At 37.7% G+C, this 72,089-nt stretch overlaps 4 protein-coding genes across 4 annotated transcripts; 1 reads left to right on the forward strand and 3 right to left on the reverse strand.

Moving 5' to 3' along the window:
• Positions 1–10,763: 10,763 nt before the first annotated feature.
• On the reverse strand, positions 10,764–11,702 carry LOC100339317 (olfactory receptor 2B11-like). Its single transcript, XM_002714182.2, has one exon. The coding sequence runs from the start codon at positions 11,700–11,702 to the stop codon at positions 10,764–10,766; it is 939 nt and encodes a 312-aa protein (XP_002714228.2).
• Positions 11,703–26,875: 15,173 nt separating this feature from the next.
• Positions 26,876–27,808, reverse strand: LOC100342967 (putative olfactory receptor 2B3). Its single transcript, XM_008262423.2, has one exon. It carries the CDS (start codon positions 27,806–27,808, stop codon positions 26,876–26,878), a length of 933 nt encoding a protein of 310 aa, XP_008260645.2.
• Positions 27,809–45,917: 18,109 nt separating this feature from the next.
• On the forward strand, positions 45,918–46,862 carry LOC108177319 (olfactory receptor 2H2-like). Its single transcript, XM_017344796.2, has one exon. The coding sequence runs from the start codon at positions 45,918–45,920 to the stop codon at positions 46,860–46,862; it is 945 nt and encodes a 314-aa protein (XP_017200285.2).
• A 14,713-nt stretch (positions 46,863–61,575) lies between these two features.
• LOC108177318 (olfactory receptor 2B11-like) lies at positions 61,576–62,514 on the reverse strand. The gene has a single exon (XM_017344795.2). The coding sequence runs from the start codon at positions 62,512–62,514 to the stop codon at positions 61,576–61,578; it is 939 nt and encodes a 312-aa protein (XP_017200284.2).
• Between the last annotated feature and the right edge of the window lie 9,575 nt (positions 62,515–72,089).

Below are 72,089 nucleotides of genomic sequence, written 5' to 3' on the forward strand. Positions count from 1 at the left end.
AAAAATCTTTTGTATATTCATGTAACATCCTTACATTTGCATTTTATATTTGTCTACTATGAATCGTTCTCCAATTCTTTAGATATCTTTTATTTGATTTTCCATGACTAATTATGTCTAACTCTAGTGACTGTAATTTGTATAATTTATAATTTTGTTCATGTTATTAATCATATTAAATATTGTTTTGTTTATAATTGTTGATCATTTCAGAGTCCTTTTAAAAAGAAAAATATATGCTTTCTCTGGTTATAGCTAATACATAGAGTATAAAGAAACTTAGGTATATTGAGCCATGCTGATATCATGTTTGTTGTCTATAACTCTTTTCTACACTCTCAGAACAGTGGTGGTCTAGCTTTTATTTGTAGAGTTCTTTGTTTAGAGGAGCACTGAATCTATGATTATATAGTTAATTCAAAGTGTGCAATTACAAAAATACAAAGGAAAAAGGAAATGAAGGGAGGTTGTGGAAGGGAGGAAGGGAGGGAGGAACGCATCATTGTATTCTTGAAATCATATCCATGAAATTAATAAAATCTCCATAAATAAAAAATATTAAAAAAACACAGTGAAATTACAAGATTCCACAGCTTACTGTAAATTGTAATGGTAATAAAAAGGAATTGGAAATAGGGAGCTGACTGTGGAAAATACGTATTAGATTTGTGAATGTAACTCTTTGGAATAATAACACATAACTCCCCAGAATATTCAGTCACTTTGTAAAGTGCCAGACTCTGTTCCTGTTGATACTTCCTTTGTATCTACACTCAAATTTTCATTCTAGCTTATCTTATTCATACTTTATTTTATCATATAATATTTTATGCTTCCATAACTTTTTAGATTTATAATTAGTAAAACATCAAACGAGAGAAAAGTTTATTTTTATTTGACACCAAAATACCTGGATGAAACATATTCATGAGTTAATCTGTGTAGTTTTCACCAAATGTTAAGAAATGATTCATATGATACGTTCACATGATTCAATGACAGCTTCACAATTAACTCAGGTTTTTAATATCTGTTGGATATAGTTTTAATTAAAAGCTTCGTGTTTTTAAATTTGGTGTAAGTAGTTTGTTGAACAACTGACGTAGATTTTTCCCAAGGTTTGGAAAGGCTCCTGAGATGAAACTCTCTGCCTTTTGTACATGTAGAATAGCTACTAAGGTCTACACACTCCAGTCTTCCCTGAGGAGTCCATATCTTTAAAAAGCAAGTGTGTTTTTACTCACCTTATTTTGATAAATATCCTTCAATAAAAAGGAATTATGAAGGAATATAGTTGAATTCTTCAAACTTTCAGAAAAGGAAAGTGAGTCCGTATGACAGAGAAGAGTGTAGTATTTATGAATTCATTTCAGAATTCGTAGTTTTTCAATTGATACAAGGATGTCAAAGAGAAAACAACCCATAGTTTAGAAAGACAGTCATAAGAAGTCTGAAGAAGATTTTGTGTACATGTATTTGTACGATATTTTTGAAAGCTCTTGGGCATTGTTTTCAAATAGTCCCTTAATATTTATCCCAGAGAATTTCCTTGGGGCATAGCTCTCTGTGGAAATGCTTCTAATGTACAATTAGGTACTTACTGAATTAAAGTTTTGGAGCAAGACTAATTTATTGTGCTTTAAATAAATTCATTCAAATACTCAAAAATTAGATATTAGTTTCTGTGGAAATCACACATTATCTTTTTTCAGTGACTATAATTTACAACTGAGAATTTATTTTATACATAAATAGAAGGGAGCTCCAAGTTTCTAATACTAAAGTAATGTCAAAGAAAGGGAGATGTTGATAAGCTGATTTGATCAGTAAACATTGTATACATGTTGAAACATTACACCGTAGCATATAAATATGTATAATTATTGTAATAACAATTTTTAAAATTAACATAAATGTGGGGAAATTAGTTACATGAAGCAATTAAAAGATAGTGCCAAAAGGAAGTAAGGTGGGTGGAATCCAAAGTTGTTTACCACCAAAACTAATTGGCTATGCAACATCAGGGGAAGTGGCAACAACTGATATCAAGTGTATAGACATATGGCCAGTCCTATGAAAATCGCCCCGTAAAATGACCCTTTAAGTGATTGGTTGGTCTTTATGCCCTGCCCCAATGACTCCGCAGTTTTGTGCTTTAAAAGGCTCTGTTACGCGTGAAATAAGAGTTCTTGCTAGACTTGGCTCCCCGCTGCGTCTGATTGTCTCCAGGATCGGGAGGCTGGGGAGCGGGCAAGCGGCGCACTTACCTTTCCTCGGACCCAGTCCATCCTTATATGGGTGGACTAAGACCCAGAACATAAAATTTTTGCATATTCATAGGGTTCCATGTGATGTTTCAGCATGTGTATATATTATCTCATAACATATTGAGGCTTCATTTTAGACTTGTGTGTATTAGGTACATACTTTTCACTACTGTAAAATTGCACAGTTCATCAAAATATAATCTTTTAATAGCATGAAAATAAGGTTAAGATGGCCACTTTTTATACTGAATTAGGACAGTATTTGTCCATGTTTCTCTCTAGCATCCTTTATAGTGTCAAACAAAATCTGATGTAGATTTCCTTACCCTACCCCATCCCATGCTTCTTTGCCGCATCCTAAGCCTATATTATCCTCCAGATTTCTATCAAGTAATTGGAATTCTGAGTTTCACAGTCAGAAAATTGAATACTTATTAGTCATAAAGGCATTTATTTAATCATGATCCTTACGTGCATTTATGTTAATCATCCTCTTGAGAGAAAGACGCACTTCATGCTGTGCAGTTTTTATGCTATATAGGTCTGAGGACATCTCTAGTGTGGAGAAAACCCTTGGAAAAACATTTGGGTTTCTACCTTGAAGAGTCTCCTGAAGGCATATCTGCCTTATTCCCATTTTTTTAACTTACATATTATTTTTAATCGTTAAACTTTGTGTTCTTCAGATTTGTTTTTCAGGAAAGGCTGCTATGCTGGGAAAAGAGAAAAGTTTTAGATCACTTTCCTTGAAAATTCTTTCCCAGGATTTGTCAGGGCTTCCATCAAAGGTAAAGCAAACTTTCGCCTTCAAATATAATACGGGCCTTTGATTCAACAGAACTTCCCCCAAATTAGCCAAAATATTGCTCATGCCACCATCTTCTCTCTCTCTCTCTCTCTCTCTCTCTCTCTCTCTCTACATATATATATATATATATATATATATATATTTAAACTATTTTTTGGTTTGGTTTGTTGTAGTTTTTCTTTTTTTAAAAAAAAAACTTTTATTTAATTAATATGAATTTCCAAAGTACAGCTTTTGGATTATAGTGGCTTTCCCCCCATAACCTCCCTCCCACCCACAACAATCTCCTACTCCTTCTCCCATCCCATTCTTCATCAAGATTCATTTTCAATTTTCTTTATATACAGATCAACTTGGATACACTAAGTAAAGATTTCAACAGTTTGTACCCACACAGATACACAAAGTATAAAGTACTGTTTGAGTAGTAGTTTTACCATTAATTTGCATAGTACAACACATTAAGGACAGAGGTCCTACACGGGGAGCAAGAATACAGTGACCCCCATTGTTGATTTAAAAATTGACACTCTTATTTTTGATGTCAGTAATCACCTGAGGCTCTTGTCATGAGCTGCCAAGGCTATGGAAGCTTCTTGAGTTTGCCACCTCTGATCTTATTTAGTTAAGGCCATAGTCAAAGTGGAAGTTTTCTCCTCTCTTTGGAGAAAGGTACCTCCTTCTTTGATGGCCTGTTCTTTATGCTGGGATTTCACTCATAGAGATCTTTCATTTAGGTCATTTTTTTGTCACAGTATCTTGGCTTTCCATGCCTGAGAAACTCTCATGGGCTTTTCAGCCAGGTCCAAATACCTTAAGGGCTGATTCTGAGTCCAGAGTGCTACTTAGGACATCTGCCATTCTATGAGTCTGCTATGTATCCCACTTCCCATGTTGGATTGTTCTCTCTCTTTTTTAAAATTATCAGATATTATTAGCAGACACTAGTCTTGTTTATGTATCCTTTTGACATTTAATCCTATCTTTATGATCAATTATGAACTTCAACTGATCACTTTGACTAATAAGATGGCATTTGAACATGCCACCTTGACGAGATTGATTTGGAATCCCCTGGCACATTTCTAGCTCTGCCATTAGGGATAGGTCTGAGTGACCATTTGCCAAGTTGTACATCTCCTCCCTCACTTATTCCCACTCTTATATTTAACAGGGATCACTTTTCAGTTAAATTTAAACACTAAGAATAATTGTGTGTTAATTAAAGAGTTCTACCAATGGTATTATTTAGAACAAAAAAATACTCAAAAGAATAGAATAGTAAGTTGTTCCTCCACAGTAAGGACAAGGGAAGATCAAGTCATTGTTTCTCATTGTGTCCATTTCACTTCTACAGGTTATCTTGTAGGTGCTCATTTAGTTGTCACCGATCAGGGAGAACATATGATATTTGTCCTTTTGGGACTGGCTTACTTGACTCAACATGATATTTTCCAGGTTCCTCCATTTTGTATCAAATGACCAGATTTCATTTTTTTTACTACTGTATAGTATTCTATAGAGTACATATCCCATAATTTCTTTATCTAGTCTTCTGTTGATGGGCATTTAGGTTGATTCCATATCTTAGCTATTGTGAATTGAGCTGCAATAAACATGGAGGTGCAGACAGCTCTTTTATTTGCCAATTTAATTTCCCTTGTATAAATTCTTGGGAGTGGGATGGATGGGTCATGTGGGAGACTATATTCAGGTTTCTGATGAATCCCCAAACTGACTTCCATAGTGGCTTTACCAGGTTGCATTCCCGCCAACAATGGATTAGTGTTTCGTATTCCCCCACATCCTTATCACCATCTGTTGTTGGTTTCTGTATGTAAGCCATTCTAACCGGGGTGAGGTGAAACCTCATTGTGGTTTTGATTTGCATTCCACAGATAGTTAGTGATCCTGAAATTTTTTTCATGTGCCCGTTGGCCATTTGGATTTCCTCTTTTAAAAAATGTCTATTGAGGTCCTTGGCCCATCTCTTGAGTGGGTTGTTTGTTTTGTTGTGGAGTTTCTTGATCTCATTGTAGATTCTGGTTATTGATCCTTTATCAATTGCATACTTTGCAAATTTTTATTCCCATTCTGTTGATTGCCTCATCACTTTCCTGTTTCTTTTGCAATACAGAAACCTCTCAATTTTTTGTTATCCTAATTGTTAATTCTGGCTTTGATTGCCTGTGCCTCTGGGGTATTTTCCAAGAAGTCTTTGCCAGTACCTATATCTTGCAGGGTTTCTCCTAAGTTCTCTAATGATTTGATGGTGTCAGATCATAGATTTAGATCTTTAATCCATGTTGAGTGGATTTTTGTGTAACGTGTAAGGTAGGGGTCTTGGTTCATGCTTCTGCATGTGGAAATCCAGTTTTCCCAGCACCATTTGTTGAATAGACTATCCTTGCTCCAGGAATTGATTTTAGATCCTTGATCAAATATAAGTTGGCTGTAGATGTTGGATGGATTTCTGGTGTTTCTATTCTGTTCCATTGGTCTATCCATCTGTTTCCGTACCAGTACCATGCTGTTTTGATAACAACTGCCCTGTAGTATGTCCTGAAATCTGGTATAGTGATACCTCCAGCTTTGTTTTTGTTATACAAGATTGCTTTAGCTATTCGAGGTCTCCTGTGTCTCCGTATGAATTTCAGCATCATTTTTTCCAGATTTGAGAAGAATGTCTTTGGTATTTTGATTGGTATCCCATTAAATCTATAAATTGCTTTTGGAAGAATGGGCATTTTGATGATGTTGATTCTTCCATTCCATGAGCATGGAAGATTTTTCCATTTTTCGGTATCCTCTTCTATTTGTTTCTTTATTTATAATTCTCATTGTAGAAATCTTTGACAACCTTTGGTTAAGTTTATTCCAAGGTATTTGTTTTTGTAGCTATTGTGAATGGGATTGATTTTAGAAGGTCTTTCTCAGCCATGGCATTGCCTTGTATACAAAGGCTGTTGATTTTTGTGCATTGATTTTATATCCTGCTACTGTGCCCTACTCTTCTGTGAGTTCCAATAGTCTTAGTAGAGTTCTTTGGATCCCTTAAATAAAGAATCATATCATCTTTAACGAGGAAGAGGAATAGTTTGACTTCTTCCTTTCCAATTTGTATCCCATTAATTTCTTTCTTTTTTTTTTTTTTTTTTGCCTAATTGCTCCAGCTATAACTTCCAATATATATTGAATAGCAATGGTGAGATTGGGCACCCCTGTCTGGTACCAGATCTTGATAGGAATGCCTCCAATTTTTCCCCATTCAATAGGATGCTGACCATGGGTTATTCATCAATTGCCTTGATTATGTTGAGGAATGTTCCTTCTATACACAGCATGCTTAGAGTTCTCATCATGAAAGGGTGTTGAATTTTATCAAATGCTTTCTCTGCATCTTTTGAGATAATCATATGGTTTTTCTTCTGCAGTTTGTTAATGTGGTGTATCACATTAATTGATTTGCAAACATTGACCCATCTCTGCATACCAGGGATAAATCCCACTTGGTCTGGGTGGATGATCTTTCTGATTTGTTGTTGAAATCTATTGGCCAGAATTTTATTGAGGATTTTTGCATCTATGTTCATCAGGGAATTGTGCGTAATTCTCTTTCTCTGCTGCATCTTTTTCAGGCTTAGGAATTAAGGTGATGCTGGCTTCATAGAGAGATTTTGGGAGGATTCCATCTTTTTCGATAGTTCTGAATAGTTTGAGGAGTATTGGAGTTAGTTCTTCTTTAAATGACTGGTAGAATTCAGCAGTGAATTCTTCAGGTCCTGGGCTTTTCTTCATTGGGAAGGCCTTTGTTATTGATTCAATTTCTTTCTCAGTTATGGGTCTGTTTAGGTTTTCGATGTCTTCCTGGTTCAATTTAGGTAGGTTGCATGTGTCCAGGAATCTATCCATCTGACAGATTTCCCTGTTTGCTGGCATACAAGTATTTGTAGTAATTTATGATGACTGTTTTTATTTCTGTGGTGTCTGTTGTTACATTCACTTTTTCATCTCTGATTTTATTTATTTGAGACTTTTCTCTTCTTTTTTTTATTTAGTTGGGCCAATGATGTGTCAATTTTTTTTATTTTTTCAAAAAAACAGCTCTTTGTTTGGCTGATCTTTTGTAATTTTTTTTGGATCAATTCTGTTGATTTCTTCTCTAATTTTAATTATTTCTTTTTTCTCCTACTAGTTTTTGGCCTGGTTTGCTGCAGTTCTCCTTGAAATTTGGGATGCATTGATAGCTCATTTGTTTGGTGCCTTTCCAATTTCTTGATGTATGCACCTACTGCTATAAACTTTCCTCTTAAGACTGTTTTTGCTGTATCCCATAAGTTTTGATATTTTTTGTTATTGTCCTCATTTATTTCCAAAAAGTTTTTGATTTCTCTTTTGATTTCTTCTATGACCCACTGTTCATTCAGAAGCATGTTGTTCAGTCTCCAAGTGTTTGCATATGCTCGAGGTTTTGCTGAGTTGCTATTTTCTAGCTTGATTCCACTGTGGTCTGAGAAGCTGCATCGTATGATTTTGATTCTTTTGAATTTTCTGAGACTTGCTTTATGGCCTAGTATGTGGTCAATCCTAGAGTAGGTTCCATGTACTGCTGAGAAGAATGTGTATTCTTCTGTATTGTGTATTCTGTCCTGAATGAAAAGATCCATTTGGTCTATAGTGTCGATTAAATCTGCTGTTTCCTTGTTGATCTTCCTGGTTGTTCTGTCTATTGCTGACAGTTGAGTATTATAGTCCCCCAATACTATTGTATTGGAATCTCAGTCTCCCTTTAAGTTCCTTAATATATCTTTTAAATAAACTGGTGCCCTGTAATTGGTGCATATGCGCTTATATTAGTTACATCTTCCTGTTGAATTGATCCCTTAATCATTATATAGTGCTCTTCTTTGTCTCTTTTAACAGTTTTTGTTTTAAAATTTATTTTACCTGATATTAAGATGGCTACACCCGCTCTTTTTTCATTTCTGTTGGCATGGAATATCTTTTTCCAACCTTTCACTTTCAGTCTGCATGCATCTTGGTTGGAGTTTTGTGTTTCTAGTTAGCAGCAAATAGATGGGTTTTGTTTTTTAATCAAATCAGCCAGTCTGTGTTTTTCACTGGAGAGTCGATGCCATATACATTCAATGTGACTATTGATAAGTAGTGACTTTGCCCTGCCGTTTTCCCAAAGATATTTCTAATATATACTTTGAACTTGATGTGATCTTTTACTGTGAGGTTTTCTTCCTTTCCCTTCATTTGTATTGGTGACTGTGTTTCTGTGTTTCTGTGTGTAACACATTTTTAAGCATCTTTTGCAGGGCTGGATGAGTGGTGACAAATTCTTCCAATTTCTGTTTGCTATGAAAGATCTTTATTTCACCTTAATTCACAAATTATAGCTTTGTGGGATATAATATTATGGGGTGACAGTTGTTTTCTCTTAGTACCTTGGCTATATCTCACCATTCCCTCCTAGCCTGTAGTGTTTCTGATGAGAAGTCTGCTGTGATTCTAATTGGAGATCCTCTGAGAGTAATCTGACGTTTCTCTCTGCACATTTTAGAATCTTTTATTTATGTTTCACTGTGGTGAGTTTGATTACAATGTGTTGTTCTGAGGATCTCTTTTGGTCATGTTTATTGTGGGTCCTATGTACTTCCTGTACTTGGATGTCTCTTTCCTTCTCCAAACCTGGGAAGTTTTCTGCTGTTATCTCACTTAAAAAAGCCTTCTCATCCTTTCTCTCTCTCCATGCCTTCAGGAACTCCTGGAACCTGAATGTTGGTTTTTTAATAGTATTCTGTTGATTCCCAACAATATTTTTTAGATTTCTAATTTCCTCTTCTTTTCTTTGGTTTGACTGTATACTTTCCATTGCTCTGTCCTCTAAGTCCAATATTTTCTCTTCTGCCTCACAGATTCTGTTTTGAAGGCTCTCAACTGTGTTGTTTATTTGTTCTATTAAATTCCTCATTTCATTTTGATTCCTCCTTAAGATTTCATTTTCACGAGATAAATTTTCTTTCATGTCCTGCATGGATTTCATTAGTTAATGCATTTGTTTTGGTTACTTCTAAATATTCTTATGTTTTTTGAGTTCTATTTCTTGATTTTCTTATATTTAGTTATCTTCATAATCTTGTATTGGAATGTCATGTTCCTTTGGGAGCATCATTTTGTCTTCCTTGTTCTTGTTTCCTCAGTTGTTGCATTTGTTGTTTGGCATTTGTAATTGGACTGTCTGCTTTCAGTGCATATCTAGAGGCTTGTGTTGGGGTGGCCAGAGAGCTCTGTTCAAGCCTTGTTCTCTCTAGGCTCTTCCTTCTGCTTTTCTGCCAGTGTCTCAGGCTACTTGTGGTTTCATCTCACCTCTCCAGCGCTGGTGTGGAGACTCTTGGTTGCTGGGGTCCTGAGCCATGGGCGCCTGTGCTCTCCACATAGTTCCACCGTGTCCCTCTAATTCCAGAAAAGTTTCCTCTGCAGTTTTTTCCCTAACTCTTCCCTAAGACTACATTATCTCCACTTTTATTAAAATATCTTTTGCTGGACTATCAGTGAGCTCCCTTCCTATTCCACCATCTTGGATCCAGGTCTCCATCTGTTGTTGTTTTTCTAAGACCTTGAAATGCATTGACAGCTTGTTTAATTGGCTCCTTTCCAATTATTGATGTAGGCACCAATTGCTATAAACTTTCCTCTAACTTGTATGGAGTTCCCACTGAAGTTTTCTCCTAACTCTTTCCTGAGATTGCACTCTCTCCACTTTTTAAAACTATCTTTCCCTAGATTAGAGCAGTAAGCTCCCTCTGTATTCCACTACCTTGCATTATCATATTCAAAATTTATATTGATAAAAGATTCTCAAGGCTTTTTGATGTAATCATGAAATTTTCCATTGCAGAAATATAATCTATTTCACATACAGATTTTTAAACAAATTCAAAAGGCATTCCTGGTTATTCCAATTTATGTACAGGAATGTACTAATTGCAAACTATTATATCATTTTTTGTTCTCTCACTGGTTCAGAAAATTCATGGCTATGTTATGTAAGATGAATATTAAGAATCTTATCCATATTTTTACCTATTTATTCTAGTTTATTTAATATATAATTATAAATTCATTAACAAAAATAAAAACATTGAACACATTCATTAAATTAGAATTTTAATGCAATTTAAAGAATCTATAGCATCAAAATAAGTTGAAGGTACAACCTCATGTGAAAGTCATGATTCTTTGAAAATATAATGTGGCTCACATGGAATGTTCAGTGTGCCACTTATACTTGGAACAAAATGAAGAGAGATGATCAATTCTCATGTGACATTGATTGATCCCACTGATGGATGATTACCATGATATTCTTTTGAAGAGTCAATGAGCTAACGAATTGATATAATAATTTATATTGTTAATTTTAACTATCTAACACAGTTACTATTTATGTATGTATGAACCATAATATAATAATTTTAAGGTATTTCCACAAGCAATGTACTATATTAGTAGATAATAACTGAACTTCTTCTTTGCTTTATATATTTATAAAGGATGTCAGAATTGATACATTTTCCAAAAGAACATGTAATATGACATTTAGGATCAAACAATGAGTTATTAGAGAAATACATATAAACCCACTCTATTTGATATCTAATTTCATTTGATGTCTACTATCACTTGGAATTAAAAATGCTCCTCATCAGGTTCCTCAAAGCCCCTTTTACATCTTTATTTCTTAGTGTGTAGATAAAAGGGTTGAGTGTAGGAGTCACCACTCCATAGAAGAGAGCCATGAACTTGGGCTGGTCCTTTGAGATGGAAGAAGGGGGCTGAAGGTACATGCTAATGGCTGGGCCATAAAATAAGAAAACTACAATGAGATGAGAGGAACATGTCCCAAAAGCCTTTTTTCTTCCCTCAGATGATTTTATCTTAAATATAGCATGCCCAATATGAGTATAAGAAGCAAAAATTAAACATAGAGGGACAACTATTATAAAAATGCACACCACAGAGAGTGTGAGCTCATTAGTACTCTTTTCACCACAGGCAGTCTTTATCAGAACTGGAATCTCACACAGCAAGTGTTCCAGTGTATTGACTCCACACAGAGGCAGCTGCAATGTAAGAGTGGCCTCTGAGACAGCATAGGTGATTCCACCCAGCCACACAGTGAATACGAGTAAGTGGCAAATGTATTGATTCATGATGAGCGGGTAGTGCAGAGGTCTGCAGATGGCCACATAGCGATCAAAGGACATAAGTGCCAAGAGCAGACACTCTGTTGCCCCCATTGTGCTGAAGATGTAAAGTTGAATTGCACATCCCAAGTAGCTTATGGTCTTCTTGGAGCTTCCCAGGTTAAACAGCATCTGAGGGACAATGCTTGTGGTGTAACACATGTCCAGAAAGGAGAGGTTGGTGAGGAAGAAATACATGGGGCTGTGGAGACGGGGGTCTAACTTGGACAGCAGAATGATGGCGATGTTTCCCAGCAGGGCCATGGGGTATGTTATGAGGAGAACAATGAAGAGAGGCAGCTCCAGCCAAGGTCGGTCAGCAAAGCCGAGTAGAATGAACTCTTCAGGGTGGCTTTCATTAATCAGTGCCATTATCTTCATTTTGTTTCACCTGTAGATGAGTAGCAGCACAAAAGTTAAAAGGTATGAAGAGTATAAAACATAATTGTGCATTGCCCAGAAGATAGGTGAGGTGTGGGAAATAACACAAAGGATACAACACTGAGTGAACAGATCTCCTTTGCTCATACTAGACAGCAAAGGAGGTTACCATCAACAAGTAAGGTAACCATTATGAACCTGAACTTCCCTCCTCTGTATACAAAGACTGCAGTATGTATCTGTTGTGGCACAGTGGATTAAGCCACGATGGGTTAAGCCATTGCCTGCAGCACCAGCACCCATTCAAGTCCCAACTGCTCCACTTCTAATTCAGCCTCTTGCTGATGTGCCCAGGGAAAGCAGTGGTAGACAGAAAATGCTGGGACCCCAGCCACCCACACATGAGACCTGGATGGAGTTCTACATCCCTGACTTAAGCCTGGCCCAGCCCCCACAACTGTGGCCATTTGGGGAGTAAATCAGCAGATGGGAGATATTCTCTCTCTCTTTCTTTCTCTCTTTCTCTCTCTCTCACACACACACACACACAGCCTTTCAAATAAATAAATAAATCTAAAAAATCAATTATAAACTTGAGTTCTTGTGGGGATTAAATGAAAATTAGAAGGGACTATGTTTTTGAAACTTCGAAGTTATGCTTTTCCAACTTTGGCTGACATAATATTCAGCTGAAGAGCTTGGTAAAATGTTTACTGGTTTGTGATTCTAGACTTCTGATATAGTAAATGTGGCCTGAGCCCAGGGATCAGATGGCTCATTTTCAGAGTCACTGCTGCAAGGCATTGAAGAAATGTTGAGAAAGTAGAGGTACTATGGTAACAATCATAGCAGAGAAAAGAGAAGAAAACCTAGAATTACAAAGTCATTGAGCTAGTCTTGTCTAATTCTCTTAGCGAGTTGAATAATTACATCATCTGCATGAGGAGTAAGAATTATATCACCTCCATGGCGAGTAGGAAGACTTAGTTTTAAATTAAACTGACTTAACTTTTGGAAATTGAATAGGACATTTAAATAACTTATAACATTAGTTTCCTGAAGCATAAATTTATCACTGAGCTGTAATGACAGGTTTTTTTCATGCTCACAAATTTGTTTTGTATATAGTAATTATTTTGTTTAAAATTTGCCAATTTGACCTTTCAAGGTAAAAAATTTTAATTTACCTATTTAATATGGATTTTGCTTTAGTCATGGGCTTATTAAACTATTTTTATAGAATTTGGATGGTTATTAGTGACTCAGTAATTGTATATAGTGTCATATGCATTGTTGAACTTCAGGTAACTGATGTCAGGAGAAAAGACAATATTCCAATTCATGCCAACAGACTTATTCAGATTCACAAGTTATTTAATATTTTCAGGGTATATTCCTCTGTTTTTCAGCTAAAAGTTACATTGAAACAACAAAGTCAAGTAATGGGATAAAGTTTCATTTGATAAAGATAATGTAAATATTGATGTTTTGTTGATATTATTTTCCTTTAGTAGTTAAATGTGTTTCATCAGGCTGGCGCCACGGCTCACTAGGCTAATCCTCCGCCTGCAGCACTGGTACTCCAGGTTCTAGTCCAGGTTGGGGCGCCAAATTCTGTCCCGGTTGCTCCTCTTCGAGGCCAGCTCTCTGCTGTGGCCTGGGAAGGCAGTGAAGGATGGCCCAAGTGCTTGGGCCCTGCACCCACATGGGAGACCAGGAGGAAGCACCTGGCTCCTGGCTTCGGATCGGCACAGCGCCAGCCTTAGCGGCCATTTGTGGGGTGAACCAATGGAAAGAAGACCTTTCTCTCTGTCTCTCTCTCTCTTACTGCCAACTCTGCCTGTCCAAAAAAAAAAAATATGTGTTTCATCAAATCCACAATGTTATGTAAGATGTGGTATATTCAGATAAGAAGTTAAGATGGCATCACAGTGACAAAATTCTGAGTTATTATACCATCCAGTTAGTGGCTGATTAGTACCATATAACATTCTTCAGGTTACAAAGAAAAGTTCTCACATACTCTATTTCCTGAAGCTACTCATAACTAAGATGTGGATGCTTTTCTTCAGTTATATGCTATCCTCATCCAGAAGTATGCAATCCCAATGATATAACATTAATAATTTCAACAAATCTTTAGTATATGCAATACATTAAAACTTTTTATACCTATTAGGTAATGTAGTAACCACAAAATATTGTGTCCATGTAGGACACAATCATTTGTTCCTATAGTCTGCTAGTAACAAGTGAAGTTTTAAATACCAGAAAGGAAAGAATGCTTTAAATGGAGTAGTGACATATCAAGATGAAATTTAGAGTTTCAAGATCCCAAAGAAATGATTTGTATTCTAGGGAGGTTTCCTGGATGAGTGTGGCCCTATTCCTTCTTTAGCACTGACATTATTTAAAATGTCTTATGAGTACACTGAATTTACAAACACATTTTGGCCAAGGTTGTTGTTAAGGTGAAAATTCTATGTTGTAGATGGGATATGAAATCATCATGGTATGAATTAATTGGATTGTTAAATCTAAAATCTTCTAAATTTATATTCTATTCACATTATTAAATAATCACACTATTAGAAACATACTGTCTCCTAGTTTAGCATCATTATATGCCTATTTTATATTTTTCTAAAATAGAACATTCTTCAGTTTATTAAAAAAGTATTTTGTTATTTGATCCTCCATGAATTTTTCCATATATATTTATTTTTTGAAAAGCGACCATTTATTAGAACGAATAGGAGAGTATCAAACAGAGGAAAAGAGGAGGGTGGAAGTAGGGTCTGCCTTGGAAGTCAGTTCCAGAAACACATAAATGCCTTTAAACATTTGTATTTAAAAGAGGATCATATACACAGATCACTTACCCTTTAAAAAGAAACAAAAACAGACATGTCTGGCTGAAATAAAAGCCAAAAACTCAGCCCAAACCCCTCCACAAACCAAAAAGTCTGTGGTGAATTTCCTATTTACATTCAGAAATCTGGCTATGGAATGAGACTCACAGCCACTCAGGGTGGTGCAGGGCGCTGAGGGGCAGCCAGCGCTCTGGAAAACAACCTGTGAGAAGCTGGGGAAAGCCCAGGCCACAGTCCTTATTTAATTGTATCTGCTGCTCCATAATCACTCCAGTGTACTTTCAGTAATTTTATTAGATTTGTATTAGCTGTAATTTTATTTATATAATTTATCTTATTAACTGTAGTTTTGTTTAGGGAGTGGTGATCATACCAGTCAACAGACAGATTACAACACATGTAGTTATAGAGCTAAGTGGCTTGTATTTATAATTAATTAATAAGGGACACATCATCCTATAAAGTAGGAAAGCTTCCTCTAGGCTAAAACAGAACAATGGGTTTTGTAAGTGGGAACAAGGAAACAGAATAATAGAAAAATATTCATTGTTTAACATCAAGGTTATACCAGATTATTTTTTCATAAGGATTAAAGCTGAAGGATGTCTTCATTATGCTGAGTCAGGCAGATAAAACTTTCCTGTTTTCAGGAAATACTGGTTTGTTAAGGGATCTATCTGCTTCTTTAGCACTTAAGTTTGATTATGCATCATGCAGTGGAGTGACTACAGTTTGTAGTCTGTTTGTTCTGATCTGTTGAAGCCTAGTGCAGGAGCTCAGTCCAACACTTGGAAAACACAACAGGTATAACTAATCAATGTGATTCACTCTGAAGGGTAGATTCTATAATTCTATCCTCAGATCTCTCATCTTTTCCTTGTCTTCTGTACAATAATTCATTACTTTCAGCTCTTGGATTCTGTGACTTTTAGATCTTCTGCTTCCCAGTGATTTTTCATCACTGTTTCACTTCACAGGGATATATTTGTCCATAATTGTTTAAAGTCATTTTAGCAAAGTAGGTGACTCTCTTAATGGATACCATCCCTTGTGTATCTCTACTCACTTTTGCAATTTAGTGCATCTTATTCACACTTCATTATCATTACAGATTGTATTTATTTAACACCTCCTTAAAGCTTTATGTATGATAGAAGAGCATAAGAAGACATAAACATATTTTATCTGATAAAAGATAACAATGAAACAGATATTAATCTGTAAAATTTTAATTATATATATAAAAATGACTTGTGAGATACAGTCCAATGATTGAGTACCCTTGCTACATCATTGAGGTCTTTAATATATGTTTGACACAATGTGTATTGTAATTTAAATTGTTTCAACTTCGATTTAAGTAAGAGACTGAAAGAGATATAAATTACAAAGACCAATGCAATTGTTTCTGGATCCACTGAATTCTTTCAAAAGTCTAAAAAATTAAATGAAATGCTCTCTTTTTATGTTAGCCACAATGATCTACACATATTCCAACCTCCCTAAGAATGCATTTTACTAGTAAGTGTGTTTTTTTTTACTTACCTTATTTTGATAACAAGGAATTGCGAGGCAAAACACTTCCATTTTTCAAACTTACTATAGTATCTATAGTATCTTATGAATATTTAGGAATTACCTCCAAAAGTCCTAGCTTTTCAGTTGATACAGGGTGCCAAAGAGAAAAGGGCTTAGATTAGGAAGACAAGGGTAGAAAATGCCAAGGATACTTTGTGCATAGATTATTTATATGCTAGTCCTGAGACCTCTTGGGCATTGTTTTCCAACAGGCCACTTATTTATATCCCAGATGAGTTAGCAGAGAAAGTTCCTTGGTACAGATTTTTTTTTATTTTCTTCTAATGAACAATTAGTTAGCCACTGAACTGAGATCAGAAACAGGTCTTTTCTTTAATAGGTGTATTTTAAAATAAACTCATTCTATATGCTGACATTTTTGTGGTAATTTTAAAAGGACACAATCATCCCATGGTATTCATAGGAAATTGTTCTAAGAACCTCACAAATACCAAAAGCTGTTGGTTATCAAGCCCCTCACAGAAAATACTGTAGTGTTTATATAAGAGCATAACCTAGTATTCCTGAATGTTGCAAACCATTCCTGGATTACATACAATATCAAATACAATGGAAATACTTTTAGTAAGTTGTTACATTGTATAGTTTAAAGAATAATGGCAAGAAAAAGGTCTATGCACGTTTAGTATAGATATAGCCATCATAGCTAGGTCCTGGGAGGCTCACTCTGTAGATTTGATAGACTAACTATACAATTGGTTAAGTAAATAAATAGAAAACAATTACAGCAGAGTTAATTTGAAGATTTAAATGGGATTTAAATGATAATTCTTTGAATATCTCCATCTAATTAGAATATTTCACATAATATTTAACTATTTCTCAAATTAGCAATTAAAGGGCACAAATATAATTTTATTAGAGAAGAAAGTGGTCTTTCCAAAGAGAAGAAATCAGTGATACTTAAAATGGAATCTTTGATCTATGTGAATCTGAATAGAGAGGCCTTGAACTTGGCTCAGCTGCAGAGCAGAACTACAACAACAAAGAAAGGACTGGGTTTTCAGAGGATTGAGAGAAAATCAGTGAAGAAGTGACCAAAACTATAATTGCACTGAGACTGGGCTGTGGAAAGTCAGCAAAGAGAGGGAAAAAAATCACACTGCAGCTTCTTTTCCAGCTCCAGCTTCCTGGGAAAAATGTAGCTCTTCAAACCCAGCCATCCCTATAGGCCAGCAGTCCTAACCACAGCAGAATTCCACAGAATTCAGTGACTTCAAACCCTGGCCCAAGCCAGAGCCAGAGTCAGGACACTTGCTTCATATGACAACCAACAGGCCCCTCTGCATGCTGCAGGTGGAGATTTTTGGGCACAAGGCCAGGAGTCATGCTTATCCTGTGAGATCCAGGGAAGTGCCTGAGGCTCAGTGTCAGCAGCAGGGAATACACAGTCACAAGGACCAGACTTAAGGAACTTCTTTCTCCATGTCTTAGCACAGGATGCTAGGTGGCCTGGGCTTAAGCATTGCTGTGGTCTTTGCATGCTCTGTGGGAACTGGGGACAATCCCTTCTGTCAGGGGCTTTGGCTGCTGGTGATAGAATCTCTGGAGTAATTTGTACTCACAGTGGACCCTGGAGGGCCCTATATGCATACATCTTTTTCAGGCTGGTAGCTGTCAGCCCATAATCTCCAGCGTAACTTGCACTTTCCAGGGGTGACCTGGGTATGGACTCCATTGCATTCTGCATATTTAGGACTGGGACTATTGGGTTCTTAAGTCCCAGGGACACTTCTGTTTCCCTGTGAGGAGTCTGGGAAGGGCACTATCTGCATTCCTTTGTTCTAGGCAAGCACCTTCCAATGCACAATCCCCAGTATAACTTGAGATATCCATTTGGGACCAGGGTGAGTTACCCTGCAAGTCCTGCAGCTATGGTACTGGGACTGTTGGAGCTATTCTCCACAGAGTTGTGTGCACACCGAGGGACCTGCATGATAACCCCAATGTGTTTGGCCACTCTGGCTCTGTGAATGCTCTGTAAGTCACAGGGATACATGTCCTGATATCATCTGGTGCGGGGAAGAATCTATCAGCATCACACTGATTCAGGTTTGCACCTGCTATTCTACAATCTCCATCATAACCTTTCTTTAACCAGGGCAATGCCAGCCAGGCTTCCCCCATTCTGATAACTTCGGGGGGAAAACTCAGAAAGGAATTTTTCATATTTACATCCAAAAAAGTCCTTTGTTCTAGGAGGAGGAGAAGAAGAAGAGGTGGGAAGACAAGACCCACTCCCTTAAAAAACCCAGCATAAATGTAAACTGCACACTCAGCCCTCTGGCTCTCTGCTGAGCTGCCCTCCTGGCCTGCCCAGGTGTATTCTCTCCACTCAGCCATGTAACCTTGCTCTCCCCCAGACTTAGGGACTTGGCACTCTTTCTCAGGTTCTGTCTGAAGAGGTACCCATCTGTTCTTACAGATGTCCCTGCCATAATAAACCTTGCTACTATGATTTTCACTACTCTCTGTCTCATGCCTCAATTCTTTCTTGCGCGAAGGCAAGGACCCTTTGCTTCTCCGGTAATAACAAGATTTCCCTTTCATTCCTATTCATTTTTTGCATTCTATATTAACTGCTGCACTGTGGAACTGTAGTCTTTGTATTTTTTACTTGTTGAATATTATGGTTAGTGGTGAATTAAGCTTGTGATTATAGACTGTATTGAAATTATGTCTGCAAAAATAAAAAAAAGAGGAAAGAACGGGGGATATTAAGGGAAGGAGGAGGAGGAGGAATGCATGGTTATCTTCTTAGAACTGTACCTATGAAATACATGAGATCTGTTCTCTTTATATTAATAAAAAATAAAGGAATGAGCCAGTGGACAGGAGATTCTCTCCTCCTACCTTTTGTGTGTATGTGTGTATGTGTGTGTGTGCTTTCTGTTGCTCTGCCTTTCAAATGCATCTGAAAAAGAAACAAAACAGGAGAGGTTCCATGATGGCGGAATAGGGAGGGAGCTCACTGATAGTCCAGAAAAAGATAGTTTAATAAAAGTGGAGATAGTGTAGTCTCAGGGAAGAGTTAGGTAAAAAATGGCAGAGGAAACTCTTCCAGAGAGACACAGTGGATCTGTGTGGAGGGCACAGGTGCCCACAGCTTGGGAACCCATCTGCGGCTGAGAGTCTCCTCCAAACCAGTGCTGGAAAGAAAGGTGAGATGAGACTGCAGTAGCCTGAGACACTGATGGAAAAGCAACAGGAAGAGCCTAGAGGGCATGAGGCTTGAAACCCCATAGGGGAAAGTACACTAGCATAACTAGAGGAGAGAAAAAATAAAAGGGATGGTATGGACACGATTCTTTCTCCACTCACCTTACAAATGTGTATGAGCCAATAGAGCAGGCACCATTTTGGATATATGTAATAGCTGTGCCAGCTTGGGGCTGCACCCACCCTCAGCCAAGCAAAAAAACCTGATTCTGGTGGGGAGAAATAACAGGAGAATAAGATCTAGTGAATGTGTGGAGCTTATGAACTGAGACTGTGAAAAAAAACCTAAGGGTGTGTGGGAGAACTCATGGTGTGGCTGAGACGTGAGTAGTCTTGGGGGGAGACACCACAAGCTCCAACGGCCCTGGTGCCAAGTGAAAGACATCACAGGGGAATCTGAGCTTACACTAAGGACTGCACAGAATCTTTGTGTGGTCCTTGGGACAGAGCAGATGAATATTATACCCACTGGGGCTAACGCTCAGGCACTGAATGCCATCAAGGAGAAGAGCTCAGCTGAGTGGAATTACTTCCCTTCTGAGTAAAAAAAAAGAGGGAGAGAAGATTTATCATGCCAAACCTGGATGTGTCACCTTAGGCACACCCTTAACCCTGAAGAACTGAACAGAAATCTCTGGCCACACCCACCATAAGCCTCTAGAGACTTACCAAAAACAGACAGTCCACTTAATCTAGAGTTGTAATATAATGAGAAAAGCCAGCACAGCGGGAAAAAAAGAAACCAAAGAATATCTCCACAAATGCCAAACAACAAATGCAAAAACCGAAAAAAAAAAGAACAAGGAAGACATTGTGATGCTCCCAAATGAACATGACACTCCAATAGAAGATTATGAAGATGATGATATAGAAGAAATGCAAGAAATGGAACTAAAAAAATTTATAAGAATATTTAGAAGTAATCAAAAACAAATGCATGAACTACTGAAATCCATGGAGGCCATGACAGAAAATCTCATGAAAATGAAATCTTAAGAAGGAATTAAAATGAAATGAGAAATTTAATAGAACATGAGATTGAAATATTGAAGAGAAATCAAAATGAAATGAACAATTCAATAGAACAGGGGATTCCAATTCAATGCCATCAAGGTGGCATGTACCAATGCCATCTTACTAGTCAAAGTGATCAGTTTCAGTTCATAATTGATCATAATGATAGGTCTAAGAGTCAAAGGGATCACATAAACAAGACTAATGTCTGATAATACTAATTGATAGAATTAAAAAGGAGAGAAAAATCCAAAATGGGACGCGGGATACACAGCAGACTCACAGAATGGCAGATGTCCTAAATAGCACTCTGGACTCAGAATCAGCCCTTAAGGCATTTGGATGTGGCTAAAAAACCCATGAGAATTTCTCAGGCATGGAAAGCCAAGACACTCTGGCAAAAAAAAAAAAAAAAAAAAAAAACCTAAAAAACCTAAATGAAAGATCTCTGTGAGTGAGATCCCAGTGGAAAGAACAGGTCTTCAAAGAAGGAGGTACCTTTCTCTGAAGGGAGGAGAGAACCTCCACTTTGACTATGACCTTGTCTAAACAAGATAAGAGTCGGAGAACTCAAAAGGCTTCCATAGCCTTGGAAACTCATGATTGGAGCATAGGGAGATTACTGATGCCATAGACAGGAGTGTCAATTTGTAAAGTCATCAACAGGAGGCACTGTGCACTTACTCCTCATGTAGGATCTCTGTTCTTAATGTGCTGTACATTGAGATTTAATGCTATAACGAGTACTCAAACAGTGTATTTCACTTTGTGTTTCTATGGGGGTGCAAACTGTTGAAATCTTTACCTAATGTATACTAAACTGATCTTCTGTAAAAAAAAAAAAAAAAAAAAGAAATTATCAATTCCCAACTTGACTCTCACTGGGATTAAACATGACAATAGGTCTGATCTGATTTCATCATCATTTAAAAATCATCTATTATTTTTCACTTTATGTTTCTGTGTGGGAGCAAACTGTTGAAATCTTTACTTAATGTATGCTAAACTGACCTTCTGTATATAAAGAGAATTGAAAATGAATCTTGATGTGAATGGAAGGGGAGAGGGAGTGGGAAAGGGGAGGGTTGTGGGTGGGAGGGACGTTATGGGGGGGAAGCCATTGTAATCCATAAGTCGTACTTTGGAAATTTATATTCATTAAATAAAAGTTAAAAAAATAAAAAATAAAACAAACAACAAAAACAACAAAAAAATAAATGTCCATATCTTCCAAAATGATTCACAATCCAGCACAATCTTCATGAAAATACCAATGATAATCTTCACAGAAGTAGACAAAAATCCTAATATTCACATGAAAGCACAAAGGTCCCCAAATATCCAAAGTAATCTTGACCAAAAAGTACAAAGCTAGAGGCATCAAAATACCCAAGGTCACTAGGTACTAAAGACCCACTGTAACTGAAACAGCATGGTACTGGCATAGAAACAGACACATTATTATTATTTTAAAAGAAATATGACCAATTAAGGTATGTCAGTTATTAAGACCCAAATTATTGTAGTTCAACAACACAAAATTTTATTTTTTGCATGTTTCACATCCATTGAATGTAGCTGGTGACTCTTTTCTATGTTAGTCTCCATAAGAGTACAAATATACACTACTTAAGATTTCCTGGATTATCTGATGAAGGGATGTAAATGTTGCAATACACAGAATGGCCCTTAAAAATATTACTGGATATTTAACAATTACTGTGACTCAGAACTCATGGTCACAGACTTAGTTTAAAGATAGAAAGAAGTATATTCATATCATATATCCAGAAAGAATGAGAAATATTTATGGACAGTCTTAAAGACTACTAGTCTTCCCCTATAGACATAAAAGATTTGATTTATTTTTCTGTCTTCAAAAAGTATATTTGATCCCTCTGGAAAGAGACAAGTAGAAGTTTTCATCCAATTAGATGCAAGACCCAACCCAAATTTCAGGAGCCCTGCTTAATGTCCCCTAGTGTTTTTGTTAGGTTTATAATTGAATTTTCTTGGTTCAGTAATCTATGAACTACAAAGAAAAGTTATCTTTCCTCTAAATGCACAAAATGTAGTAGATGGGTCTGAAACAAGATGACAAGCATAAACACTTCCAACCAAAATGAGGAAGTTTAGAGGTAAACATGAAGTCCCAGAAAATGCCCAAAACCAGTTAGCAGTTACTGTGAGGAGTTCAACTGCGATTCAATAATGTTTTTGTCTTCTACATTTTAGAAATAGCTTCTCTGTCTATTATTCTTCATAACCCTTGGGCTCTACACTTTTGGAGGGCTGTTGGAATTATGCACAGTATCAATCTCTGTATAGGATAATAGACAAAATGCAAGGCTTTTCAATTCCATTCCTTCTTTAAGAAGATTGAGAGTCCAAGTATTAATTTGCCATAATCAGAAACTTCTATAATCCAGGTTGATACTTTATTTGATATAATGCTTTCAACAATTTAGACTTTTGTATATTCGCTGTTAGTTTGCTCTGTATTCTAATGACCAAATCCACAATTGTTGTGATTCTGTCTCTATATATTCACTTGTAATTTCATTTAGCCGACTGGTCTTTGGTGCAATAAATTTATTATCTTTACTTTTCCCCTTCCTTGAACCACTGATTTCAGTTGAAAGGATATATCACGTGGCTGGCGCCATGGCTCAATAGGCTAATCCTCCGCCTGAGGTGCCAGCATACCAGGTTCTAGTCCCTGTGAGGGCGCCGGATTCTGTCCCGGTTGCCCCTCTTCCAGGCCAGCTCTCTGCTGTGGCCAGGGAATGCAGTGGAGGATGGCCCAAGTGCTTGGGCCCTGCACCCCATGAGAGACCAGGAGAAGCACCTGGCTCCTACCTTTGGATCAACGCAGTGCGCTGGCTGCAGCACGCTGGCCACGGCGGCCATTGGAGGGTGAACCAACAGAAAAAAAGGAAGACCTTTCTCTCTGTCTCTCTCTCTCACTGTCCACTCTGCCTGTCAAAAAAAAAAAAAAAAAAAAGGATATATCACGTGCTACTTTAATGCACTAGGAAAGTTTAATGACAGGTGTATTGACTACATTCTTGAATAAATTCTAATTGCTAGAGATATTTTAATTGATTTATTCCAACAATGCTCTCAATTTTATATAATACCTCTAACTGGGAAGTTTTTTTTTAAAAGATGTATCTATTTATTTGAAAGTCACAGTTACAGAGAGAGAGAGGGAGAGGCAGAGAGGTCTTTCATCCATTGGTTCACCCCTGAGATGGCCAAAAGGGTCAGGGGAGAGCCAAGCTGAAGCCAGGAAAAAGGAACATCATCAGGGTTTCTCACATGGGTGGCAGTGGTCTAAGAACTTTGGTCATCTTCTGCTCTTCCCAGTCCATTAGCAGGGAGTTGGATCAGAGGTGGAGCAGCTGGGACACAAACCAGTGCCCATGTGGGATGCTGGTGTTGAAAGCAGCAGCTTAGCCCACTATACCACAAGCTGTCCCCCTTGGAGGGTTTTTTTTTCTTTTCTAGCCAATTAAGGCCCTTGTCACTCCCCCTCTTCGTGGAGGAACAACACAGGACCCTGCGCTGTTCTTTTGTCTGCTCGGCCCTCCCCGGGTTTGCTGCTGGTTCTTCCCGGGTTGGCTGCTGTCCCTCCACCTCCATGGAGGGGCGGGCCCCCTGCCACTTTCCCCACTTCCACAGGGGAGCGGCACACCGCCGGCCGGCTCTCTCGGGGGCTGCACAGGTGTTCCTTCAGATAGATGTTCCTGGTGCATGTTGTCTCTCTCCTCCTTTATAGTCCTCTTCCACCAATCCCAACTCTGCTACCCACATGCTGAGTACGCTGCTCTCCTCCAATCAGGAGCAGGTCCTACAGTTTATTGGTTGAACTGGAGGCAGCTGTGTAGAAGCTGTTTCCTCCTCTCCCAGCGCCATATTGTGGGAGAGCAGATGCATAGAATAAGTCTTAATTCCAGTAACTTAGTATAGTCCGAGTTGCTCCCAGTTGCTCCCCACAGGCCCTGAATTTCTGGATGCTTCCCATTTTCTTTCATTTCTACTTGAAAATAGGGAGTTATTTTTTTGAGTTTAGTTTTTTCAGTGAAATCTTGTCAAATGTACAAAAAATTAACAAATATATATTGTTATCTAATATCTTCATCTAGATTTATATTCATTGGTTTCACTATCAGCCTTCTAAATTATTGCAGGTGATAGTTCCAAAAATGATTGCATACTTTATAGCATAGATCATTATTATTCCAATCTTTAGCATCTATTTTCACCATCTGTCACCTTACTGTTATGTCAGCATCTCCTATTTTATAATTGTAAACATTAGAACCCAACTCCTATTATCAATTTCTAATATCAGTTAAGATTAGCTGTATTATAATTTAGTAATAAGAATCTCCAAACTCCCAGTGACTTTAAGTAATAAAGGTTTATTTATCACTCATGCTAATTGTCTATCAAGCTTTGGAGTTATACTTCACATTGTATTCAGTCTATATGTCAGGCTAATTAAGGACCCCCAACCTGAAAATTGTCTTGATTGGCAGAAGGAAAGAGCCTGGGAGAATGTGCACTAGATCTTAAAGTCTCATCAGTAAGTGACTCCCATATTTTATGTTCACATTTTCTTGGCAAATCAAATTAAGCAATGAGGACTGTATTCAACATGGAAGGGAAAAGGGAAATGCCATCTCACTAGTCAAAGTGATCAATTTCAGTTCACAAGTGATCATACTGATAGGTCTAAGAGTTGAAGGGATCACATAAATAAGACTAGTGTCTGCTGGCTGGCGCCACGGCTCACTAGGCTAATCCTCCACCTTGCGGCGCCGGCACACCGGGTTCTAGTCCCGGCCGGGGCGCCGGATTCTGTACCGGTTGCCCCTCTTCCAGGCCAGCTCTCTGCTGTGGCCAGGGAGTGCAGTGAAGGATGGCCCAAGTGCTTGGGCCCTGCACCCCATGGGAGACCAGGAGAAGCACCTGGCTCCTGCCTTCGGATCAGCATGGTGCGCTGGCCGCAGCGCACCAGCCACGGCGGCCATTGGAGGGTGAACCAACAGCAAAAGGAAGACCTTTCTCTCTGTCTGTCTCTCTCTCTCACTGTCCACTCTGCCTGTCAAGAAAATAAATAAATAAAAATAAAAAAATTTAAAAAAAAGACTAGTGTCTGCTAATACTAACTGACAGAATTAAAAAGGGAGAGAAAGATCCAACATGGGAAGCAGGATACACAGCAGACTCATAGAATAGCAGATGTTCTGAACAGCACTCCGGCCTCAGAATCAGCCCTTAAGGCATTCGGATCTGGCTGAAGAGCCAGACATATGAATAATATACTACTTTAAAAAATACTCAAGGAAATGAAAAATAGTAAGATGATAATATTTTTGCCTCTGAAATGGAAATGTCTCAACAGATGAAAGCTCTGAGTTTTCAACGACTCATGAAGCAAATATTCTCTTTTGTGATATACAGTTATTGTGAGAATGTGGAATATGTCAAAACTTTTGTAAAGCAATTGGGCAATATGTATTGACTCTTAGATATTCAAAGAATTTTATGATTTGAGATATTACTACCATTTTCAAGAATATAAACTGACAATTAGACACAGATGCTTATCTGTTGAATTCTTTGTGATTGTATTTACAATAGTCAAAACAAGTAATGCAAATATTCAACAATACAAAAATAGTTAAATACATTCAATTTTCAACTATTTAAATTGTTTATGAAATGCTTGCCCATATAATTAACTAATTAAGGTTACTGTACAAAAAGATTCTCATTAACATGTCTTGTAACTAATTAACTTTACTATTAGCAGAAATTTCACTCCCTAGGACAGATGTTGGGACAAATAAGGAACTCAATAAAAGGGAGAAAAAAGAGCAATGTTAGAATTGTAAATGAAAGTCAGGTGACATTTCAGGTTTTTAATGAAATACAAGCAGTTAGCTAGTTTAAAGACAGCTGAATTTGAGCCAGACTATGTGTTTAGATCATGTAGTTATGGAAGTTATGGAAGGAAGCATACGACAGAATTTTTTTCAAGACATGTGAGGGTATAAAGTTATTGAACAACTGGTTTTTGAATAATGAATTTTGGTTTAGGATCATAGGTTGTTTAATCATAAATATATCAAAATACCTACATTACAACATAAACAAGATGATTTAGAACAAATAGTATATAAATGAGAAGGTGAATCAGCCAAATCCCTGAAATTAAAATGAGTTACCTCAAGGAACAGAGTGCATTGGTGGACTTCCGGCTGTCAGTTTAACTTTAAAAAAAGTAAAACATACCCTTTGGTATTAGCATTACTTCCTGTATAGAGTAAGAATTTCCTATGAAAAGAATTTCAATGAAGTCACAAGAGCTCGAAAAATCACTTCAAATGTTGTCATCTTCAAGGATAAAGAGAGAAAATCCTCATCACATTAGTACTTCTTATTTCTTTAAAAAAAGATTCTTGACATCACCCTCTTGAAGGCCTCCTTCATATCTTTATTTCTAAGGCTGTAGATGAGGGGGTTCAACATGGGTGTGATGATTCCATAGAAGAGGGAAATCATTTTTCCCCAGTCTTTGGAGGTGGATGATGGTGGTTGTAAATACATATAGATGGCTGTTCCATAAAAGAGAGACACCACAGTCATGTGTGATCCGCACGTCCCAAAAGCTTTTCGCCGTCCTTCTGCTGATTTGATTTTCAATACTGCTTGAGCTATGAAGCCATATGAGATGAGGATGAATGTCACTGGGATTAGCAGAATTAATACAATAAAGAAAAAGAGCTCAGCCTCAATGGGTTTTGTGTCAGCACATGACAACTTGAGAAGGGCAGGAACCTCACAGAAAAAGTGGTCCACTTCCCGATGGCCACAGCGTGGCATGTGAATGGTCAAGGTAGACTGCAACACTGAGTTGCTGAAACCAGTGAGCCATGAGAAGGCTGCCATTCTTAGGCAGAACCAACGATTCATGATGACTACATAGTGCAGGGGTCTGCAAATTGCCACAAATCTGTCAAAGGACATGACAGCCAGGAGGAGACATTCAGTAGCACCCAAGGCCAGGAAGATGATGAGCTGGGCTACACAGCCACCATAGCTGATGGTCTTTTTGTTGAGACAAATGTTCACCAACATCTGAGGGACTGTGGTTGTGGTGTAGCAGAGATCTAAGATGGAGAGATTAGTGAGAAAGAAATACATGGGAGTATGAAGTTTGGGATCCAGAATGCACACCATCATGATGGACACATTACCAAAAATGGTGAATGTGTATGATATTAGCAAGATCACAAAAAGGGGCATTTGTAGCCAGGGTCTATCTGAGAAGCCAAGTAGTATAAATTCTTTTGGGGTGCTCTCATTTGCCCAATTCATGATGACTCACTGATTTTTCACTCCTAAAAATATGATAGGAAAAAATATATGATAGGAAAGCAGCCAATATAAATATTTATTAAATACTCCTATTGGAACTGAATTGAATTTAGAATAATTATAATGAATTCCTCACTACCTAATAGGACTTAGAGTCAATTAAATGGAACACTTGTTAAATGCAATATGGTCATCTAACAGTTATAAAATAGTTCCTGTTTCCACTAGCTATGTTTAAGCTATTTTTAAAGTAAATCATTACATTAAAAATGACAGTAACTATATAAATTTATGCTTATGAAGCATTGAAAATTATAAGTGCTCAACATATTTTGACTTATCTTTCTCTTCTAAACCTCACCGAGTGTCAGACAATGTGGTTTAATAGTTAAAGGGGTGCCTGTTTGAGTCCCAACTGCTCTACTTCTGATCCAGCTCCCTTATAATGGCCTGGGAAAAGCAGTGGAAGATGGCCCAAGGGCTTGGGCTCCTGCCACCCATGTGGGGCAGCTGGAAGAGACTCCTGGCTACTGGCTTCAGGCTGGCCTAGCTGTACTTGTTTTGATCACCAGGAGGATGAATCATCTGGGGAGTGAACCAGTGGATGCAAGATCTCTCTATCTCTCCCTCTCTCTCTGTAACTCTGTCTTTCAAATAAATAAATATTTTTTAAAAATAAACCCAGTCTACATTAATAAACATTTTATCACAGATAATATCTTAGTCAAATTACATTTAAGTTAGGCTAAGAATGCTGAAGAGTAAAGAAATTATAAGAGTTTCTAAATCTATAATAAATCTAAATAAATCTGACTGTTTTGGTAGCATCTTTGTCACCTTTTGAATTGCATCTTTTTTTTTTTTTTTTGACAGGCAGAGTGGACAGTGAGAGAGAGAGAGACAGAGAGAAAGGTCTTCCTTTCTTTCCTTTGGTTCACCCTCCAATGGCTGCCGCGGACAGCGTGCTGCACTGATCCGAAGGCAGGAGCCAGGTGCTTCTCCTGGTCTCCCATGGGGTGCAGGGCCCAAGCACTTGGGCCATCCTCCACTGCCCTCCCAGACCATACCAGAGAGCTGGCCTGGAAGAGGGGCAACCAGGACAGAATCCAGTGCCCCAACCGGGACTAGAACCCGGTGTGCTGGCGCCGCAGGCAAAGGATTAGCCTATTGAGCCATGGTGCCAGTGAACTGCATCTTTCTTTTAAAGGGTTTGTTTATGTCCACTCATACAAAGAGCCATTGTGGGTATAAAATGCTTCATTTCAGGTTAATGCATTTATGACTTACCTGTGATGTACAGTAATGACCACAATGCTGTGACCTCATCTGAAGAAACCTGGATGAAGATAGGCATATTGGTGACCTAAATTCTACTAGATTTACATGAGAAAGACTTTTCTCTGTGCCAAAAAAAAAATATTTTTTCTAATTCTCACCAAAACCCTGATAAATAGGTATGCTTTATATTGTATTGTTACTGTGATGCAGTGAGAATAAATACTTTTCATGCTTATTAATGGTGAGGCCAAGACTCAAACCCCAGAGTTACAGATCCTTCTTTCTTATTATACATGAGAGTTCTTCAAATATTTTATGGAAAATTGAAGTAATATATGTTTTTTATGACAAAAATTGAAATCAATGCATGTGAGGGGTCTTTAAAAAGTTTTATAAAAAGTACATATTATGGGCTGGTGCCGCAGCTCACTTGGCTAATCCTCTGCCTGCGGTACTGGCACTTCGGGTTCTAGTCCCAGCTGGGGAGCCGGATTCTGTCCCAGTTGCTCCTCTTCCAGTCCAGGTCACTGCTGTGGCCCGGGAATGCAGTGGAAGATGGCCCAGGTCCTTGCGCCCTGCACCCGCATGGGAGGCCAGGAGGAAGCACCTGGCTCCTGGCTTCGGATCAGCGCAGCACGCTGGCCATAGCGGCCATTTAAGGGGTGAACCAACAGAAGGAAGACCTTTCTCTCTATCTCTCTTTCTCACTGTCTAACTCTGCCTGCCCCCCCCAAAGTACATATTATGAAAAACCTATGCATTGATTTTAAATTATCTTTGTATCAAAATAAACTTACCTTTTGATTTCACTTTCCAAGAATTTTTTGATGTACTCTCATTTCCTCCCTCACTATACAGATAGCACAAGAACGACTGCATAAAACCTAAGACATGAAGAACACCAAAAATCACATGTTGAAGTTTATTTCCTTCAGTCACGTAAGTTGTCAGTTATTTAATCCTATAACCTAAGTGCACCCAATTTTTTGACCTATTTTGCATGGTTAAATGCAATGTCGTTGAGATAAATTACAATAGTTACAAGCACAAAAATAGAGTACAGTAAAATAGACAAGAAAGGAGATAACATAAAATAAGAATGATTAGAAGAGCTTGTCACAAATGAAATATTTTTTCTGGAGTAAGAAATACTGATATGTGAATTATACCTTGACAATGAAAAGTCTACATGAGAATGAACAGAGATGACTCTAAAATTTGTAACACCTCTCATTGTGTATGGTTTTAATTTTGCATTTGACCTACATCTAGATCATTTCTTGGTAAATAACAGTGATAAACCTCCAGTTGAAGAATATAAGAGGATATTAGATTAGATATTTTTGAATATCCACATAAATTTAAAATGTGTTAAATATGTTGATTCAGCATTTCACAATGTGTTCATATATTAAAACATGTTGCAAACTACATATATAATTATATTTGTCAATTAAAAATAAAATTTTATAAAAGTATATATAATAAAATATAAATGGTAAGATGGAAAAATGAAGTGTTTATGGAAAAATGACTATTATGTTCAAATATAAACAATTATATACATAATAATATATAAGGAAAACATTCCAAAGTCCACAGAAATAAAGAACAATTATAAAAATTATAATTATAAAATTATGTAACAATTATAAAAATAAGTAATTTGAAGAAGAAAACTTATAAACTAATAGTAAAAAGAAAAAATATGTGATTTTCTCATTATTAAAGAAACATCCAAACAACAAGGGAATATTATTTTGTCTCTCTGTTTGGTTACATTAAAAATTTCACCTTTAAAAGTTAGCTTTTAGTAATACTGTTGCTGCAGCTAGAATCTTCCAGTGTTATCTCTGAGCAATGTGATTCTGGAGAAGTGAATGAACATCCTTGTGGCACATGTAAGAAAAAAGTCTCTGAATTGATAAACAGAATTATTGTGAAACTCAAGTGAGATAATACATACTTATCTGAATGTAGGACAATGTTGAAATATGGTAAGCATTTAATGAATACGAGCTCATTTTCATTAGAAATTTCATTAATATTAATCATTAATAGTAACCAACAGTAGTAATACTGCCTCATTATCTCAGCTTGTATTACATGAGAAAATGCTCAAATAAGTTACTATGAGTGGTCCTATAACTTAACACATTATAATAATATACTATTTCTGGGCTGGCATTGTAGAGTAATGGGTAAAGCCATCACCTGTGTGGCCAGCATCCCATATGGTCGCTGGTTTGAGTCCTGGCTGCCCCACTTCTGATCCAACTTTCTGCTGCTCATTAGCCTGGTAAAAGCAACAGAAGATGGGCAAGTACTTTGGCCCCTGCACCTACTTGGGAGAGACCTATATGAAGCTCCTGGATCCTGGCTTCGGCCTGGCCCAGTCTTGGCCATTGTGGTCATCTGGGGAGTGAACCAGTGGATGGAAGATCTCTCTATCTCTCCTTCTTTCTCTGTAACTCTTTCAAATAAATAAATAAATCTTCAAAAATAATATATTATTTCATAATGTTTTAATTCTTATAATATTAAATGAATTAGCCCATATTTAACTTTTTCCTTTTTTTCTAACAATTTTTTTTAAAGATTTATTTATTTATTTGAAGTCAGAGTTACAAAGAGAGAGAAGGAGAGGCAAAGAGAGAGAGAGAGTCTTCCATCCTCTGATTCACTCTCCAAATGGCCACAACAGCCAGAGCTGGGATAGTCAAATCCAGGAGCCAGGAGCTTCTTCTGGGTCTCCCACGTGGATGCAGGGGCCCAAGGACCTGGGCCATCTTCCACTGCTTTCCCAGGCCATAGCAGAGAGCTGGATCAGAGGTGGAGCAGCCAGGATCCGAACCGGCGCCCATATGGGATGCCGGCACAACAGGCGGCAGCTTTACCCACTACACCACAGCACCAGCCCCTCCTAACAGTTCTGAGAACACAGTTTTACAGTAAAGGGGAAGTCAAGTCTACAGTTTGTAGAAGAGATGGGGTTACCTAGAGGGCATGGGAGATAAAAGTACCCTACTCCGCAGCTGTGCTTTTTCTTTTCTTATGCTTTTTTATTTGATAGGCAGAGAGGCAGAAGCACAGGCAGACAGAGATATTACATCTGTTGGTTCATTCAGTAAATGTCCACAACAGCTGTGGTATGGCCTGGCCAAAATTGGGAGCTTGGAACTTGATTTGGATTTCCCATCTAAGTGGCAGGAACTCAAGTGCTTGAGGCATTACCTGCTGCCTCCACAGACACCCTTTAGCCAAATTGGAAGTGGAGCTAGGACTTGAGCCGAGGAACTCCAATATAGGTGTCCCAAGCAATCTCTTACTGCAGCAAATGCCCACCCAAGCAACTGTTTTCTTCTACTTATTTTTTCACATCTTCTCTTCTTCACCTTTTATATGGCACCAATGCCAGTTACAAATTTCTCTTTTACATTATCAGAAAAATGAACTTACCCATTGACAACATAATACTGATTTCATCATCATTTAGTGCTTTTCCTATTTACACATCCTACAGGATTTTTTTTCTACTTTAATGTCCTACTGACTCTTTATGTATGAGCATAAATGCAAAGTATATCATACAAAAGCATGAAAGATTAAGACAGTTTGGTTCCCAAGAAGCAGATCAGACACTTTAATTTGTTGCAGCCTAATAGCGAACACGTGGGTGAGATGATACTGAAAGATTCTTCCAACTCATGGTAACATGTTCCTGCAGTAGATACCACTCACCTTTTATCTACATGAAGTATGCACACCTTTCTTCATGCCATGTTTAGAGGAGTTCTGGTGCAAATACAGGATGATAAATACGATGACTTTTTGAACTGTCAGTCATTGTGATATTCTTGTTTACTCTTTCCCCACTCAGGAAGAAAGGAATGATCATGTAACTTGCATGGCATTGAGAGCAAGTAAAAGAAAAGTTTATGTGATGAAAGCAAATCGCAGATACTATCTTCAGTCACTTGGACATTGATTCCCCTCATTGGATTCCAAATCGATTTCTACAATGAGAAGCTGAATTTATAGAATCAATATTAGTTGTTACAGAGAGGAAGTTGTAACCATCAATACACCTACCAGTATTTATTAAGGTTCTGCTATTAGTACAGTGCTGCATCCTCTATTTTACCTCAGGGATTTCAGAGCCCCTGAAGTTTAATTGGTCATTGTGTCCAGAGATGCAGAAAATGAACTCTTCCCAACTGCACTTGAAGCATCACAATGGCATGTAGATGGTTCATAGATTCTAAAACCATGGTGAAGATTAGATCCATAACTATGACAAATACATTTAGAGTTGTTTAATTAGAAGGACACAAATGTTAATGAACATGTAGCTCTAAATTTCCTTTAAGCAGTCTTGGGGTCAAATAGCAAGTTTTCTGAATAGAATCTTCTATTCTTCATTGGTTTTTCTAATGAATATTTTTGGACTAGACTTCCAGATATCTTCTGGTAAAAATTTATGTCCTATAAGGTCAAGTATTATATACATTTACACATTGAAGTTCAAAGTTAGCATTAATCCCTTGGGCAGAACAAGAACTGATAAGGCATTGCAAGAGTAATAGTTTTGAAAAAAAGTTTTTAATGCAATTTATAACAATATTTATAATATTGCCAAAGTATAAATATATAATATTTATAACTTAGGTTTTAGTAGAATGAAGAAAACTGTAATTTAATTGAGTTTCATTGCCTCAGAATCACATGCTATTTTTGTAATATATTTCTGTGAATCATGTATTTTTTTAAGGTTTATTTATTTATTTGAAAGGCAGAGTTATGGAGAGGCACAGGCAGTGAGAGAAAGGTCTGGTTCACTCTGCAAATGGCTCCATTGGCTGGAACTGGGCTGACCTGAGGCCAGGAACCAGGAGCTTCCTCCGGGCCTCCCACGTGAGTGCAGAGGCCCAAGCACTTCTTTTCAGGCCACTAGCAGGGAGCTAGATCAGAGGTGGAGCAGCTGGGACTCGAACCAGTGCCCATTTGGGATGCTGGCATTTTAGGCAGAGACTCAACCTACTAAGCCACAGTGCCAGCCCCAATATCATGTATTCTTACAAATTATAAAATTATATGTAGAATATAATAATTTACTAAATTATGACATTTTCTAAATGTGGCCTTTGTAACTCTATAAAAGTCTTTTGTAATTTAATAGCTTTATATACTTTCTCAATCTTTCTTCTGTTACTGAATATTTACATCTTCTGATTTTTCACTTAAACTAAGTGTAACTCACAGTAAAATGCTTTCCATATTTGGCCTTCTTAAATTTCAATTTTCAAATCTATTTTTATATATTTAAACATTGACAGAAAATTTTGTGTATTTTTTGTGTACAACATGATGTTTGGAAGAACATGTACATTGTGGTATGGTTAAAGCTTGCTAAATAACATGTCAATTATCCCACATAGTTATTATTTTTTGTGAAAACATTTAACATTCATTCTAAGCATCTTTTAAAAATAGGGGTATATCATCATTTACTATAGTCACTATGCCTTACAACTGATCTCTTGAACTTATTCTTCCTCTCTAAGTGTAATTTTGTATCCTTTGACCAACATCTCCTGGACCCCCAGCCCACTCATCCTCAGCTGCCCCAACCACTGATGGCCACCATTCTGTTATCTCATTCTATGAAATCAATAATTTCACATATAAGTAAGATAATGCATATTTATCCTTCTGTGTGTGACTCATTTTACTTAATGTAGTGTCCTCCAGCTCCACCCATGTCATTGCAAGTGTCAGGATTTCTTTCATTTAAAAAAAAAAAGATTTATTTATTTTATTTGAAAGGCAGTTACAGAAAGAGAGGGAAAGAGGGGGAGAAAGCGGCATCTTCCATCCTCTGGTTCACTCCCTAAATGGCTGCAAAGGCTGGAGCTGGGCCAGACCAAAGCCAGGAGTTAAGAGCTTCTTCCAGGTATCCCATGAGGGTACAGGGTCTCAAGTACTTGAACCATCTCCCACTGCCTTCCCAGAAGCATTAGGAGGGAGCTGGAACGGAAGTGGAGCAGCTGGGATTGAAATGGACACCTTTATGGGATGCAGGTGCTGCAGCCAGCTGCTTAACCTGCTACACCATAGCGCCAGCCCCTCTTTCATTTTTAAAAACTAAAGAATATTCCATTGTGTTTATACAACATGTTATTTTTATTAATTAATCTGATTATGGACACTTAATTAATCTGATGATGGACACTTAGGCTTATTCCATATCTCGGCTATTGTGCATAGTGCTGCAACAAACATAGACATGCAGACATTCTTGGATATGTTGATTTTTTAAAAAAAGATTTATTTATTTGAAGGGTAGAGTTAACAGAGAGAGAGGGAGATACAGAGAGAACAGTCTGTTCTGCTGGTTCACTCTCCAAATGGCCAGAGCTGGGCCAATCTGAAGCCACGAGCCAGGAGCCAGGACCAAGAGCTTCTTCCAGGTCTCCCATGTGGGTGCAAGGGCTCAAGCACTTGGGCCATCCTACATTGCTTTCCCAGGCCATAGCAGAGAGCTGGATTGGAAGAAGAGCAGACAGGACATGGACTGATGCCCATATAGGATGCTGGCACTGCAGGCAGAGGCTTAGCCTATTAAGCCACAACACCGGCCCCAGATATGTTGTTCTTTACTTCCTTTGTATACATACCCAAAAGTGAGATTGCTGGATTATATGGTAGTTCTATTTTAAATTTTTGAGGAACTTCCACACGGTTTTCTATAGTGGCTGTACTAACTTACATTTTAACCAAAAGTTTACAAGAATCTCTTTTCTTCACATCCTTAACAGTATTTGCACTATTTTGCTGTTTTGATAGTAGCCATTGATAATTAGTGATGTTGATCACTTTTTAAATACCCATCAGCCATTTGAGTGCACATTTGACCTTCTCTAGATTGTTCATCAGAAATGGAGTTAGTGGCTTAAAAAGTGTTAATATACACAATACATATTACTAATCAGTTTCCAAAGCAATATAAATTGTTGGTTTTGGATTATAATGGGAAAATAATTTTATATGGTGATTATAGAAAAGAAGCATAGAAGCATAATCCAACAAGGCATCATTAAAGAAGTCACTGAAAAATGCATATAATGAAAACCTGTGCATTGACTTCAAAATAGTTTTAAAAATGTTTATTAATAAAAACAGAACAGGTCTATGCATTCTGTATCTACAGTTCTGAAAAGACAACCACACTTCCCTCACTTAACCATTTCCTCTAGTCTTACTCCCTTCCCACCCTTCAGTTTTAACAAAGCCATAATTTTAAATCAGTCTATATTCACAGACTTAATCTACCAGTAATCATAATATTCAACCAATAAAAACTAGGATGACTAGGATGACTATAGTTTCACAGAAGTATAAATAAGGGTTAAAACCAAAAATCATATCCCAAAATGACCAGTTCATTTTTGGTATTCTATAATAACTGCCACATATCAGAGAAAACATGATATTTGTCTTTTTGAGACTGGCTTATTTCATTAAGCATAATGATTTCTAGTTGCATCTAATTTGTTGGAAAAGATAGAACTTCATTCATTTTTATGGCTGAGTAATATTTCATAATGTGTATATACCATCATTTTTTTTCATCCAGTCATCAGTTGTTGAAGATCTGGGTTGATTCCATATCTTAGCTATTGTGAATTAAGCTGTAATAAACATGGATGTACAGATAATTCTTGCACATGCTAATTTCATATCCTTTGGGAAAATTCCCAGGAGTGGGATGGTTGGATCATATAGTAGATATATATTCAGGTTTCTGAGATATTTCCATACTGTCTTCCACAGTGACTGGACTGGTTTATATTCCCACCAACAGTGTTTTAGGCTGTCTTTCCCCCCACATCCTTTCCAGAATTTATTGTTTTTTGATTTTTGGATGAGAGGCTTTCTAACCATGGTAAGGTGAAATCTCATTGTGGTTTTGATTTGAATTTCTCTGATGGCTAATGGTCCTGAGCTTTTTTTTTCATTTGTCTGTTGGCATTTGAATTCCCTCTTTTGAAAAATGCCTGTTCAAGCCCTTTGCCCATTTCTTAACTGGATTGTTTACTTTCTTGTTGAGTTTATTGAGTTCTTTATAGATCCTGGATATTAATCCTTTATCAGTTGCATTGTTTGCAAATATTTTCTCTCATTCTGTTGGTTGTCTCTTCACTTTGTTGTTTCCTTTGTAGTGCAGAAGATTCTCAGCTTAATGTTATCTCATTTGTCTACTTTTGTCTTTACAGCCTGTGCTTTTAGGGGTCTTTTTCAAGAAGTCTTCTCCTATGGCAATGTCTCACAGAATGTTCTTAGTGTTTTCCTCTAGTACTTTAATGGTATCAGGGCATTTACTTAGATTATTAAGTAATGACTATGTCTTAACATTTTTCCATAAATATTCCTGTTGTTTGCTTTTTATTACCTTTGTATTTTTACGAGGAGATTTTTACTTTTTCTGCCTTCACTTCTTTCATAATGATGATTATCATTCTCTGCTTTAGATGTTCATTGTTATGGGCACTATGAGACATCCTATCAAAAGTAAGAACAGAGTGTTAGGCTGGCGCTGCGGCTCACTAGGCTAGTCCTCCCCCTGTGGCGCTGGCACTCCAGGTTCTAGTCCCGGTCGAGGCACCAGATTCTGTCCCAGTTGCTCCTCTTCCAGTCCAGCTCTCTGCTGTGGCCTGGGAGTGCCATGTGGGAGACCAGGAGAAGCACCTGGCTCCTGGCTTCGGATCAGCATGGTGCGCTGGCCACAGCGGCCATTGAGGGATGAACCAATGGAAAAAGGAAGACCTTTCTCTCTGTCTTTCTCACTGTCCACTCTGCCTGTCAAAAAATAAAAAAAGAACAGAGTGTCACATCATGCATCACATATCAAAAAGGAAAAAAAAAATTAGGAATGACAATGGAACAGTAGGTAAAGCTGCCACATGTGGGGCCAGAATCCCATATGGGCACCGGTTCATGTTCTGGCTGTTCCACTTCTGATCCATCTATCTGCTAACAGCCTAGGAAACGAAGCAGAAGATGGTCTAAGTGTTGTGCCCCTGCACCCATATGAGAGATCCAAATGATGCTCCTGGCACCTGGCTTTAGCCTGGCCCAGCCTCAGCTGTTGCAGCTATTTGGTGAGTAAACCAGCAGATGGAAGATCTCTCCCTCTCTCTCTATAACTCTACCTTTCAAATAAATAAAACAAAAATATTATAAAAAAGAAAGCACATGATGGGTTTATTGGAACAATCACAACAAAATGGTTAGGGTTTGAAGGTTAGGGTTTGGTATGCCCTTGGCCCCTGGGTAAATACAACAGTTGACTGTGGAACACAAAATACCCATGAAGCCTTCATAATGTGGGTGCTGTAGGATTCACCAAGTCAGTTGAAGTGTATACAGACAGCAACAATAATTGGAACAAGTACTGATCCATCCAGGATTGAAAATAAAAATGACCAAAGGTGGGCCACAGTTAGGCAGCAGTTCAAGCTGCCAACTGCAATATTAGCATCTCATATTAGAGCACTGGTTCAAATTCCAGCTGCTCTGCTTCTGATTCAGCTCCCTGCTAATGCCACAAGGATGGTAACAGAAGATGGTCCCAGTGCTTGAGCCTCTGCTACCCATGGAGTTCCCCACTCTTGGTTTTAACTTGGCATAGCCCTGGTTGTTGGGGCCACCTGGAAAGAATGCCAGTGGATGGAAGATCAATCTCTCTCTGTCTCTGTCTGTCTCTCTCTGTAGCTGCCTTTCAATTAAAAAATAAATCTTTAAAAACAAAAACAAGACGACCATAAGGAAAAAGTGAACTGATTGAACAAGTAGTTCAGATCTTTTATTTAACCACAATCTTTGCATCAATGTCTCTTCTTAGATCACATAAATTCATGCATTAGAGAATATGTCCAACCAGCTTGGCTTATCAATGGATTCACTTGGTATATGAGTATAAACAAAAAAGATGAATACTGAAAGAGAGCTTTAGTCATAGATGACTTCGAAACATAACACCAAGAGAAAGCTGTCCCAGTGACAGAGACTCAGGTGGTCTACTTTATGTGGGAAAAGCTGTCTGATGTTAGAATACATTTAACTCTTTAGCAGTGATAAATAGCTTGGAAAAATTTTTAGGTGGTTAGAAGGAAAGAGATGGGAAGACTTGGAATAAATAAGTCTGGAACTTGCACATGCATAGATGTATGGGAGGGGTTTTATGAAATGTTATGTTCTGATTTTCAACAGCTTTATCTGTGGCTACACAGAATGGCAATATCTGTTAATGCTACCAAGAGTTTTCTTGCTTTCACATAATTCTCTAAGTTAGTGGTTATCAAAGTGTTGTTATCCCTGATCTTGCATCATTATCATCACCTGGGACCTTACTATAATCTTACAGTCCTATGGAATTTGAAACTATGGGTGTGAAGCACAGAAAGCTTTGTTTTTTAAAAAAAGATTTAATTATTTTATTTGAAATGTAGACATACACACACGGTGGGGTGGGAGAGAGCAAGAGTGAGCTTCCATCCACTGGTTCCCTCTAAAAATGACCACAAAAGCCATGATTGTCCAGAGAGAGGGAGAAAAAGAGAATCTTCTATTCTTTGGTTCACTCCTCAAATGGTTGTAATGACCAGGGCTGGGCCAGGCCAAAGCCAGGAGTCAGGAGTCAGGAGCTTCTTACAGGTCTCCCACATGGGTGCAGGGGCCCAAGTGCTTGGGCCACTTTCCATTGTTCTCTCAGGAACATTATCAGGGGACTGGATCAGAAGTGGAGCAGAAGCTGAGACTTGAACAGATCCCCATATGGGAGGCCAGCATTGCAGGCAGCAGTTTTACCTGCCATGCCATAATGTCAGCCCCAAAAATCTACATTTTAACAAACAGTGTGAGAACCACCACCCTGTGGTGTTAATTGGATGGTTTGAGTATACTATTCTTTTTCTTAAAATTCCAAGATAATCAGCAAAGTCCAGCCTAATAAAAAATACATCTATTATTACCTCCAAACACTCCAAGGACTGTATGTATTACATAACTTAGTAATTTGCCTCCTTCCTGTACCTCATTTTCTCAAGCTACAAGAGGTACAGACTAGTAGTAATAGTGGTGCTGGAGATTGCCATTTAGCCCCAATAATGGAGGATCTGTTGCAATCTAAATGGTGAGTGGTTTATTTTCTCAATGTTCATCAGAGACTTCTAGGTCTACTTCTAGAACCAACTCTGTTAATCTAGGATCCTTGAAGTCAGAGCTTGAGACAAGGTATCCCCTGTAAACAATGGATTTGGGAGGTGACTTCAGGAAGAAATGTCTGAGAGAAAGGCAATGTGTGGATGTATTATCTGGGGCCTGTGGAATGGGTGTTCCGTTCTCTCAGGACCGCCTGGAAAGCAAATAAGATGTTTTCATCTGAAGAAGAGCAGCTGAAACATTCATCCAGCAGCTAACATCCTCCGGTTTTATAGAGTTTCCTCCAGGGTCATTAAATCTCTTGTCCTTCTGGGAGACACTTGAGTATTTGCCAAGTGTAGTCCCGTGGTGTCAGACAAAGCCTCTGGGCAAAGGGAAACATTGATTAAGTGGGCCTGAGATAGATCACTGTCAAGTGTGTGAAAGGAATCGGAGCTCACAAAGAACTGTCAATTGCCACACTGCAAGAATCAGAACTGAGCATGCACTGGCACCAGAGACAAGTACTTTAAAAGGTGAGGCGGAAATGCTGTATTCCACATTTACAACAGAAATAGGGGCACGCTGGCTATTGGCATGATCTCCTCCAGATAGTGTCCTGAGAAGTGAGCAAAGAGAACATGATCAGATTCATTCCTATTCACAGGAAGAAGACAATCTCGACGGCAATAGAGATGAAGAGAATGCTTGCAGTTGTACATGGGGAAAGTAAGCTAGTCTAAGACTCTGTCCCCAACCAGAGAACCTTTAGGGCTTAATTGGTCCAGGGAAACAAATCTATCTTCTCTAATGATTAGTAATGAAAAACGGAATGGGAGAGGTAAGACAGGTGGATGGCTACCTAGGTATGTAGATTTAGACAGATAGAAACAAACAGGTTTTGGAGCCAGCATAGCAGGTAAAACCACAGCCAGCAACACCGACATCCTATTATGGGCAATGGTTTATGCCCTGGCTGCTCCACTGCCAATACAGCTCCCTACTAATGGCCTGGGAAAAGCAGTGGATGACCCAGGCACTTGCTGCTACCCTTCTGGGAGACTTGGAAGAAGCTCCTGGCACTTGGCCTCGGCCTGGCTCCAGTATTGGCTGTTCAGCCATCTGGGGAGTGAACGAATGGATAGAAGAGCTCTCTCGCTGTTTTCCCCTCTCTCTGTAACTCTGAATTTCAAATAAATATGTAAATCTTTAAAAAATAATCATAGGTTATACCACAGAAAAGAAAACTAGGAAAGGAAGAACAATCTGAATAGACAAAGAATATAAATGAAGTTCAAGTGAATAAAAATCAAATGGTTATATATGACTTTGGAGGGAAAGTCAACTAGACTGAGAGTTTTAAACATTGAGTGTCATATCTGCTAATCAAAATAGAGCCGAAGCACTAACATTTTATCACTAACCTGCAAAAAGTTTTACAAAAATAGCAATAATGCAGAAAAGAGAATAGATTCTCAGAACATATGGATTTTCTAGATGCATATGATATTAAAGAAATATTTGAGTAAAATACAAAACATTATAAAATTTGAGCCATGAGTGATCAGCGTATCTCAGTGACCTGTGAAATGTTTGTGTTTGGGCATAATCTGCAAATACGTTGTTATCCTCTAAGCATAAGAAGTACTGATTGAGGCCGGCGCCGCGGCTCACTAGGCTAATCCTCCGCCTAGCGGCGCCGGCACACTGGGTTCTAGTCCCGGTTGGGGCGCCGGATTCTGTCCCGGTTGCCCCTCTTCCAGGCCAGCTCTCTGCTGTGGCCAGGGAGTACAGTGGAGGATGGCCCAGGTGCTTGGGCCCTGCACCCCATGGGAGACCAGGAAAAGCACCTGGCTCCTGGCTCTTGCCACCAGATCAGCGCGGTGCGCCGGCCGCAGCACACTGGCCGCGGTGGCCATTGGAGGGTGAACCAACAGCAAAGGAAGACCTTTCTCTCTGTCTCTCTCTCTCACTGTCCACTCTGCCTGTCAAAAAATAAAAATAAAAAAAAAGAAGTACTGATTGAGGTGAATCTCTATCTAGTATGTGGATAAAGCTAAATTTTACTTATGTTGTATAGATAAGGTTATATTGAAGAGACAGGAGTTGAAAGAATCAGAATATTTTAGGACATAATCTCCAACAAGTTTTGTAGAAAAAGCACATATGTATGTAAAAAATTTAGATGCAACTGCATGGTATCTCATTATGGTGTTCAAAGATAATAGTCTTTGAATAAGAATTTGCTATAGTGTATGACTGTATGATGGATTGTAAATATCGGACCATGTCATATTTTTTTTCATAGAATGATTTAGTGAGTGGCCCACTTAACACAATGTACTTTAAAAATGAGTTTAACTGTATTGAACTTAACTTCCAAGCTTGGACTTTCTTCAATACACTTTCTCTGTCATTCTTAGGATTATTTAAAGTAGAATGGAAATGCATCACAATTACTGATAAAATATGGAGAAATTACTTTGGTTCATTTTAACACCTAATCCATACTTTGAGGATTAAATAAAGTAGTCAATTTAGCAAACTGTGAGTAATATGGTACGATCTCAATCTAGGATGACTCTGCTACTGCTGTGGATCATCATTACCAGTTTCATGTATGGTTCTCTATTTAAAATTCTCCTGTCCAGTGATTGTAGGCACTTAAAAAAAAGATTTATTTATTTTAAAGTCAGAATTACAGAAAGAGAAGAAGGAGAGAGTGAGAGAAAGAGAGCAAGAGAAAGAGAGAGAGAGAGAAATCTTCCAACCTTCCATCCACTGGTTCACTCCCCAGATGGCCACAATGGCCTGGGCTGGGCCAGGAGCTTCATCAGGGTCTCCCACATCGATAGCAGGGACCCAAGTACTTGGACCATTTTCTGCGGTTTTTCCCAGGCTATTAGAAGGGAGCTGGATTGGAAGTGGAGCAGCCAGGACTTGAACCGGACCGGCACTCACATGGGATGCCAGCGTCTTAGGAGGTGGCTTTACCTGCTATGTCACAATGCCAGTCCTGGCACATTTTTTGAAACCCAGGTTTCTGGAATGATGGTGGAAAGAGTCTATAGGTAAAAGGTGGGATGAAGGATCTGGTTTTCTACCCTCAGAGTTTTGATGGTTCAGTTTAATTTCTTAACACTTGGTACATTGGCAAATGTTTTGGAGTTTTCTTTGATTGAAAGCGAACTCAAGTTTAAATTTCTTGGAAGATGATGCTGTGAAAGTGTCACTGAAGGACATAGATTTGTAAAATCTGTTTAAGCCACTAACACAGGATTTCCCATTAGTAAATTCTTCTGTGAGACTCCTTTGGCCAAAAAGTTATTATAAATGAAACATTTAGGAATTTAAAAAGTGTAATGCAAACAAACTCTGAGAACTAACAGATTTTGTTAGGTTACCTGACAGGGAAAACTATAGGGAACAGAGACAGGAAAATGCGAGTGCAGAGTTTAAAAAAAGGAGGAATAGAGAAATTAGGAAAATTAAGCCATCATGCTACTGTTCATTAATATTATAAGAAACTATGTTAGTGACTGAGTGTAAAGTTTTTTAAATTTATTTTTGAACTATCTGAAAAATGATCAAATGAGAATACATTCTTCCAATTTTTTAATTTCAAGAATTATGGAAAGGAAGAGCTAAGATTACAGAATCATTACATTATTACGACTGATAGTTTGTAAACATCATCTGACCTAACAGTTCTAAGTCAAAATAGGCTTGCTAATTAATGGCATAGTGAGGTCTAGAATCTAAAAATCCTGAATTTCAATATGCTCAAGCAGTACACCATAATCTTTCTTTTTCTATTTTTTTAGTTCAGTGTTTAAGTGATATTTCAAATGCAAGATATTAGATCCATACAATGTTGAGTGATGATCCCCAAATTCTCAACTTGTCCCTCTTCTGCAACATTTATCTTCACCTTTTTTTTCTCGTTTGTACCTGATTTTTTTAAACTTTTATTTATAAATATAATTTTCCAAAGTACAGTTTATGGATTACAATGGCTTTTTCCCCCCCTTAACTTCTCTCCCACCCACACCCCTCCCATCATCTTCACCTTTTTTTTTTTTTTTTTTTTGACAGGCAGAGTGGACAGTGAGAGAGGGAGAGACAGAGAGAAAGGTCTTCCTTTGCCGTTGGTTCACCCTCCAATGGCCGCCGTGGCCGGTGCACTGCGGCCGGCGCACCGCGCTGATCTGAAGCCAGGAGCCAGGTACTTCCTCCTGGTCTCCCATGCGGGTGCAGTGACCAAGCACTTGGGCCATCCTCCACTGCCTTCCCAGGCCACAGCAGAGAGCTGGACTGGAAGAGGAGCAACCAGGACAGAACCTGGTGCCCCAAGCAGGACTAGAACCCAGGGTGCCGGCACCACAGGCAGAGGATTAGCCAAGTGAGCCACGGCGCTGGCCAAAATCTTCTAAAAATATATGTACTAATATAGGAAATTAGAGAATTACTAAACATGAATCCAAATTCTCTAAAAATGGGGAACATGAAATACTAAAGTTAATGACAATGAATGCTGAAATGCTTCATTAGGTCAGAGGCGATGGTAAATACAGACATGTCTGCTCTGCAATACAAATACGTACAATTTACAAAAGCAGGAAAACATCTACAATTTCTTTTTGAGTAATTTTTCAAAGAAGGTAACATAGAGATAGGACACTCTTTTTTCCTGTTGCTATCAGTCACACTAAATGAAAACCTTTGGCTTTATGTTATGATACTTTGTATCTCGAATGATCAAGTGAAAAATCATAAAATTCTAGTTAACAAACACTGAACATTTGCAATGTGCCAGAAATTCATCTTAATATTTTTCTTAAGGTTTCACATTTAATCTCCCCCCAACAAGCTTGCAATTTCCCCCTCTTAGAAATTAAAAATTTAAGGAGAGAAGTAAGTTAAGAACAAAAGTTTAAATAGCATTGTACAGTCAAACAGTATAAATGTGACTGAGGGAGAATTAAGCTCAGAAATCAAGAAAGAAAATGAAGAGGATGATTGAAGAAGACGAAAAGGAGACTAAATGAAAAAAAGAAAAAAGTTGAGGGATAGACAAGATTGAAAGGAGAAGGGGAAACATGGGAGAAAAAATCTGATACATTGAGATACGAAGATACACAGAATTAAGAGAAAAAAGAAATAGAGAAAGATAATATCATTGAACAGTACTATGGAATAAAAAGGTAAATTTACAATATTTGAGAGCAAAGATGGACTGTATCTCCTAATATTTAGCGAAGTTAATCTTTCCTACAAGTGCTCAACATATATTTTACATAACATAAAATGCGGAATTATAATCACATACAAAATATGAGAAAATGAAGAAGTGAAAGAATGAGTAATAGATATCAAAGATTAAAAGTAAATTTTAATATAAAATGGGGAGAAATTATATGTTCTTAGAGGGATTAAATGTGACAGCATGAGAAAATTTTCACTAAATGTTATATTTCATTCCCAAAATAGAGCGGTAAAAATCTCAAACCTTGAGTTAAAAAGAATCAAAACAGTTTCTTTTTCTTCTTCCTTCCCTTTAGGAACCATCACGGGCTTTTGAGTAACTACTTCTGAACCATTCCCTAAAAAGATAATTGTCTCAGAGGCTATGACCACAGTCTGCAATGACAGCCATGGTGATTTCATTCTCCTGGGCTTCTCTGACAAGCCATATTTAGAGAAGACACTTTTTTGGATTATTTTGATTTTTTACTGCTTGACCATTGCAGGAAATATAGTGATAGTCCTTGTCTCCATGAAGGATCCCAAACTCCATATCCCTATGTATTTCTTTCTTTGCAATCTTTCTGTGCTAGATCTCTGCTTCACCAGCAGCTGTGTTCCACAAATGTTGATTAATTTCTGGGGTCCAGAGAAAACTATCAGCTACACTGGCTGTGCCATTCAACTCTATGTCTTCATGTGGCTTGGGGCCACTGAATGTGTTCTTCTTGTCATTATGGCTGTGGACCGCTATGTCGCAGTGTGTCGCCCACTGCAGTATACCACTGTCATGCACTCAAGGGTTTGTCTGCAACTGGCTCTCTTGGCATGGGGGACTGGCCTGCTCCAGTCTCTGATCCAGGCCCCTGCCACACTCCAGTTACCCTTCTGTTCCCTCCGGATTGTAGACGACATTGTGTGTGAAGTGCCAGCACTTATTCAGCTGTCTAGTACAGACACAACCTACAATGAAATACAGATGTCCATAGCTAGTGCTATTCTCCTGGTGATGCCCTTGATCATCATCCTTTCCTCTTATGGTGCCATCACCAGGGCTGTGCTGAGGATAAAGTCAACTTCAGGGCAGAAGAAGGCATTTGGCACTTGCACTTCACACCTTCTTGTGGTCTCCCTCTTTTATGGCACTGTCACAAGTGTCTACCTTCAACCCAAGAATCGCTATGCTCATGAACGGGGCAAGTTTCTCACCCTTTTCTACACTGTAGTGACCCCAAGTCTGAACCCCCTCATCTACACTCTGAGGAACAAGGAGGTAAAAGGGGCATTAATAAGATTAGGAAGAAGGATTTGGGATTCCAAGAGTAAATAAAAAAGTTGACATATTTTTGCTTGTTGATTAACTTGAGAATAGAGAACAACCTGACCACAGATGCTGGAGATATATCTGTCAATCCGAAAATTGGGAGGAGAGAAAGAGCTGCATTTTGCTTGAGTGCAATACAGTTTCATTCTTCAGCTGTTGCTGAATCCCTTTCCTGTTTAAGCAAAGTATGATATAGAGATTAAAATATTTAATAACCATTATCTAAAGAACACAGAATGCAGTGAATTGGGGGAACAAATGATATAAAAGTTCTCATTTCCTTTTAGAAGTAGTGAAGTAATTCATACTTCAACTAGCTTTTTGTAGGATTGTCAAATGTATACATATTTCAAAACATCATGTTCTATACCATAATATATACAGCTTTTGTCGACTAAAAATAAAATAAAAATATCTATTAGAATTCCAATGAAAAATTTTAAATTGTATATTTAAAAATCCACAAAATTAATAAAACAAAAGATCAAGTAATTTATTTTATACTTTCCAACTTATTTATTTTTTCTTTGTTTTTTATATATTTCTCCAAGCTCAACTATACTTTCACTTAAAAGTCCAGTCCCAACAAGGTCCTTAAGGTTTTGACAGGTTTTAAAAGACTCTGTGTAATGCACCAGAGAGTCTTGGTTCTGAGTTGTTTCTGACTCCCTGCCTTAGTAGGACCATTTTTGATGTACAACGTACCTAAAACCACCCAGGACAAAAGTGCTTGCCAAGCAGAAGCTCACACTTACTGCTTTCTGTTGCTGTCTCCTCATAAGATCCCATGTCTATTTTTCTTACTTTGAGCCTTTATCTTCTGTGCCTCCATTTATAGAAACAGATACTTGTTTTTACTCGCTCTAAATCCCTGTTGTAATGAACTGGCTTCCTTTTTATCAGACACTATTCCTCTTTATTCATTTTGCAGACATTTATCAATTTCTATTATGGGCCTTCAACATACCAGATGCTAGGAATATAATTCTAGGCAAGATATATACAGTCACCAACATTACAGGACTTATGGTCAAATGGTGGGATATGCCTGGGTGCAATGCTACCTGCCTTTTGACTTTTGAATAACACCCCCAATGAAATGTTTTCATTGCTGTTTCCTATCCTCTGCTTGTAAGTGTCTATCAGTTTAGCTAAACTAAAATTGTGACTATAAATTCTTGACTGTCCTGTATAGATTTTTCTAATCAGCTCTGCTCACTCCTAAGCTGTCTCTATGTTCTTATGCCAGATTCATGTATATGTGGAATTAGGATCTGTCCTTATTTCCACCTATTTCCTGGACTGATGAGTGCAATACTTACTTGTGATTTGATGATTTCACACTAAAATTTTCTAAATGTGAATTTTGCTTGCAAATATGAAAAAGTACTAAAGAATTCAAACCAACACTAAATTTCAACTTTTTATGATATATATTAAACATCCTTTACATCCAAAATTTGCATCAATAAAAAGATACAATGTATCAATAACTTTTTATTAAAAACACAAATTATTTATTTTGCTAATTAGTGAATGGTTTCAAGAGGCATTCTTTTTTAATGCAGAAATCATTTTTATTTTTCAATATAATGTGTAAGGTTTATACTGAAGTCTCTCTTACCCAGTGTCCAATCCACATATTTACTCTTGCTACAGGGAAGTATTATTTTTCAGGTTTATTCCATAATGTACAAGCAATTTTATAAAAATATATCTATTTCAAAAATTAAAATGATATAGTATAAATGCTATTCTGTGCAAAATTTTGAATTAATAAAAATGAAATTTTTCTCTCAACAGTCATAAATGGATTTGCATTTTTTTGAAAAGGGATTTAGTTTCATTTTTTTTCTTTTTTTTAACTTTTTATTTATTTTTTTCCTTTTTATGATTTTTTAAACTTTTATTTAGTAAATATAAATTTCCAAAGTACACTTTATGAATTACATAGTTCCCCCCCATACTTTCCCTCCCACTCACATCCCTCACATCTCCCACTCCCTCTCCCATTCCATTCACATCAAGATTCATTTTCAATTATCTTTATATACAGAAGATCGATTTAGTATATATTAAGTAAAGATTTCATCAGTTTGCATCCACACAGAAACACAAAGTGTAAAATTCTGTTTCAGTATTAGTTATAGCATTACTTCACATTGGACAACACATTAAGGACAGCTCCCACATGAGAAGTAAGTACACAGTGACTCCTGTTGTTGACTTAACAATTTGATACTCTCGTTTATGGCATCAGTAATCTCCCTAGGCTCTAGTCATGAGTTGCCGAGGCTAAGGAAGCCTTTTGAGTTCGCTGACTTCGATCTTATTCAGACAGGGTCATAGTCAAAGTGGAAGTTCTCTCCTCCCTTAGAGAAAGGTACCTCCTTCTTTGATGGACCCATTCTTTCCACTGGGATCTCACTCGCAGAGACCTTTCATTTAGGTCTTTTTTTTTCTTTTTTGGCCAGAGTGTCTTGTCTTTCCATGCCTAAAATCCTCTCATGGGCTCTTCAGCCATATCCAAATGCCTTAAGGGCTGATTCTGAGGCCAGAGTGCTATTTAGGACATCTGCCATTCTATGAGTCTGCTGTGTAACCCACTTCCCATGATGGATCATTCTCTCCCTTTTTGATTCTATCAGTTAGTATTAGCAGACACTAGTCTTGTTTGCATGATCCCTTTGACTCTTAGACCTATCAGTGTGATCAATTGTGAACTGAAATTGATCACTTGGACTAGTGAGACGGCATTGGTACATGCCACCTTGATGGGATTGTATTGGAATCCCCTGGCACATTTCTAACTCCACCATTTGGGGCAAGTTTGATTGAGTATGTCCCAAATTGTACATCTCCTCCCTCTCTTATTCCCACTCTTATATTTAACAGGGATCACTTTTCACTTAAATGTCAACACATAAGAATAATTGTGTGTTAATTACAGAGTTCAACCAATAGTACTAGAACAAAAAAAATACTAAAAGGGATAAAGTATTACACTGTACATCAACAGTCAGGGCAAGAGCTGATCAAGTCACTGTTTCTCATAGTGTCCATTTCACTTCAACAGGTTTCCCCTTTGGTGCTCAGTTAGTTGTCGCTGATAAGGGAGAACATATGATATTTGTCCTTTGGGACTGGCTTAGTTTACTCAGCATGATGTTTTCCAGATTCCTCCCTTTTGTTGCAAATGACCGGGTTTCATTGTTTTTCACCGCTGTATAGTATTCTATTGAGTATGTGTCCCATAATTTCTTTATCCAGTCTTCTGTTGATGGGCATTTGGGTTGGCTCCAGGTTTTAGCTATTGTGAATTGGGCTGCAATAATCATTAATGTTCAGACAGTTTTTTGTTTGCCAATTTAATTTCCTTTGGGTAAATTCCAAGGAGTGGGATGGCTGGGTTGTATGGTAGGGTTATATTCAGGTTTCTGAGGAATCTCCAGACTGACTTCCATAGTGGCTTGACCAGTTTGCATTCCCACCAACAGTGGGTTAGTGTCCCTTTTTCCCCACATCCTCGCCAGCATCTATTATTGGTACATTTCTGAATGTGAGCCATTCTAACCGGGGTGAGGTGAAACCTCATTATGGTTTTGATGTGCATTTCCCTGATTGCTAGTGATTTTGAACATTTTTTCATGTGTCTGTTGGCCATTTGGATTTCCTCTTTTGAAAAATGTCTATTGAGGTCCTTGGTCCATCTCTTAAGTGGGTTGTGTGTTTTGATGTTGCGGAGTTTCTTGATCTCTTTGTAGATTCTGATTATCAACGCATAGTTTGCAAATATTTTTTCCCATTCTGTCGGTTGCCTCTTCACGTTCCTGTTTCTTTTGAAGTACAGAAACTTCTCAGTTTGATGCAATCCCAAATATTAATTTTGGCTTTGACTGCCTGTGCCTCCCGGGTCTTTTCCAGAAATTCTTTGCCTGTGCCAATATCTTGCAGGGTTTTTCCAATGTTCTCTAATAATTTGATGGTGTCAATTGTAGATTTAAGTCTTTAATCCATGTTGAGTGGATTTTTGTTTAAGGTGAAAGGTAGGGGGGTCTTGCTTCATGATTCTGCACGTGGAAATCCAGTTTTCCCAGCACCATTTATTTAATAGCCTGTCCTTACTCCAGGGATTGGTTTTAGATCCTTGATCAAATATAAGTTGGCTGTAGAAGTTTGGGTTGATTTCTGGTGTTTCAATTCTGTTCCATTGGTCTATCCATCTGTTTCTGTACCAGGACCATGCTGTTTTGATTACAACTGCGCTGTAGTATGCCCTGTAATCTGGTATTGAGATGCCTCCGGCTTTGTTTTTGTTGTCCAAGATTGCTTTAGCTATTCGAGGTCTCCTGTGTCTCCACATGAATTTCAGCATTAATTTTTCACAACCTGAGGAGAATGTCTTCGGTATTTTCATTGGTATTGCATTGAATCTATAAATTGCTTTTGGGAGAATGGACATTTTGATGATGTTGATTCTTCCAATCCATGAGCATGGAAGATTTTTCCATTTTTTTTGGTATCCTCTTCTACTTGTTTCTTTAAGGTTTTGTAATTTTTATTGTAGAGATCTTTAATGTCCTTGGTTAAATTTATTCCAAGGTATTTGATTGTTTTTGTCGTTATTGTGAATGGGATTGATCTTAGCAGTTCTTCCTTAGCCATGGCATAGCCTGTGTATACAAAGGCTGTTGATTTTTGTGCATTGATTTTATACCCTGCTACTTTGGCAAACTTTTCTATGAGTTCCAATAGTCTCTTAGTAGAGTTCTTTGGATCCCCTAAGTAAAGAATCATATCATCTGCAAAGAGGGATAGTTTGAGTTCTTCCTTAACAATTTCTATCCCTTTCATTTCTTTTTCTTGCATAATAGCTCTGGCTTAAAATTCCAGAACTATAATGAATAGCAGTGGTGAGAGTGTGAATCCCTGTCTGGTACCAGATCTCAGTGGAAATGCTTCCAACTTTTCCCATTCAATAGGATGCTGACCATCGGTTTTTCATAAATTGCTTTCATTGTATTGAGGAATGTTCCTTCCATACCCAGTTTGCTTAGAGTTTTCATCATGAAAGGGTATTGTATTTTATCAAATGCTGTCTCTGCATCTATTGAGATTATAATATGGTTTTTCTTCTGCAGTCTGTTAATGTGGTGTATCACATTGATTGTCTTGCGCACATTAAACAATCCCTGCATACCAGGGATAAATCCCACTTGGTATGTGTGGATGATCTTTCTGATGTGTTGTTGCATTCTATTGGCCAGAAATTTAGATTTTTGCATCTATGTTCATCAGGGTTATGGTCTGTAATTTTCTATCAATGCTGCATCTTTTTCTGGCTTAGGAATTAAGGTGATGCTGGCTTCATAGAAAGAATTTGGGAGGATTCCCTCTTTTTTGATTGTTCTGAATAGTTTGAGAAGAATTGGAGTTAGTTCTTCTTTAAATGTCTGGTAGAATTCAGCAGTGAATCCATCTGGCCCTGGGCTTTTCTTTGTTGGGAGGGCCTTTATTACTGTTTCCATTTCTGTCTCAGTTATGGGTCCGTTTATGTTTTCTATATCTTCCTGGTTCAATTTAGGTAGGTTGCATGTGTCCAGGAATCTATCTATTTCTGATAGGTTTCCCTGTTTGCTGGCATACAACTCTTTGTAGTAATTTCTGGTGATTCTTTTTATTTCTGTGGTGTCTGTTGTTACGTTTCCTTTTTCATCTCTGATTTTATTGATTTGGGTCTTTTCTTTTTTTAGTTAGTTGGGCCAATGGGGTGTCAATTTTGTTTATTTTTTCAAAGAACCAGCTCCTCGTTTGAATGATTTTTTGTAATTTTTTTTATTCAATCCTGTTAATTTCTTCTCTGATTTTAATTATTTCTCTCCTACTAGATTTTGGTCTTTTTTGCTGCAGATTTCTAGATCCTTGAGATGAATTGAAAGCTCATTTATTTGGTGCCTTTCCAATTTCTTGATGTAGGCACCTATTGCTATAAACTTTCCTCTTAACACTGCTTTTGCTGCGTCCCATAAGTTTTGGTATGTTGTGCTGTTATCCTCATTTACTTCCAGAAAATTTTTGATTTCTCTTTTGATTTCTTGAATGACCCATTGTTCATTCAGGAGCATGTTGTTCAGTCTCCATGTGTTTGCATATGCTTTAGGGATTCCTGAGTTGCTAATCTCCAACTTCATTCCTCTATGGTCTGAGGAGCTGCATCGAATGATTCTAATTCTTTTGAATTTGCTGAGACTTGCTTTATGGCCTACTATGTGGTCAATCCTAGAGAAGGTTCCATGTACTGCTGAAAAGAATGTAAATTCGTTATGTGTAGGATTGAAAGTTATGTAGATATCTGTTAGATCCATTTGGGCTATAGTGTCGTTTAAATCTACTGTCTCCTTGTTGATCTTCTGTCCTGTTGTTCTATTTCTGAGAGTGGAGTATTAAAGTCCCCAGTACTATTGTATTGGAGTCTAATTTTCCCTTTAAGTCCTTAACAAATCTTTTAATAAACCGGTGCCCTGTAATTAGGTGCATATACATTGATAATCATTATATCTTCCTGTTGAATTGATCCCTTAATCATTATATAGTGCCCCTCTTTGTGTCTATTAACAGTTTTTGTGTTAAAGTTTATGTTGTGATATTAAGATGGCTACGACCACTCTTTTTTTCATTTCCGTTGGCATGGTATATCTTTTTCCAGCCTTTCATCTTCAGTCTGTACGCATCTTTGTTGGAAAGATGTGTTTCTTGTAAGCAGCAAATAGATGGGTTTTGTACCTTAACCCAATCAACCAATCTGTGTCTTTTAACTGAAGAGTTAAGTCCATTAACATTCAATGTGACTATTGATTAGTAGTAACTTTGCCCTGCCATTTGCCAACGATATTTTCTAATATATGTTTTGAACTTCCTGTGATCTTTTGCTGTGAGGTTTCCTTCCTTTACCTTCTTTCATATTGATGACCGTGTTTCTGTGTTTCTGTGTGTAACACATCTTTAAGCATCTTTTGCAGGGCTGGACGTGTGGAGACAAATTCTTTCAATTTCTGTTTGCCATGAAAGATCTTTATTTCACCTTCATTCACAAATGAGAGCTTGGCAGGATATAATATTCTGGGCTGGCAATTTTTTCTCTTAGTACCTGGACTATGTCTCGCCATTCCCTTCTAGCCTGTAGGGTTTCTGATGAGAATCAGCTGTGAGTCTAATTGGAGATCCTCTGAGAGTAATCTGACGTTTCTCTCTTGCACATTTTAGGATCTTTTCTTTCTATTTCACTGTGGTGAGTTTGATTACAACGTGTCGTGGTGAGGATCTCTTTTGGTCATGTTTACTGGGGGTTCTATGAGCTTCCTGTACTAGGATGTCTCTGTCCTTCTCCAAACCCGGAAAATTCTCTGCTAGTATCTCACTAAAAAGGCCTTCTAATCCTTTCTCTCTCTCCATGCCTTCAGGAACTCCTAGAACTCGAATGTTGGTTTTTTTAATAGTATCCTGTAGATTCCCAACAATATTTTTTAGATTTCTAATTTCCTCTTTTCTTTGACTGTATACTTTCCATTGCTCTGTCCTCTAAGTCTGATATTCTCTCTTCTGCTTCACTGACCCTGTTTTTAAGGCTCTCTAATGTGTTTGTCATTTGATCTATTGAGTTCTTCATTTCGATTTCTCTTCATTATCACACTTTCCTGTTCTACTAGTTTCAGCGTTTCATTTTGATTCCTCCTTAAGATTTCATTTTCTCGAAGGAGATTTTCTATCCTGTCCAGTAAGGATTTCTGTAGCTCAACCATGTTTTTGAAAACTTCTAATTGTTCTTATAAATTTTTTGAAATCGGTATCTTGCATTTCTTCCATCTCATCATCTTCATAATCTTGGCTTGGGGTGTCTTGTTCATTTGGGAGTGTCATAATGCCTTCCTTGTTCTTGTTTCCTTGGTTTCTGCATTTGTTGCTTCACATTGTGGAGATATTCTTTGGATTCTTCTTCCCTCACTGTGGTGTTTTTTTCTTGTTATACTATGACTGTATTAAGTGGACTGTCTGCTTTTGATGGATCCTAGAGGCTTGAGATGGGTGTGGCCAGAAAGCTCTGTTTGGTTCCTCAGGTTTAGGGTGTGCCAAAGGTGACACTCCCAGGTTAGGCGTGGTAAATCTCTTTCTTTTTTTGATTCAGAAGGGAAGTAATTCTGCACAGCTGAGTGGAATTGAAGGTAATTAGCAGGCAAATGATAAACCCACAGGAGCCAGAGATCAGAAGCTCTTTCCCAAGGACCACACAGGGAATCTGTTCTGCCCTCAGTGTGGGCTCAAATTCTCCTGCAGTCTCCTACTGGGTTGCCAAGGTTACTGCATTGTAGTGTCTCTGGAGAGTACTCACATGAATTCTGTGAGTTCTCTCACCCGCCATCTCTTTTTTCACAATCTCAGTTCATTAGCACCACACATTCACTAGGTCCTAATCTGCTGTTATTTCACCCCCCTCCCCAGAGTCAGATTTTTCTGCTGGCTGAGGGCGGGTGCAGCCCTAAGGTCGCCCCACTTATGATGTATGTCCAAAATGGCGCCTGCTCTGTCTTGCTCGCCTTTGAGAGGTGAGTGGAGAGAGAGAAACTCGTGTCCATATCGGTCACTTTTTTTTCTCTCTCTCTCTTCTAGCTAGCCTGGTGAACTTTTCCCCATGGGGTTTCAAGCCTCATTCCCTCTAGTCTCCTCTTTCTGCTTGCCCACCAGTGTCTTGGGCTATTGAGGTTCGGCTTAGCTTGTGTTCCAGCGCTGGTGCGTTGATTCTGCTGCTGGTGTCCCGAGTGTGGGCTCCCATGCCCTCCACGCAGGTCCACTGTGAATCACTAGTTCTGGAAGTTTCCTCTGCTGTTTCTTCCCCTACTCTTCCTTGAACCTGTAGTATCTCCACTTTTATTAAACTGTCTCTTCCCGGACTATCAGTGTGCTCCCCTTCCTATTCCACCATCTTGCTGCTCTCTTTAGTTTCATTTTTTTAAAAAAATTAGTTAAGTTATACAAGTTTCATGTATTCATATATACAGATTAAGGAACATAGTGATACTTCCCACCCTACCCTTCCTCCTGCCTATGCTCCAACCTTTCTTCCTCCCCCCTCTAGCATTCCCTCTCTTAATTTTTACAAAGACCTACTTTCAGTTTACTTAATGATCGTGAAGTTAACCCTACACTAAGTAAAAGAGTTCAGCAAATATTATGAAGGAAAAAAAACTGTTCCTCAACAGAAGAGACAAGTACTATAAACAATCATTGAATCTCAAAATGTCCATTTCACTGCAATACATTACATTTTAGGTACTCTATTGGTTACCTCAGATAAGGAAAAACGTGGCATTTGTTTTTTTGGGACTGCCTTATTTTACTAAATATAATGATTTCCAGTTGTATCCATTTTATTGCAAAAGACAGGATTTCATATTTTTTATAGCTGAGTAGTACTCCATATTGTATATATACCATAATTTCTTTATCTTGTCAACAGCTGGTGGACATCTGGGTTGATTCATATATTAGCTATTGTGAATTGTACTGCAATGAAAATGGGGGGTACAGATATCTAGTTCATATGCTGCTTTCTTTTGGTTCAGGTAGATTCTCAGGAGTGGGATGGCTGGGTCATATGGTAGGTCTATATTCAGATTTCTGAGGTATCCCCATACTGTATTTTAAAAAGATTTATTTTTTTTTGAAAGAGTTACACAGAGAGAGGAGAGGCAGAGAAAGAGAGAAGTCCTCCATCTGTTGGTTCACTCCCCAGATGGCTGCAGTGGCCAGAGTTGTGCCTATCCAAAGCCAGGAGCCAAGAGCTTCTTCCAGGTCTCCCATGTGGGCGCAGGGGCCCAAAGACCCAGGCCATCTTCTACTGCTTTCTCTGCCATAGCAGAGAGCTGGATTGGAATTGGAGCAGCCAAGACTAGATCTGGCACCCATATGGGATGCCAGTGCTTCAGGCCAGGGTGTTAACCCACTGCATCACAGCACCAGCCCCTCCATACTGTCTTCCACAGTGGCTGCAGCAGTTTACATTCCCACCAACAGTGGATTAGGCTACCTTTTTCCCTACATCCCAAGAGGCATTCTCTTTTATATTTTCATTTTATTTTTAGTAGAAGGAGTAAAATGTGGTATTTCAGTAGAGATATACATTGTGTGGTGATCAAAGAAAGGAAACATCCATCACCTCAAATAAAATATTATCTTTGTTTTTGGAGTCAAACATTTAAATATCTTCTTTTAGTCATTTTGGCAACACACACACACACATATATGTATATATGTATATATATACATATATATAATAGTACATATATATGTATATATATACTATTACAGCTATAGTTTCCCTGCTATGCACTAGAATCCAACCTGCTTGATTGTAACTTTACAACTCATTGGCCAACATCTGCCTTCCCCAGCCACACCCCCTTTCCACCTCTGGGTATCACCATACTACCCTCCACTTCTGTGAATTCATCCATCCATTTTGCTGCAACAGAAATTCCTGCTGTTGTTTCCTTCATAAAAGCTGAATAGTATTTCCATATCTATCTACCTGTCTATATCTAATCTGTCTATCCCTCTATCTACCTTATAGATAGAGATATGACTATAACTCACATTTAAAATCAATTAATCTGTTGAAGGAACCTTAGGTTGTTCCAAATCTTGGCTCTTATGAATAATGCTGCAATGAACACAGGAATACATACCTCACTTAAGCAACCTAATTTCAATGCCTTTGGATATATACCCAGGAGTTGGGTTGGGATGTTGGATCAGTTGTTAACTCTATCTTTAGTTTTTTAAAGAATCTCCATAATGTTTTCCAAAATGACTGTACTAGTTTACATTCCAGCCAACAATATGTAAGGATTTCCTTTTCTCCACATCCTCACCAACTCTTGCTGGTGATCATGATCTTATATACATGAAATCCAAAAGATTCTACCAAAAAACTATTAGAACTAATAAACAAATTCACAATTAAGTTCCAGGATACAATATCATTAGCATTTCTTCACTATTGTTTTATTGGTATTTCTAACTGGCATCCAACACTAACAACAAACAGTTTGAAAAAGAAATCAAGAAAATAATTCCATTATAGTAACATCAGATATAAAATATACTTAGGAGTAAATTTAAGGGGGAGAAAGTGAAAGACCTATACACTGAAAGCAATAAAACATTGATGAAGGAAAATGAAGATGATACAGATAAATGGAAAAATGCCCCATTTGTTTATAGGTTAGCAGAATCAATGTTGTTTAAATGTCCATACTTCCCAAGCAATCTACAACCTCATTGCTATCTTTATCAAAATCCCAATGTCATTCTTCACAGATATAGAAAAACTTTCAAAATTCATTTGGAAACACAGAAGACCCCATATAGCCAAAGCAATCTTCTTCAAAAAGAACAAAGTAGTAGATATCATATACTGAATCTCAAGATATGTTACAAAGATATAGTAATCAAAAGAGCATGGTAGGGGCCTGCATTATGGCCTAACAGGTTAAGCCTCTGCCTGCAACACTGGCATCCCAGTTGGCACCAGTGTGTATCCAGCTGCTCCACTTCTGATCCAGCTCACTGCTGATGCTTCTAGAAAGCAGAAGAGGATGGCCTAAGTCCTTGTGCCTTTGCACTCACGTAGGAGACCTGGAAGAAACTCTGGGCTCCTGGCTTTGGTCTGCTGCAATCCTAGCCACTGTGGCCATTTGGGAACTCACTCACTCTCACTCTCACACACTCTCTCTCTCTCTCTCTCTCTCAACTCTATCTTTCAAATAAATAAATAAATCCATAAAGAAACAAAAAAGAATAATATGCATTGACCAATGGAACAAGATGGCCCAGAAATTAGCCCATATATCTGTGGTTCATTGATTGTTGACAAAGGTGCCAAAAATATGCAATGAGGAAAGGATAATCTGTTGAGTAAATAGTGTTGGGAAAGCTGGATATACACATAGGAAGAATGAAAATTGACCCCATCTCATTCTTTATACAAGGATCACTTCAAAATGTGCTAAGACTTAAACATAAGACCCAAGTGTATTAAACTACTAAGAAAAATGTAAGGGAAAAGCTCTAGAACATTGGTCTGGACAGAGATTTCTTGGATCTGACTCCAAAAGTACAGGCATTGAAAGCAAAAATAGACAGATGGGCTTGCATAAAACCCAAAATTCTACAAAGCAAAAGAAACAAATTAATAGAGAGAAGACACATCCCAGAGATTGGGAGAAAATATTTGCAAATCGCACATTAGATGAGGGGCTAGTAGCCAAAATACATAAGGAATGCATACACAATAACAAGAAAACAAATAGCCCTATTAAAAATGGGCAAAGGGCTGGAGCTGACATTTCTCAAAAGAATCTACAAGACAGGGGCCAGCACTGTGGTGTAGCAGGTAAAGCCACTGCCTGCAGTGCCGACATCCCATATGGGCGCCGGTTTAAGACCCTGCTGCTCCACTTCTGATCCAGCTCTCTGCTATGCCTTGGGAAAGCATTGGAGGATGGCCCAAGTCCTTAGGCCCCTGCACCCATGTGGGAGACCCAGAGGAGGCTCCTGGGTCCTGGCTTCAGATCAGTGCAGCCGAACCAGTGGATGGATGAACTCTCTCTTTCTCTCTCTCTCTCTCTTGCTCTCTGCCTCTCCTTCTCTCTCTCTATAACTCTGACTTTCAAATAAATAAATAACTCTTTTATGAAAAAAAGAATCTATAAAACAGATAGCTATATAAAAACGTTCAACATCTCTAATCAGAGAAGTACAAATGTAAAAATACCATAATGATGTATCATTTCATATTAGTTAGCTTGGCTATTATCAAAAACTATAAGATGCACTGAGTTTTTTAAGCCATGAATATATTTGGCAGAAATATTGTATCATATTGAACCATTACTTTTAAATTTTTTGTAAAGTTGTAGTATATGAGAATGATTTTTTTCACCTGAGTGTATGACAATACAATGTTTAAATCAATAGAAAGAGGGGCCAGTGCTGTGGTGCAGTAGTTTAATCCTCCACCTGTGGTGCCGGCATCCCATATGGATGCTGGTTCTAGTCCCAGCTGCTCCTCTTCTGATCCAGCTCTCTGCTATGGCCTGGAAAAGCATTAGGACCAGGAAGAAGCTCCTGGCTCCTGGCTTTGGATCGGCACAGCTCCGGCCATTGCAGCCATTTGGGGAGTGAACCAATGGAAGGAAGACCTTTCTCTCTGTCTCCCCTTTCACTGTCTGTAACTCTACCTCTCAAATAAATAAATAAAATCTTTTAAAAAATCAATAGAAAGAGACACTTCAAAAATTTCCTGGAGAAATGAATTTAAAAGATAAGTTTGGGGGCAGGTGTTTAGCCTACTGGTTAAGATGCCCACATTCCACATCAGAGTACATGGGTTCAAGTCCTGGCTCTGCTTCCATTTCCAACTTCCTGCTAAAGTGCACCCTGGGAGGCAGTGGTGATGGATCAATAGTTGGGTCCCTGCCACGCACATGAGAGACCTGGGTTAAGTTCCTGGCTCCAAGCTTGGCCTGGCCTAGCTCCAGCCCCAGCCATTTTAGGCATTAGGGGAGTGAACCAGCAGATAGGTGGAAGTTCTCATTGTCTCTCAAGTAAATAAGTAATTTAAAAATAAATAAGGTTATTTGGTATAAAAATTAAAAGCCACACCTAATTTTTAATGCACATTTTACATGAACTTTTTGAAGACCCTTCCTATAAATCAAGTAATCAGTGCCAACATTATTAATCTAAAAGTAAGTGCTGCACAGATAATAGTAACACCAAGAACATTTAGTCTGTACTTTTACATGATGGTTTGTCATTTGAAATACTAAAGTTGTTTATTGGGAGAATTTCCCCAAAAATTATATAAATTTTATTCTGTTTGATAAAAGCAACAATGACATTAATCATTTCTCTCTCTCCAGCACGGTCTCTCGGTATCTGTGGGGAGCTGGTTCTAGGACCAACAGGTATTCTTGGTTGTTCTAATGTATGTACAAAAATGTTACTAGATTGTAATTTCTTATTAACATAAATTCCTTGTTCTGATTCTGATTTATTCTTATGATATTTAAATGAAATGTAAAAAAATCCATTCTTTTTCTTTCTTCGTTTGATCCATGTTAGTATTTAATCATAACTTTAAATTAGAAATTAAAATACTATTCACATAGTCATTAAACAAGCTTTACAATCTTGCAGTTTTAAAGAGGTGATAGTATCTACAAGAACAGAAGTTGGTAAACTCACGATGCATCTAAAGCAGAGTGCCATTGCAGTTAAAGCAATGTTGCCCACTGAGTTGTGGGGCCAAACATGAAGAATCGTTCAATTTCTCAGGTGACACTGAGAAGATACCTGTTGATTCTAGTTTACGATGATTAGCTTAAAACAATAAAATTATGATTCATATTATTTTAGTGTTTACTACTTAATACAGTTGCTATCTCAGCATTTAATAATTAGAAATAAACTCATTTAATGTATTTACACAGCAGAGTGACCGTACTGGTGAATATTAGTTGGATATCATTCTTGCCTAACTTGACTACAGAAATGTTAGAAACATGCATGTTTAACAAAAAGAACATGTCTTTGATTATGAGACAAGACTGAATTATCAGAGAAACCACATAAATAGACTCTAACCCTTAAATAATATATTTCACTTGAAATTGAGCATTCTCCTCACTAGTTTGCCTAATGCATCCTTTACATCCTTATTCCTCAGAGTGTAGATAAAAGGGTTGAGTGTAGGAGTCATCACTCCATAGAAGAGAGCCATGAACTTGGGCTGGTCCCTTGAGAATGAGGAAGGAGGTTGAAGGTACATGATTATTGCTGGACCATAAAATAATAAAACCACAATGAGATGGGAGGAACATGTCCCAAAGGCTTTTTTTCTTCCTTCAGAAGATTTAATCTTAAATACAGCATGTCCGATACTGATATAGGAAGCAAGAATTAAACATAAAGGGACAGCTACCATAAAAATGCACACCACAGAGAGTGTGAGCTCATTAGTACTCTTTTCTCCACAGGCAGTTTTTATCAGAACCGGAATCTCACACAACAAGTGATCCAGTGTATTGATGCCACACAGTGGCAACTGTAATGTAAGAGTAGCCTCTGGGGTAGCAAATATAATTCCACCCAGCCATACAGTGGATACTAATAGGACACAGATGCATTTATTCATCACGAGAGTGTAGTGCAGAGGTCTACAGATGGCCACATAGCGGTCAAAGGACATAAGAACCAGGAGCAAGCTTTCTGTACCGCCCATTACATGGAACAAATAAAGCTGAATTGCACACCCCATGTAGCTGATGGTCTTCTTGGAGCTTCCCAGGTTAAACAGCATCTGAGGGACAATGCTTGTGGTGTAACACATGTCCAGAAAGGAGAGGTTGGTGAGGAAGAAATACATGGGGCTGTGGAGATGGGGATCTAATTTGGACACCAGAATGATGGCGATGTTTCCCAGCAGGGCCATGGGGTATGTTATGAGGAGAACAATGAAGAGAGGCAGCTCCAGCCAAGGTCGGTCAGCAAAGCCAAGAAGAATGAACTCTTCAGGGTGGCTTTCATTAATCAGTGCCATTATCCTGTTTACTTCACCTATATTTGGGAAGTGGAAGAAAGTAGAAATGATAAAGCATAATTATACATTGATCATTCACTCTTAGAGGATGCTGTACAGTAACTTGTGGGAGAAATAAGCAATCTGGCACCAGATGATCAAGTTTCCCTTCAAGACACTACAAATTAAAGGCAGTTGCCTTGAAAAAAAATAGGCTAACCATTCTGAAGTTGATTTTCTTCCTCTGTATAACAAAGATGGCAGTAACTATTGCCTTGAATTTGATGAGGACTAAATGAAAAAAATAACAAGAGCTTCTGTTTGGAAACCCCAAATCAACTGCTTTCAAAATTTGTTGGCATAAAAGTCAACTGAGGAGCCTGTTAAAATGGAGTTTAGTAGTTTCTATCTGCAAGTGTGTAATGCAGATGATGTCTTGTGGACCTGGACTCAAAGGGTTCATATTTAGTAACCCTGGAATGAGGCATTGGTGCCGTGCCAACAAGGGCGGAAGAACTGATGTAAAAGGAGCCGAAAGCCTGGAACAATAATTAGCAAGCTACCCTTTTGCAACCCCAAGTAGTCAGTGTAATAATCATAAAATCTCCATAGGAAGTGAGAAGATCTGAGATTTAAACAGATCTATTTTAGCTATTTATAACTGAATAAGACAATAAAACATTTTCAACATCAGTTTCCCTATGTAAACACTGAGAGTTAAGCTAAAATGACAAGTTTACCCATGTTCTGGAATTTGAGTTTGTGTGTGCCTTTTTTCTTATACAACTATTTACTTCAAACTTGGGTATTTGATGCTTCATGTAAAAATTTAGTTAACTTATTCATCTTGTAGAAATTTCAATTTATTGAGAGATCTTATCACCTTGTTTTATTTATTTATTTAAAAGATCTATTTATTTACTTGAAAGTCAAAGTTACATATAGTGAGAAGGAATCACACACAGATTTCTTCCATCTGTTGGTTCACGCCTCAAATCTCAAATGGCTTAAATGATCAAGGCTGTGCCAGGCTGAAGCCAGGAGCCAGAAGCTTCTTCTGGGTCTCCCATGTGGGGTATAGGGACCCAAGCATTTGTGCCATCTTTTCTGCCTTCCCAAGCACATTAGCAGGGAGCTGGGTTAGAAATAGAGCAGCTGGGACTCTAACCAGTGCCCATATGGGATAGGGGATACCAGCATAGCAGGCCATGGCTTAGTCCACTGTACCACATTGCTGGCCCCTCATCTTGTTTTAACATAAGAGTTTGGACAGTTTCAGTGACTCACTGTTTATGTAGAGCTATAAATACACTGTTAAATTCCAGGTAAATGCTATAAGATGAAAAATAAAAATCTTGATTCAAGTCCAAAGTTCATTTTGCATTTCAGCACATGTTCCTTTTTTTTTTTTAACTTAGAAGTCACATTAAAAATCACAAAGTCAAGTACATAAGTAAAGCTGTATTTCTACACAGATAAATTAGATAATGAAGGATTTTATTTGAATTATCTTCCATTATGAAGTATGTTTTGTGAAATCCACAATCCCGTGTTAGGTTGGGAATATTGAGATGGGAGGTTAAGATGGTACCCAGGGACAAAATTTTGAGTTACTCTACCATCTGTTGTGTGGTTTAGTGGTGACATAGTTCATTATTAGTGCTAAAAAGCACAATTCTCTCATTATCTTTTTCATGAAATCCTCAAGGTCATTTTGGGAGGTGTCACACAAGTTGCTTGGAGCACAGAATGAATGTTACCCTTTAGTTAAATGCTATTTTAGGTAAAGTGTGCAATAGCCATAATAAAACAGTAATAATTACAATCATTTTCTAATGAGCCTTGTGTACCAAATACTCCAAAAATTTTTATACTCATGAAATCAATTAGTAACCACACCCAATTTTAAACTAACAGTAATTGTAGGCTGGCGCCGCGGCTCAATAGGCTAATCCTCCACCTAGCGGCGCTGGCACACTGGGTTCTAGTCCCGGTCAGGGCGCTGGATTCTGTCCCAGTTGCCCCTCTTCCAGGTCAGCTCTCTGCTGTGGCCAGGGAGTGCAGTGGAGGATGGCCCAAGTGTTTGGGCCCTGCACCCCATGGGAGACCAGGAGAAGCACCTGGCTCCTGCCTTTGGATCAGCACGATGCGTCGGCCGTAGCGTGCTGGCCACAGCGGCCATTGGAGGGTGAACCACTGGCAAGAGGAAGACCTTTCTCTCTGTCTCTCTCTCTCACTATCCACTCTGCCTGTCAAAAAAAAAAAAAACAGTAATTGTACAAATTTATGAGCTGCATGATGACATTCCAGGACATTAGTATAATCAACATTTCCCTTTCCTTGATATTGCTTTGTGATTGGAGGTTTGGAGTTTCTTTCTTCTGTGTGTTCATAAAATCTATGTTAGGTTATTGTGAACTATAGTCTCCCCCAAATGCTGTGGAACACTAAGAACATGTTCCTTCAAACTATGATTTTCTTACCCGTCATCCAAACTCTCTCTACCCTTTTTACTCTTCCCAGCCTGCAGGAAGCACCATTCTGGTGCTTAATATTTCAATTCTGGCCAGGCCAAGTCCAGGAGCCAGGATATACAGCTGAGCCTCCCATAAGGGTGGCAGAGACCCAAGTACTTGGGCAATCTTCTGGTGCCTTCCCAGGTGCAATATCAGGAAGCTGGATTGGAATCGGAGCAGCTAAGACTTGACACAGAGATCTGATATGGCATGCAGGTTATGATGCTGCACCACAATACTGACCTAGGACTTATCTTTAGCTTCCACATATGAGAGGAAACACATGGTATTTGTCTTTCTGTGTCTGGCTTATTATTATTCTTTCTAATTTATGTTATTGGCATCTCTGTCAAAAATTAGTTGGCTGGGCTGGGGCCATGGCTTACTTGGCTAATCCTCTGCCTGCGGTGCCAGCACCCCGGGTTCTAGTCCTGGTTGGGGCACTGGATTCTGTCCCGGCTGCTCCTCTTCCAGTCCAGCTCTCTGTAGCAGCCATTTGGGGGGTAACCAATGGAAGGAAGACCTTTCTCTCTGTCTCTCTCTCACTGTCTAACTCTGCCTTGAAGAAGGTGGAGATGAATGTTGCAGAAGAGGGACAAGGTGAGAATTTGGGGATCATCACTCAACATTGTATGGATCTAATATCTTGCATTTGAAATATCACTTAAACACTGAACTATAAAAATAGAAAAAGAAAGATTATGGTATACTGCTTGAGCATATTGAAATTCAGGATTTGTGGATTTTAGACCCCACTATGCCGTCAATTAGCAAGCATGTGAGGAGTCTTTTAAAAGTTTTATGGAAAGTACATATTATGGGCTGGCGCTGCGGCTCACTTGGCTAATCCTCCACCTGCGGTGCTGGCACTCAGGGTTCTAGTCCTAGTTGGGGCTCTGGATTCTGTCCCGGTTGCTCCTCTTCCAGTCCAGCTCTCTGCTGTGATCCAGGAAGGCAGTGGAGGATGGCCCAAGTGCTTGGGCCCTGCACCCACATGGGAGACCAGGAGGAAGCATCTAGCTCCTGGCTTCAGATCAGCGCAGAGCACCATCCATGGCAGCCATTTGGGGGGTGAACCAACAGAAAAAGGAAGACCTTTCTCTCTCTCTCTCTCTCTCTCACTGTCTAACTCTGACTGTCAAAACAAAATTAGTTGGCTGTATATATGTGGATTAACTTTTGGTTTCTTGGTTCTGTTCCATCGATCTATGTGTCAAGTTTTTGTTCTAGTGCCTTACTGTTTCAATTACTAGGAAAAACAATTAATATCAAGGATATAAATTCATAGTTTTAAGATTCTGAAGAAAGCACCTGTATCCTAGAGGTGTTTCCTGAGTAAGTATGGGAACTATCACATAGGGAACTATGCTTAATTTGTGCTTGATATTTTTCCAGATGTTATATGAGCACTGCAAACTTAAGAATATATCTTGGCTTAAATTATTTTTAGGTGGAAATTCTATATATATTTTTCATGTGACATAAAATGTGTATGGTGTGAAGTAATTTAGTTTCCCAAATAAGCATTCTAATAATTTCATTCTACCCATGTTAAGGTCCTTTTGTCTGTTCATTGTTTTGTTTACATTTTATTTTTTTCTACAATGTACCATATTCAACCTTTTATGAACTAATCTTAGGCTTCATCTTTCATGAATTCTTCCATAATTATATCTAACTCTAATGACAGTAATTACTTCAGTATTCTTTTAAATTTATATTATTTTGAAATTTGTGCATATTATTCACATTCTTGAGTCTCTTTATTTGTGAATGATGATTACCACAGAACTTTGTTTTTCTGAATTTTTCTCCTGGGGACACCAAAGAAGGTTAGCTTAATCAGCATGATTTACCATTGCTGCATATTTAAGCTATATAATTCTATCACTAGATCTCTAATTCTTTTTGTGTCATTTTCATATTTATTATTAGCTGATGGATCTTTTACTTTCTGCAATTTCAATTTCAATTTCACTACACAGGGATCTATTTATCCATAAAACTTAAGGTTACATTAGTAAAGTACAAGACTCTATTCTTGTAGATACTTTATATGTAAATTCACATTTTCTTTCTAGTGATCTTATTCATTTTTTATTTTTACAACATGCATTGGTTTGTTTATATTAATGTAACTCAAACTTTTTAAGGATTTTATTAATATATTAGATTCTGAGGATGATAGAAAATGCATAATTACTACAACACAGTTTTCATCAATTCATATGTTAATGTGATATTGATACAAAAAGCATATTAAATAGAGTTAAAAGATACAATTCTAAGTATATAATGATATTTACCTTCCTCCCTTCTTCCTTTTCTCTCTACCTCTCGTTTCTTTATTTTTTAGTTTTTCGAGATACCACATCTTTAAGTTTACATTATAATCAAAGGGTTAATGATCCACTAAATCAAGAGTTCAATAAGTAAAAAAACCCTAGTTCAGTGGGACTATAGGCATGGGCTATAAATAATAATCAAATGAAAAGATGGCCATTTCACTCATTTAGTTTTAAAATAATCATAGATCACTAAAATTATAGTAGTATAAAATTCATTAACTATTGGTTTGACAAAGTTACATAACAAAGTGTGACAAAACTGTATTTGTAAAAATATTGTCATATTTCCCCTTTTTGGTGCTCAGAATCTTGATGTGAATGGAAGGGGAGAGGGATTGGGAAAGGGGAGGGTTGCAGGTGGGAGGGACGTTATGGGGAGAAGCCATTGTAATCCATAAGCTGTACTTTGGAAATTTATATTCATTAAATAAAAGTTTAAAAAAAAAGAAAAGAAAAAAAATACTGACATAAGCAGGCAATATTACTCACCAATAAAAGAATGAAATTCTACCATTTGCATCAAAATGGATGCAACTGGAGGACATCATGTTGAGTGAAATAAGCTGGAAACGGAAAGACAAATACTGTATGATCTTTATGCGGAGGAGCTAAAATTGAAAAAAATCCACAGGTTTATATACAGTAAAAGATCATAAGAAGCAATGAAATTTATTTTTACCTGATACCAAAGCACCTGTTTGAAACATATGAAATTTTGGTCACATATTAAAAATGATTCATGTGATATATTCATGATAAGGTGAAGTCTTCATTCTTAATTCAAGTACTTGTTAGCTGTTAGATGTACTGTTTATTGAAATGTAGACTTTTTAGTTTAAGTGAGAGACAGAAAAAAATTAATTACACGAGCAAATCTAGTTCCTAGAATTCTTAATTAGATATTTACATAGGCTTCCTGAAACAGGTTGTTAAATGGCTTTCATATATATATATTAGTCACTATGATTTATGCATATTCTAACCTTTTCAGAGAATGCCTGACTTTAAGGCTTAGTAGCTTATACTTACCTTATTTGATGGAAATCCTTCAATGAAAATGATTATGGAGGAATGCATTTGAGTTTTTCAAACTTTCATGGAAGAATAGGGAAACTACTATACAGGTGCATATTAATAATTAGCTTCAGATTTCTTAGTTTTTAGTTAATACAGGATGCCAAAGAGAGGGAAAAAGAATAGGTTAGGAAGACAGCAGTAGAAAATACAAGGAATACATTCTTTGCATGTTTTTTATATGCTATCTCTGTGACCTCTTGGGCATTGTTTCAAACAGACCATTCATTTAATATCCCAGACAAGTTAGCACACAAAGTTCCTTGGGACAGAACTCTCTGTGGAAATGTTTCTTACGTACAATTAGTTCCTATTGAATTGAAAATGGGAGCAAGCTTTTTCTATTGTTATATTTGTTTTAAAATAAACTAGCTCAACTTCCCACCACATTAGACAGTGAAATAGGACACAATTAAAAATTAATAAACAAATAACCACATAGGATACAATTACAGTAGAGATGTTTTGAATAAGTGATCTTGGGGAATGAATGCGAGAGTTCTTTGAGTATCTTATTAATTCTTTGAGTATTTATTCATCTCTAGTTGTAACAATGAAAAGGGAACAAAATCAGCTGGAAAGGGAAAGAAGGAGAACAGCAATAAAAAGTGGTCTTTCCAATGAAAAGGATTCAGTGATACTTTAAAGAATAAAATATTTAAAGTTTTTTATAATAAAAATATGAAATGACAGTCTCTGTCTCTATCTCCCCTTTCCTTTTTTTCTCTTTAACTCCACACACTGATTATTTAGATATGCAGAAACATTAATATTGAAAACTTAAGATTTAAATCTTTCATATGTACCCCTAAACACATTATTTTGAAAAACAAATTTTCATATGTCACATAGCTGGTACAAATGGAAAGATCTCCCTTTGACAACTGCCTCCCATCTGTTATAACCCCTCTTCTTTCTCTAAAAGTAACCAAATGAATCATTTGGGTATGTATTTTTCTTCATTGTAGGAAGATACTTGTAAAAGTTTATGGGAAATGGAAATAAAAAATAAATTTTGGTGCAATTTTTAAAATCTCTGAGTAACTTTTAGTAGTATGCATTTTCCATGAAACTTTTGAAGTCTTCTTGTACATTCCCAAATATGTATATCTTGTTGGAAAACAAAACTAAGAAGAATTTAGTTAGAGATGTAATTGGCTTTTTTTCATGATTCATCTATCAAAACATCTTCCATTCTACAAAAGAGAATGAGAACATCCCCTGGGCAATGGCAGAACAATGAGTTCTGTAAGTTGAGGACAAGGAAATAGAATAATAGAAAAAGATGATTGGTTAATTATCAGGTCACTCAAGTTGATTTTTAATTTTTGATAAGGTTTAAAGCAGAGGAGACTTCCTTGTTATCCTGGCTGAAATCTCTCATTTTCAGAGAAAAATATTAAAATATTTGGGGATCTATTTGCTTCTTAAAAGTTTCAATTTGATTATATGGCATTTAGCATGAGTGACTGTTTTCAAGTACAGAAGCTCAGCAAAAACAAAACAGCATACCACACTGTTTGTTTAATAGTTTCTATTCTGTGTTGTTCCCCTAGGAGCTGAATCAAGAGGTTTCCTTGATATCTGACTTCTGGTTGGGCTCAACCAATGGGTGTCACCATATGAGAATTATAGAATGAAAGGAAAGTTGGTTTGGGGATATTTTCCCATAATATCTTATCAATTGTAACATGTGAGGCTGCCTCTGTTGCTCAACCAAGGGCCATAGTATCTGGATATATCGGTGTACACACAGATTCTCTCTCTCTCTCTCTCTCCCTCTTTCTCTCTCTTCCAAATACCAGTTCCCCTCTCTGCTACTTTTTAAATATTTATTTTAAAAATAATATTCTATAAAACATTGTAACAGAACATAAAAACTATATATACTTATAGGATCCCATGTGATATTTCAGTACTTGTGTAGATTGTACAAGGTTCAACCAGGTGAATATATTTATCCTTTCAAGCATCTAACATTTCTTTGCAATGAAAACATCCAAAATCCTATTTTCTAATTTTAAATATGTAGTATGTTAATGTTATCCACATATGCTCTACTATGCAATAGAATGCCAAGACCTCTCACTTCTACCCACCTGTAACGTAGGATCTGTAAATCAGCCTTTCTTGAACTCTACTTCTCACTTCCCTTCCAACCACTTGGTAACTGCCATTATGTTTATACAATTCTGTGAGACTACTTATTTTTCAGACTCCACATATGAGTGAGATCATATGATATTTGTATGTCTGTGATTGGCTTATTTCATTTAACCTAATGACCTTCAGTTCCATTCACATTATTGCAAAAAATAAGATTTCATCCTTTTTATTTCTGAGTGATGTTCCCTTATGTATATGTATCACATTTTCTGTACCCATTCATCATTGGACACTTAGATTGTTTCCATTTCTTGGGTATTGTAAACAGTGTTGTAATTAATATGAGAGTGTAGACGTCTTTTCAATAGATGGATTTCATTTCCCCTATATATACATCCAGGCATAGGATTGCTGGTTCATATGGTAGTTCTATTTTTAATTTTTTTAAAGATTTTATTTATTTATTTGAGAGGTCAAGTTACAGATAGTAAGAGGGAGAGACAGTGAGAAAGGTCTTCCATCCGCTGGTTCACTCCCCAAATGGCTGCAATGGCCAGCGCTGGGCCATTCTAAAGCCAGGAGCCAGGAGCTTCTTCCAGGTCTCCCATGTGGGTGCAGGGGCCCAAGGACTTGGGCTATCTTCTATTGCTTTCCCAGGCCACAGCAGAGAGCTGGATGGGAAGAGTAGAAGCCAGGACTAGAACTGGCGCCAATATGGGAGAATTAACCTACTGCACCAGTGTCGGCCCCCTATTTTTATTGTTTTTCTGAGGAACCTCCACACTGTTTTCCACACTGACTATAGAAATTTACATTACAGCCAACAGCATGCAAAGATTCACCATTTTCCTGTTTCCTTTCCAATACTTGTTATCTTCTGTGTTTTTTTTTTTGAAATGGACAGTCTTACTGGAGTAACATGATATTCATTTTTGTTTTGATTTACATTTCCTTGATGATTAGTGATGTTGAACAATTTTCATATTCTTGTGGTGATTTCTATGTTTTCCTTTGAGAAATTTCTGTTTAGATCTACTGCCAATGTTTTGAATTTAAAAAAAAATTATTAACAATACTTGCACATATTTATGGGCTGCAGTGTGTTATTTCAGTATATATTAATACATTATGTACTGATCAAAACATAATTAACAATGCCCCTCCTTTGACATTACTTCAAGTTTGGAAGCTTGTTGCTTCTTCCCTCTTTTGTTAATATAACACATGGTTAGTTATTGTGAACTATAATCTCTCCACTCTCCTGCATAACATGGGAATTTTTCCTTCTGTCTGTCCATTTTTTCACTGGAATTATTACAAATATCTGCTATTGAGTTGAATTTTTCACATATTCTGGATACTAACCCCTTGTTAGATATGTAGTCTGTGAATATTCTCTCCCACCCAGTAGCTTTTCTCGTCTCTATTGATTGCTTCCTTTGCTGTACAAGGCTCTTTACTTGTATGAAATCCCATTTGTCTATTTTTGCTTTTATTTCTTGTGATTTTGGGATCTGATTCATATAATTCTTGGCCATTCCAATGTCCTGAA

The sequence above is a fragment of the Oryctolagus cuniculus genome, chromosome 5 (genome assembly GCF_964237555.1).
Source record: "Oryctolagus cuniculus chromosome 5, mOryCun1.1, whole genome shotgun sequence".
Classification (NCBI taxonomy): Eukaryota; Metazoa; Chordata; class Mammalia; order Lagomorpha; family Leporidae; genus Oryctolagus; species Oryctolagus cuniculus.

Coding starts and splice junctions, on each gene's coding strand:
- LOC100342967 (XM_008262423.2), bottom strand. CDS start 27,808: ATGAATTGGGCAAATGAGAGCACCCCAAAAGAATTTATACTACTTGGC.
- LOC108177319 (XM_017344796.2), top strand. CDS start 45,918: ATGACCACAGTCTGCAATGACAGCCATGGTGATTTCATTCTCCTGGGC.
- LOC108177318 (XM_017344795.2), bottom strand. CDS start 62,514: ATGGCACTGATTAATGAAAGCCACCCTGAAGAGTTCATTCTTCTTGGC.
- LOC100339317 (XM_002714182.2), bottom strand. CDS start 11,702: ATGGCACTGATTAATGAAAGCCACCCTGAAGAGTTCATTCTACTCGGC.